Source organism: Botryllus schlosseri, chromosome 8 (assembly GCF_051294905.1).
Source record: "Botryllus schlosseri isolate E-star chromosome 8, Bs_hap1, whole genome shotgun sequence".
NCBI classification, from domain to species: domain Eukaryota; kingdom Metazoa; phylum Chordata; class Ascidiacea; order Stolidobranchia; family Styelidae; genus Botryllus; species Botryllus schlosseri.
The window spans coordinates 17,921,593-17,993,681 of NC_137243.1; the positions used below are offsets into that span (position 1 = coordinate 17,921,593).

Below are 72,089 nucleotides of genomic sequence, written 5' to 3' on the forward strand. Positions count from 1 at the left end.
GCATCATCTGGCGCTAAACGCATTACTAGAGCAAAAAAGAAGATAAAAGATGTGAAAAAATCTGAGCCATCCTCATGCAATGGAAAAACAGCCCAACTTTGTACTAAGGTGGGTTCAACACTACCAAAAGCTGCCCCGAGGTCTGCTGATGCGAAAAATTCAGGTAAGCCTACATCAGGCAATGGAGAAACAACCAAATTGTGCACTGAGAAGGGTGCACCTCTACCAAAAGACGGCCTCAAATCCGGGAAACCCTCATCGGACAGTGAGCATTTCAAAACATCACCTGTGTTACCGACTGTGAAAAAAAACACCGAAAATATAGACCAAGATATTTTGTCAACGCAGGCCCATTTGACAGCAGAAATAGAACGTTTTGATGAGACTTCGGTAATTCCGCTCCTTCCCGCTGGAACGTTGAAGACATCTGCTGCTGATGCAGGAGATTCCAAAACAGAAAAGAGCTCAAGCTCCCGTAATCCACAGCTGTTTTATGAGATTATGTCTAATCCTAATTCTACGATCGATATATGTGACGCCACTGAGATTTCAAGCATCATGCCTCCGCCAACAACTGAATTTGCCCCTACCCAGTTGCAAGGTGATATAAATCACCATTGTAATGATCCTGATAACTCACTCAAAATGAAAGGCAAAGTTTTGCAAAATCTATCAATACCAATGTCAAGTCAAGCTACCGGTATGTCATTTGATTTGTTTTCTCCGCCGTCCCGCATAGCATCACAAATCATCGACACTTCAATTCAAACCCGAGAACCGAAAGAATGTCAAGAGGTGCTATCGGGAAATGCACATTGCTCGGATCAAATATCACTAAAATCGCCAAGAAATTGTAACTCGTTCAACGTTACAGTGGTTGGACATGCTATAAATTTTGAAAATATTGAATCTGGCAGTTTGGCACCTCGTGCCGATGTTTCTTCAATATTAATACCCGCAAAGTCCATTGTGCCGTCGAGTGCTGCCGGAATAGTTCAGAGCACTCCGCAGGGAGATATTCGTTTAAGGCCCAGACGGCATAAACAGTTGACACGCTCTCCAGCGATACCGATGTCTATTCCTGTTCAAGGCTCAGATAAGCAAATAAGCCCTAAAAATCAAATGGCTGAAAATAAGAGGCCTCGTGTCGGGAGAGTTCCCAAGCGCAGCAGATTCAGAAAACCCAAGCCACTAAACAAGAGGCTGTTGAAAAAGTATAACAAAAGTATCAACAATTCGAAAAATGCTAGCATGCTGCAACAAATTATGATCGGTGGCCCCCTCAATCTGCAGCACCAATATGATTTTATTGAAGATTCGAACGACGCTTATTTCTTCGGTGATGAAATCGACATTAATCTTGGCTCGAAGAATCCGACACAGAATCAGACCAGGAAGGTACAACGCGTGCCGATCAAACCCAAGAATAAGAGAAGACAAAAGGCTCAAATTGCTAAATCTCCCGTCGATCCGTCTAGCGATGAAGCGTCCACCGTTAGTCCAAACATCCCACGCAGAACAAAAAGGTTGATTTCTCGCGTCTCCCCAAAAAGTAAGTGTCTTAGAAAAAAGAGAAGAATCGACTATAAATTAATGATGTCTGGATCGTTCCAAGAAGGAGATAGATCGAAAGTCATGAAGACAGAACAAGAAATCTTGAAAGACGGCAAGCAATCTGGTGCGAAGCACGAGAAAAAGAATACAGCAAACAATGGCAGCTTAGAGAATCTTGAAAGATTACGGTGGCATATAAAGGAAGGCAATGTCAATCCACGACGTAAGCAGCTATCCTGCAAGCCAAAGTCTTCGCCAAGTTTCGTGTTCTCGCCTTTGAATCTCAAGTGCATCAGTCGCATTGACCCTGATTCCATGCCGTCTCCTCGCTTCGCTATCCCAAGGGCAACGGTCAGTACACCTGTAGCAGATCGGTCTGCTAGAATCCACTCGCGATCTCCAGGGAGTCACTTGAGAACGCCCCGACTGGTCCACAGCAGAATACACGAATTCAGATCGAATTCTTCCGGCACTGATAGCCCTTTGGAGAAGCTATGTGAGAAAACTCCATGCGTTAAATTGCCAGCATCGCTAGTTCCTGCGGTCCACTTACAGAGATTATCATCGCTGAGGCAATCGGTGCGGACTGAAATTTCGATTGATTCACAAGAGAGGTCCATCTGCGATGACTTTACAGATAGAGAAAAAGTTTTACTGGAATGCAATCAGTCAGAGCCTGTCAGCTTTGCCGATGCGTTATCTAGGATTGACTTCCGGAAATGTAGCAAGCTCGGGGAAGGCGTCTTCGGGGAGGTGTTCGGAAGTAAAATGGCAGATACGTCGGAAAAGATCGCGATAAAAGTCATTCCGATCGAAGGTGACCTCGTCGTTAACGAAGAGCGTCAAAAAACATTCCACGAAATTCTTCCAGAAATCTTAAGCTCTAAGGAGCTCTGTCAGCTTTCTAGCAACGATGAGCATGCTACCGATGGCTTCATTAAGCTTCACCGAGTCCACTGCGTAAAAGGAGAGTACCCTGAATTTTTACTGCAAGCTTGGGATGCCTACGACGCAGAACGTTGTTCCGAAAACGACAGGCCGGATAAATTCGACGGTGGTCAATTATATATTCTGTTGCTGTATTCTAACGGTGGCACCGATGTGGAACATTACACATTCCGTTCGGCGAACCAAGCCTTTTCAGCTGTGCAGCAAGTGTGCGCTGCTTTAGCCGTAGCTGAAAAGACGTTGGAGTTTGAGCACAGAGACCTCCACTGGGGCAACATATTGATTACTCCAACCAGGTCGAAAACTGTGAATGCCACCATTGATGGTAGATCTTTTCGAATTCAAACTCATGGCATTAAAGTGAGTATCATCGATTTCACGCTCTCTAGATTGACTAAAGATGGTGTGATAGCCTTTCACGATCTTGCGAGTGATCCAGATATATTTATAGGTGATGCTGATGTGGATTATCAGTTTGAGGTGTATAGAATGATGAAAAATTTAACCTGCGATGACTGGTCCGAGTTCTGTCCTAAATCGAACGTGTTTTGGCTTCATTATTTACTCGAAAAATTTGTGAAAGTCGTAAAATATACGGCCCCAAAATCGTCTCGGCACAAGTCGTACTTCGGTAAATGCCAATTTTTATGCAACAATATTCTGAATTATGAATCCTGTTACCATGCACTGACGTCTTGTCCTCATATATCTTTATAGAATGGTTGTTTGTTCAAAATTCAACGCTGGATGTTGGGCAGCCTTCTCATCAACTGTATTGATTTATACCTCAATCCATTCGTTTGTCCATTGCTTGTTTTCAACCCCGCATTAAATACAATGAAGAGCTTATTTTGCGTGGACAGGCGACCATAGGTAGAGGATCGTGTTCTGATTTTTTACGGGAAATCGGCACTCGACGTGTGTAGTCGATGTCAGGAATGGTTAGACCTGTAACAGTATAACAGGAATCAACAAAGCTGTGTAGGCAGTTAGTTCACTTTGGGCATTTTCAATATTCCGACTCAGGCTCCTAAGTTTTTCTTGACAGAACTCCAACTCTACTCATAAAATTACAAGTTGATTACATTTTTCCTTTTTACTATCAGCAAGTGAATCGACCTATCTTTCAACTTGTAGAAATATTGCTCGCTGAGAGAAATTAAGTTTATGACGGTTCGCCTGCGTGGCAGCTTTATAATTTCTGTAACTGCAACGGTACTTATCAGTAGCATTTGAGCAGGGTTGTAACCAAGTCAGAAGTCAATCTCATCACTTTGATGGTTTTGACTCAAGTCATTTTCAATTCAAAACCGCGAAATACCAATAGTATGGTTTGGTTACTTTACTATTCTTTGAAGTTACAATAAAATGTTGGTCATGGCAGTCCTAGTCCCGAGTCATGACTGGTGTTGGATTATCCGGCTAACGGATAACCGATTAACCACAGGTTTTTTTAATACCTGATATCCGGATATAATTCTGCCGGTTAACCGGATAGAAGAGTGTCGTTGCTAATGCCGTTTTACACTTTTTGTAAGCTTCATTAAGTAGGTTTACCATATTTTGGAAATCTAAAAAGAGGAAATTTTTTTTTTCCTTCACATTGCTAGGTGGATGACTAAAAAAAAATTCACCGTTTTTCACTCCGAAATACCCGCCGGAGCGTCACTTCTGTGCTAATTTACGGCATATCACCCGCAATTTCCTCTAAATCTGACCTAAATTTTCAAAAAAGAGGACAAAATCTCAAAAAAGAGGACAAAAGGGCGTCCTCCGAGGACACTTTCAAAAGAGTCAAAAAAGAGGACAAATCCTCTTAAAAGAGGACGTATGTCAAGTCGTATTATGAGTGTTGCGCGCGGCCAATAACGAGAAGCGTGTTGCCAATTAGCAGGAGACGTCTGTGCACAGTGTGCAGTGTGCGCGGTGTAACGCAGGGGTGGCCAACCTTTTCGGCCAACGGGGCACGTCTCACTGACGAAATATCGCATGGGCCGCGCAAAGCGCAAAGTTTATTGGTCAATATTATTGTTACTTGAGTATATTGCTGGGCTCAGTTTGCAAGAACTGGACATATCGATATCGCAAGTTTCGACCAGCAGAGAGAGATATGATATTCTTTTTCGCCTGCACCATCGCGATGCTTTGACGACGGAGTTGCGATACGGCCCAATGAGGTCATCTAGTCTGCGCCCCCGTTTTTTTCTCCTCCATGCCATCCGTGTTTGCTGAGCGCCTAGCTGCGGATACCAATTTTCGAGTCTTTGGTATGACGCGGCCGGGGATCGAACCCACGACCTACCGCTCGAGAAGCAGGACGCATAACCATTACACTATCTCGCATGCGTCAATAATTTTATGCCTATGTTTCATCGTCGACGATCTTTCTGCGAGCGCAAGCATAAGGTCGCATGTTGGACGACCCTTTCTCTAGTAATTGCGATTATAATTAGACTTAATCTGGTACATTAGGCGTTCTTTCATTTTCAGGAGGGGGTAACAATATTAAAAGCAAGAAATCGAGTGACAACATATTGCGTGAAGCGTGAAGAAAATTTGGACTTGAAATACATGTACCGCAGACTATTCTGCTTTATTTTAATGAACGAAGACCTACCAAAATTTGACTGGCCCATGGATCTGCCAATGCTTCGGAACTGACGTTTTAGTCGCCACATCCCAAGTGTTGCGGCCAGACTAATCAAATGTTTGGTTGGTCATGCAAGTACACAAACTGGGCAATCCATTTTTGGTGATATTACACATTTCTAAAATTACCTCGCGGGCCCCGGGTTGACCGGCGCTGGTGTTACGCAACGCGATCTCCCGCTGTGAAGATCAAGAAATAGGTCATTGTTTGCTGCTCACTGGGCGATCGTCGCTATGGCCTGATTTATCGCGTCTTCATCAAGCCTATAGTTCTGCAGACTAGAAGAATCGCATCTTCAATAGGCCCTGTGCACACTATACCCAGTGTTGGGATCAAGTCACTACCTTCGAGTTACAAGTCATTTTGAGTCAAGTCAAGGCAATCGATTTTTGAAGGTGACTCGAGTCAAGTCAAGTCACAATCCAAGTCAAGTTGCCTTTTCGAAGCATGAAGAATGATTACATCATTGCATTTTGCTATCTGTCTGAATTACAGATTGAGTGGTCAATTATCCTGCACCGATGAACGAATGTAGAGTTAAATATACACGCAATGAGGCGATGTATCGCTCACATATACGTAGAACTGTTAAACCACGTAAGTAATTGCATAGCCTCAGTTTATAGTTGCCAGCCTTGATAGAGAATAGAGAAACGAATTGATAAGATGCAATACGATTATCCATTTATACATATTGCTATGATACACTTCGAGAGTCTGCGCCAATGATATAGGCAGAGGTGGTCAGTAACGAAGTAATTCTACTTTTTAGAAGTACTCAAGTAGTTTTCCTCTACTTCTGATACTTACTCAAGTAGATCTGATTTTCTTTACTTCTACTTCGTAATATTTTGTGACTCACTTACTTACTTTTCGCTATTTTTAATTTGTCAAGTAGAAGTAGTTTAATCCCCAATACGAAAGATAGCCTGAGGAGTTTCGGGGCTGTGTTCACGGAGTACCAACATTTAATATTCATAAAATTCAAGTGAAGCCCAGACATGTTGTTATGGAGGGACGAATCACGAAAGTATCAGTGAATATAATTTAGGTACCGGATTGCTTGGTTCCGCTCACACCGTATTGTCGCCCATATCAAATATTTCATCACAGTAAATATGGGCATTGGCCAACCATAACGTTTGAAACAGCCGTTTCTCAATCTAGAAATTCGTAATCTAGCAGCCCATGACGTGTCCTGCTAATCTGGAAAATCCGGCTTTTTTTAACGTTACCCCTGTTTTGGCAGATCACCTTTGAAGCGTTATAGTCAAAAGATATGAAATATATTCTCCGAGTATCATACTTTGAGTTCTTTTGTCTGCAGAACATAACTGTTGGAGCATAAACGCAAGTCTCCTCTATTTTCCGAAAATAAAGCTACACTAAATTTAAATTTTACGATCCACAATATTTGTTATTAACGTATACTAATCGCGCAAAGTGTTAAAACCGATACAACTTCTCCCTATTGCTCTTCGCCTAAACTCGGGGCCTTATAATATGGGGTAGGGTGCCATGCCATAATGCTCTCTAAAACGAGGTCTAGTAAACAAAGGGTTAGTGTCGCATTTTTATATCAATACTATGATATGCATCCTATGATGCGAAAGAATACTTATTCTGTCGAAAATTGATACCTCCTGGGATACATCAATATACGAATCAAGCTCTCTGCACCTTCCGCATAGCTCATTTTTTTGCAGCTTTTGACAGTCCATGCGAACGAAGACTGTTTTCAAAACTACTTACTTATTTGGGTAGATTTAAAATCAGTCAATTCTACTTCTACTTCAAGTAGTTTTAGGTGGCTTATGGAAGAAGTACTTCTACTCGTACTTGAGTAGAGTTTTGTCGCTACTTCCATTTCTACTTGAGTATCCTTCTTGACTAATTTGACCACCTCTGGATATAGGAGTATATAAACTATCTTCGATTTCAATTTTAATAAAACAAGAGGTTTAGGTAAGATAAGAACGGAGAATAGAAATATAAATGTTACATTAAATCACTTTACTACTAGTTTTCGACAACGTAAGCTGTAAGCTTCCAACAATTCGTTTTTAGTCAATTTATTTATGAGAGAACAATGGAGGCTCAGTAAAACGCGCGATCATTGAATGATTGGTTACACCAGTGTTTCGAGAACAATCCGAACATATGCAACATACAGTGATTTTTATCGACACTGATTAGTTGATGACTTGAAATTGACTCTTGAATTTAGCTCTGAGTCACGAGTCAATCCATATTTCTGATACGTCAAGTCAAGTCAAGTCATTTTAGCAATTTGACGCAAGTCAAGTCATACGAAAAAGGTGACTCGAGTCGATCATCCCAACACTGAATACCATCGCTGGCCTGCACAATCGCATCTGTATTGTCTTGGTGCTCAAGATATTATCGCTGGCCTACACAATCGCATCTGCGATAGGCCTGATACGAAATATATCATCGCTGGCCTAGCCATAGCGTCTCGGGCCTAGCATGCGTTGGCTCGTATCTCTCGGTGGCTTGGAGACAATATGCCGTTAAGTGTATTCTGATTAGCGATTGTGATTAAAGACTAACATCGCGAAACTGACTGACATCGAATGTTCGGAAACATGCGCGTGCGCAGAAGCGTAATTGATTTCCGCTGATACTGAACTCGGAAAAAAAATCGAGACCCCTCCTCCCATTTTATTTCAACCACCCTCTCTTATTTTTTGGCTGGCCAGTGGCCATGCGCCTGATCACGTGAATTTATCAAGGAGAAATTAGAGCGAGCTATCATGTCGGCATTAATTCCAGTAGGCCTGTATCCGCTGTTCGTCCTTCCAGTACTCCACACCGAAGCAGGAAACGACCTGCCAACCTTTAGACTCTCTACGAAGCGCTGCTTACTATTCAGCCCAATTCTGTGGAAGCAGAAAGAGCATTCAATGCGTGTGGACTCTTTGTTACAAAACTCCGGTCCCGGCAACAGGATGCCACAATTGATTTATTGTGATTTATAAGGAGGGCGTTGCCGAGGCAGTGAACATTACATCGGCGTGATTTTTCTCGTATTCGTTCGTATTGCGCGTTTACGCATAGATATATTTACAGGGTTGAATATCCGCCTTTTCAAAAAAATATTTATGAACGTTTAAAATTTGTTGCTCGAACGTGTCATCGGTCCCCACCCGGTGGGTCCAAAGGCACACGACCATGGGACCTATGAGACATGCGCTCAAAAACTCAAATTTGTTAACTTGTGTTGTCTTGTACTATAAGCTAAGCTACAGCAAGCCAATGAAGAATGTTTCGTCGCGACCTTCAAGAATAAAATAGATTATATCAACCCAGATATGTTGGCATAAAATCATGTTTTGATTTACGCCTAAACTTACAAAATTAATGCCACATACATATTACCCGCAAATCGACATTTTGACTTTCAAATACCTCGTAACATCGATAAAACACCAGATGTAACTATGATTTACAGCCTATATATATGCAGGCGAGTTTCTGTTGTTAAGTGATTAGTTGACCCATCTATTTTGCTTGATTTGGCTATGGTACCATAGGTCCGCCACCCCATAAATATTGTAATTGACTTGAAAATAGTCCACTCGAGGATGGTATTGATTCAAAACATATGTGGCATTATATACTTTGATACAAGAGGGGAGGGGAGGATTCCGGGAGGAATTTCTAAAATATGCCTAAATGTCCGGAATTTTGAAGGGTTGAAGCAGGCTCAAAAGTTTTTTGTAAATCAACATAAACAATATTATTTTCAAGCAGATTTATCCTGTTCAAAATTATTCTTCGCGCCGCGCGCGTGTTAATGCAACGCACAATGATATTAGTATGGGCACCGGGCACCACCCTCGCCAAAAAATACAATCGAAATAAGCATAAATAACCATCATTTACTGAAATAAGTCTGATTCTAATTACAATTATAAGCTAACGGTATATTCCTAGAGTTGGTTAAGGCCGATTGGATTCTGCAGTCACAGACAATGGTTCCAAATCTTGGTGTCGTTCGCCTTTATCTGGGGATCGCGATGATGTTGGCCGTAATCAGCTTCCTAGGCCGTGAATAAGTTTGGGCAAGCTGAATTTTTTTAGTAATCAGCTTATCAAGTTTTGAGCTTTCATTGCCACGGAACATTTTAAAGTGGGAAATGAGGTCGCGACGATAAAAGGTTGGAAATCACCGGATGTGCAACCTGCCGGTGAATTTTGTAGCAGCCTAATATATGCAAAAATCAATATTAATGACATAATTCATACATAAAATTTAACAGCCAAATGCATATAGTAAGTGACCAACAAGTTACATCGACTACCTATTGTAGGCCCAACGTCAGTGCTTTTTTTGGCGGAAGGGGGCAGAAAAATGTTGTTTCGGACTTGATTAAAACACATAAACTGATAGCCGCACTGACCTAACAGTATAGCAGGGCTGTCCAACACAATCTTGACAGGCCAGACACGGCCGCCAGATAATTTCATCCGGCCCGCTGAGGAATCTATTGCAGATCCTAGCAAGTAGCAATCACCAGAGCTCACATTACAGATGGCCCAATTCATGACCTATTTTCCACTCCATTCCTGTATACTGTATAGTGTATACAGGCGATAGGCAATGCTTTGCTAATGTGACGTCATATTGACGGTCAATGTGTTATACCTCATTTTAAAATCCGCTAGTGGGCGCTAAAGACTATCCGGAATTTGCTTCACAAAAATATGGTAACCCTAGACCAGTGGTTCCCAACCTGTGGTACGCGTACCATTCGTGGTACGCGAAGGTCTTCCAGGTGGTACGCGAGTAGATTCTGTTATTTCTTCGACCGAAGGGAGTTATTAGTAAAGGTGGGCTTGAACAAAGATTGTTCACCAATAAACTTCAGGCTTAGCATGGCCTCCTCATACTCGACTCAACTTCTCACGCTATTCCCCAGCTGCTAATTGTCCCTTCTACGTGGGAGTGCAAGCAAGGATTTTGATCTCTGATTACTATCAAGTTGAAGAAACAAAACCGACTTGTTGCGCCCATGCATGACTGACGATGCGCTGTGAGCAAACATTGCCACCCTTCGACCAGCTAGTGCAGTGGTTCTCAAAATTGGGGGGCGCGAAGTTGCGGCAAACTGAAACATTTTTTGACCGCCTTCAGCGCGCACCTATCTTATGTAGGTGGTACGCGAGCACTGCATAAAACCCAGAAATGGTTCGTGGTTGAAAAAAGGTTGGGAACCACTGCCCTAGGTGAGTCTCTGATGACTTCCACAACAAATTTCTGAAACGTTTACAACCAGAAATCAACAGTACAGTATGCGATATTTAGCACTGAAGCAGGTGCGCGAGAAAGTAGCTTGCTAACCAATTTGTGGTTGCTATGCGTTTCTAGTCACGTGATCAAAGTCCTGCAAATGGCCTATTTCCATTTGGCTACAGGCAATTTGACGGTCATTTTTGACCGGCTTGCCGAGCATTAAATTTGATGAACCGCGTATCAATCGAAAGCTGACGCTGTACTGCTTGCGAAAATATAAAATTTATTCCGCTCATGGCCCTGGAACCCCCACAATCAGCCCCAAATTATTTATTGTTGAGGAGATTGGCAGTGTGACGCAAGAATGCTGTCTGCCGAAATGAGAGAGTAGCTCAAGAGCAAGGATGCGACTGCGCGGCAGAGAGTGAGATCAGCTGACGTCGCGGCAATGGCAATGTGCAATCGCGTCGCAGAGAAACGCTGCGCTGTTGATACTTTTTCTATGCGCTTCGGTAGAAGCGAGCACACCTTACCAGCCTTTCCTTGACTTGTAAGGTTAGAACTGAGTCCACAGAATGTATTAGGGCCCTACCAATTTTCGCGCATTATCCTTCAACTTATAGAGATATTCAGGCTACGTCTAAATACTCTATACCAGGGGTCGCCAACACGCGGCCCGCGGGCCGCATGCGGCCCGCGAGGTCACATTTTGCGGCCCGCGACTTAATTTGAGATTTCGGAAAAAAGCTCAGAAAACCATTTTGAAATCCTGAGATTGACTACAGTTTCAGCGTACTGTTGTTGTTTTTGTTTCAAAATAAGCTATTCTGTGTCCAACATCACTATTCGTTACTATAGCTCAAACGGCTTTGGCGATAGCAACAGCATTCCATCGATTGAGAATAATCAGCTGATATAAGCGTGCTGGGCATATTGCCTCGACGTGCAATGGCCCAAGCACTGCCAAGGCCGAGACGCTTAGAAAACGGCATAGGGAAGTGTTTCTCAAACTAGGGGCGTGCCCCTCTTGTGGGGGCGTGAAAGCATCTGAAGGTGGCGCGAAGCTGCGGTCAACCGAAAAAAAATTTCGCGCTGGGCGCGTTTGACATTAAATTCAGCTTTTGTTTATAGTCCGGTATTCATATTATAGAATTCCCTCAACAGTCACGCGATCAAACTATCCATTGGGATTGCCGGCGTTCTGGTTGCATTTTGTGATATGACGATAAGGGGGGAGCGAAATTTTTCAGTATCATAAAGCGGGGCGTGTCTAAAGAAGTTTGAAAACCACTGGCTAGTGACTTAGGGCTTCCCCACAAGATCAATCTTTACGTGGAGATGGTCTTTCAACTAAAGTAACGTATCTCGCTAGCCCCAATATCGATATCTTAGTCGCTGAAAAGCGTTTCCAGGTATAGTGCACAGCTCAGAGTTCAAAATAAAATGAAATTGATGATAATGATTTTCGTTGTATTTGTATTCCTGTATTAAAATATTACTTTTTTTGTGGTCACAATGCCCATCGCCTATGTTAGTTAGCACGGCGTTGTACTGACGTACAGTTTTAAAACGTGGTTGCCTGTTTTATATCGATATTGAAATCATGCGGCCCGCGGCCACTACGAAATTTGAAAAGTGGCCCGCGAACCGTTTTGAGTTGGCGACCCCTGCTCTATACATTGGATATGTCAGATTATTATGATATCGATTGCCTTAGCCCGCTTGTTGCGTAAAGGCCTCTGCACACTGAGCTCGCGAGTCGCGACCCGATAAAACGAGAGAATCGCGCCTGTCTGCCACTGGACCATGCAGACCGGAGTCGCCGGCAACTCGCAACTAGCGTTGGGACCTCGGGAAATCCCGATCCCGGGATCGCGGGTTCCCGGAATTTGAAGCAATCCCGATCCCGGGATTGGTCCCGATGAAATCCCGGGATTTGTGAACAGCATCTACCAAGGCTTATGCAGCGCCATATCTCTTATTTTGGTGATAAAGCAGTGTCACAAACTCGGCTGATTGTCTAGAACAGTGGCCTCAAGCACGCGGCCCGCAAGAACTGTTTTTGCGGCCCACGTCGGCGTTTTGATTTTTCAAGCATTCGACAATATTAAACTCGAAAATTTCAGATTTCGGATTTGAGAACTTGAAATTTCATTCTGAAACCACTCCAAAAACCTGAATCGCTATCACACATCAAACGATCCCTAGCTGCTAAATTATAATGCGACAGCTTTTACGATGACACGATGCATTTGTCGTCTCGCATGGTTTCTAACTGTCTATATAACTCCCTATGTCGCCAAATTATGCCAAGCACAACAATATTTTAAAAAGATATTGAAAAATATATTTCTTTTTCGTGGCAACCGTGAATATTACAATAGTGTATTACATTTTCACAATGTGTATGGAATGCCAATCTGCAAGGTCCGACAAAAAAGGCGTACTGGGAAATACATATTATACCCCTATTTGATGCTGCTGCCCGCCGCGTCATCAAAAACTACGAAATTGGCCCACGAGCGAATTGGAGTTTGGGACCCCTGATCTAAACGATGATACTCTTGAGTCTTGATGCTCTTATGTTTTGCGTCAATTCAATATCACAAGGACTAAATGTTATTTGTGTAACTTGTATGTGTATTTTACGACTTTTCTAATCCCGGGATTGAGGAGCGATAATCCCGGGAAATCCCAATCCCGGGATTTCAAATTTGATCCCGAAGTCCCAACCCTACCCGCAACATGCCGTCTGCGACAGGGTTGCGCAACGCCGCGACAAAGTTGAAAATTTTCAACTTTGTCGCGAGTTGCGAGCGACTGGTCACTGGTCAGCAGTTACTGATCGTTAGCTCTATGTCACCGCAATAGTTTGTCCGGGTATTGCGTGTTTTGGCATCTATAATTGTTTCCTCTTTGAGTTTAGACTGCTTTGAGGCAATTTTAGAACTTGAAGCTAAACTGCAAGAACGCATTCTACTGTAAGCAGTAAGCAGTACCTACCGGTACTTGGTAATTATCAAAGACAAACCAGTACCGGCAGTACCGATACCGCGAAACTCTCAGTATGTCTACAGGTGGATTTAATAGATATATACCTTGTCTGATTCATTTTAACCTGTTCAGTGTACATTGGTTTGAAACTGGGTAAGCAGGTACATATAATCGTGGTATGTCATTGGTTCACTGATGCATAGGCGCCGACTTTTATTTTTGCATGGGGTGGCGGCAGGCGCGTAGCCAGGGGGGTGTAGAGACCCCCTCTTTTTGAAACACAAAATCCGTCCTTTTGAAATGACCATTATGACGCTAATATTTAGTTTCAATTCCACAAGTCGTATTATTAGTGTTACGCGGGCCGCGTCCAATTAGCGAGATTCGTATCACGACGATTGCACTCGGTATTTGTCGCTGGACTGAGCACTGAGCAGTAACGCGGCGCGACAATTCTAGAACAAGAAAGACAGACAAGAATTATGATTACAAACACGCGCAGTCAATCAGTAATTATCCCTTACCGCCAACACAGTGGGTTTTTACTTAGTATTGAGTAGCTCGCGTCGCGACAATTGGTTGCTATTTAAAACATCGATTTCGACTGCATTGTTGCATGTCCCGATTTACGTTCGCAAAGCATAATTGGATTAATATTAAGGGCACTGGAATAAATTCCAACTAGCAGGCACACAAAATTAAACACAGTTCAACTTCTCCCTCCGAGAATATTTATCACAAAAATGATTCACAAAATACTTCAAACGCAGCTTGCAGCCCGCCTCAATGCAAATAATGCACCTCAATTTGTAGAAGGTGAACGTATATTTGGTCGTCAAATCGCGATAGTGTTTCGAATCTACGTTTCTAAAGATCAGGTCGAATTTGTACATCTAATAAGGATCGTTAGATTGCTGAAATCAGCCTCAGTAGGCCTACGCTGTGCGAAATACGTAGTAGTGATCAATTTTATTGGACTGTAAAATCGGCCGGCAAGATTGCGCTGATAACGAAATAGCAGACATGCCGCAAACCTGCAATAATTACAATTACTGAGAGTCATACCTGAATACCCAGATTCGGCAATGGCAACGAGCACAATTTGTTCAGACTCGGGCATAAGTTTTAATCAAAAAGATACATAGACACAAACAATATTACAGTCAGAGATTGTTACTGTTTGGAGAAAGTGTATCTGCCAACGGTAGCGAGCCTACATGCGGACGCGCTAAATCAAACCACCGCCGGTAGTGCACTTGAGATATCGATGACCCATTTCGCATACAAATGATTCTCGCTGATTTGCAGTACGCATCATCGATAATACGAATTAGTGAATTGGCATTTCAAAAGGACGGTATTTCTAGTTATAAATGAGAAACTACCTGGCTACGCACCTGGGGTTTTAATGCCGACAACGCGCTGGTTAATATCAGCCCGGGACCTACGGCCTGCGTAGGCTCCGATCAGCCAGTCGAATTTGATCGTAAAATGGTGCGCTTTTAATTATCCACGTGTTATACAGTAAGAGCAATATGGGCGCATGCCGCGACCTTACATATCGCTAAGGTTTGGAATTCGATCCGCGATATGATTGCACTAGCTCGACAGGGTCCGTCCAGCAATGAAGTTTATCATCATCATCATCATCATTGGTTTATTAGCAATTTTATCAGTTCAATACACCACAAAAAATGCGATACAATGAAGAGAAAGGAAGATGTCGAAGCGACTAGGAGTTGTCTATGGAATCGGACACCCACCTTGGCCTAGGCGATGTAAAGAGGCGGCATGCACACTGAATGAAAGTAAAGAAGATAGTATAGAAAAAGAAAGCGACAGGAAATAGGGCGGCATGTCATGGGAAGCGAGATCGATAGGTCAGTCGTGGTCCGGTAATCTTGAGGATGGACTGTATTTATTTAGTAGTAATTGCTTGTATTTCGACTTGAATGTGGACATGCTCGTCGACTGTCGGATGGCCGGCGGGATACTGTTCCACACAGCAGGTCCGGCATATTTGATAGAGCGATGATCTTTTCGGTCGATCATATGATATTTGGACGACGTGGACGCGCGTGTGTTGTACTTGTGCGCTTTTGATTCAGAGGTAAAGAAGTCATTGAAATATTCGGGGCAACGACCGCAGTGAAACTGATACATAAACTTGGCGATTTCTAGTTTCCGCATATCTTCTATGTTTAGGACGCCGAATCTCTTCAGCAGCGACTTATTGGAACATAGAAGGTTCCCGTTAGAACTAATCGAATAAATTCAGAATTTGCGCCACCGAGAAGCTCGTGTTGCATCAATATTTGATAACGTCATTCAACGCCGTTAACTGCACAATGCGCGTTATTAATAACAAATCAAATACTGACAAGTGACACCTAGGGAATACGAGTGTATGAAGCAGACAAGAATTAGTAGCCTACAGATGATAGCAAACGAGAAAGCGCGCATCTAATCAGTAATTATTCAACTAGCGTACAGCAAAATGGGGTTCCAACTTGGAACTTCCAAGTCCGACATCGCGACGATTGTTTTCTCATTGTAACGAGGTTTGAGCTGCATTGTTGCATTTTCCGATAAAACTTGGCTTGGAAAAGCTTTGTTAAAGTGATGATCATGCGTACTTTGCGCCGGAATGACTTTCAATTCGCAGGCATACACATTACACATACACAACGTCCTATTTCGCGCTCCAAGCCTCCAATTAAAGAGACTATCACGGAACTACGAGAATTATTTTGTAAACGAATATGGGCGCAAATACAATTTAATTAAGAGATGAGAACGTGAATTTGCTCCTCTGGTCGAGATAGAAGATGGTGTTTCTCAGCGCCAGCGTGTCGAAATCGACGTCGTAAACGAGGTTGCTTCGATTGTCTGCATGATTAATCACCAGTTCGTCGTCGCAGACGAAGTTACGTATTCAAATATTCGCGCGCGTATCTGTTAATGCTAAATAGTAGGCATTTACGCGCTATCACGGACTCGCTAATTGACAGCGCTGATGATTTGAAATCGCAGACGGCAGGCGTTTATTCTAATTGTAAGGGGTGGCCGCCACCCCATAAATGTATCATGGGGTGGCTGCGCCACCCCGTAACTCGGCGCCTATGCACTGATGTATATTTCAGATACCGGTACATCTCGGTACACGACGTCTGAAAACTTTTTTGTTGACTAGGTAGCAGCAGTGTAATTCTTGATGTTAGAATTCGTCTATTCTCCTCTTTATCAGACTTCGGTACGAAATGCAGTGGCTAATATTATAGAAGTCAGAAATGGACTATGCATCATTATGGAGAATGAATCAACCTGACCCACGGATCGATTTAAATGCTTGATACCCGAGGGCGAATCGAAGATTGAAAAAGAATCCCAGAGTTATATTTGAATATTGTTTAGACTCAATTCATTTACAATAAAATTATAATGCATTTGAATGTTGTTCTCTATCATATCGAGAAATTAATGTATGAGTGCTTGACAGTTGATGCAGTCACTGAGGCAATAGAATACAGAAAGGCTTGGTGTGTGTAAAATAGTAGGCTACAGCTAGAACTCCAGAAATTTGGATCGGCAACCGGAAATAGCGCGTTCAACTGGGTCACCCAGATTATGCGTTTTCATCATTGAAATATGATATTGGTTCGTTAATAGAAAAGTGTGTGCATATAAGACGTCATCTTATTCATTGACAAACCCATGTATACCCATCGAAATATTCATTATGCGATCTATCGGCAGCTGTGCAATGTGTATCCATTTCGATACTTCGGGCAGAACGCGCAAGAGCTGTAGTTGCCGCTTGTGGGCACTGCCGGGACCAGCGTGCATTGCTTCGCGACTTACGACTCGCAACGCGCAACTCGCGATGTTGCGTCGCGAGGTCAGTGTGCAGCGGGCTTAAGGCTCCAGAGACACGTCGTGCTGCTGATAGGCCTACTTTCTATAGGCGCTTCGCTAAAAGCGAACACACATTACCAGCGTTTCCTACAGAGGTGGTCAAAGTAGTCATCGTCGCTACTCAAGTAGAAGTAGAAGTACCGCCGAAATTTCTACTCAAGTAGAAGTAGGATTGGTGGTTCACATGTAAGTAAGTATTCTACGCCTATTTCTGCCTAAAAAACTGAAAACTGTCAAGTAGAAGTAGAAGTAGTCTAAAATCATAACTACTTAAAAAGTAGTATTATTAGGCAAAATCTACTTCAAGTACTTCAAAAAGTAGAAGTACTTCGTTTCTGACCACCTCTGGTTTCCTAGACTTGTAACTATATACAACCTGGGGCGCGGGAGTATTTTTTATGTTAATACAACTCAACGAATACCCATCGGCCTGCTTACTACATTTTAAAGATTCTCTCCGTTATTGTGTATACAAGAATATACTTCTCTTAGTTACCAATTTCTCGTGAATTCCGAACCACATTGACGTGTGTTAACTTCTGGTGTTAGGTGATAATATCATTTTCATGTCTGATAATGCCACTTGTCAAGGTGATACAAACGTAAGCTCAAACTACTTCAATGTAAATTCATTCAATTAGCTTGTGTTTATTATGAAATTACTTGGTTTATGCTGTTGAAGAGTTTCGCTATTAAAAAACGCTGCAACATGATTGAGTTAATCAAACACAGCGCAAATAATTACAAATCTACTTCAGTAGGTATTCTTTTATGATATACGAAGGAGAATGACACGAATATCTTGTAATCTCTAGAAATTCATTTAATTATCGTGTGTTAATTATGGAGTCACTTGGCTCATGCTGTAAATTACACTGCAACATGAAAAGTTATTATATTTAATCCCATAAGTTAGAGCTAAATTTGTAGTCGTTGGAAAGTTAAGATTCAGTAGGCCTACTTGATTATCAAATTAGATTTACTTGAGTAAACGTGAGGAGTTATAAGTTATTCTACTGAAGTTTCTACGGGGTGAGGTCTTGTTAAAAACCACTAACTTGATTATTTCGGAATAGAATAGACGATCAACTTCATTCGTCAAGCGACATAAGACCCCTCATTGGTTGTTCAAAAAAAACTTTTTTTCCCCAATCTCACTCGCCTGATGACTAAATCGTCAAGTTGTCTAAGAAAACGATGCACACCAAATTTGACTCAATTCCAACCAGTAGAGGCCGTGCAATCTTGAATTGAAATTTTTAATTTATCATTAACACTAGAACGATCAAGCGGCTTTTTTGACGCATTTTCATTTTTGAAGAGCTGGCATTCAGTCAAATCTTACGCTGTTCGGCTGAAACTTCTTGACTTTTATTTATTTTATGTAGACCACCTTACCTATGATTTTCATCACGCATCTAGTACAAATAAAAAAGTTATACACAGAACTACCTAGAACTACCGAGTGGCTTTTTTGACGCATTACACTTTTTCTACCTTCAGGCATCGCAGTTTCATATTCCTGAAAGTGGTTATGCATCTGATAAACGCAGAAAAGCCGTTTGTAACAACAGAACTTTGTTAATAGTGACTTGGTCTAACTGAGATAGCAACAACATCCCTTGTAATAGAAGGCCCTGGATCTTCCTCGTTCCGAGTCGCCAAAGCTCTGTAATATTATATTTCTGAAGCTCAGCGTGTTATAGGACATGACATTTGTAATGTACCATTGGACCAAGCCGCCATCTGTATTGTCCATACTAATATACTAGGGTTGTATAAGGGCAAAGGGCCTTTGCTCCGGTCTATGAGATGGATCTTCGGGGGGAAGAGTGAGCTGAATCTAGTAAATTGAATGCATATGAGGACTGAGGGCATTGGTGCATTATGTTTAGTCAGGCCCTCTCGAGGAACAGGTTTATGGAAGTCATGAGCTTTCTATTGACATAAGGAGTAAAAAAAGGTGTGGACTCGATAAAGATAATATTGTTTTCGTTTATTACATGGTCAAAATGCCAGCAAATAATTGGGGTAAAATGTCAGATGGTGGGCGCTGCTGCTACCAAGTATCTGTACAAGGGCGTCTCATATTTAGGCAAGGATAGGACAGGACACCTCTTCTCCATAATCTATACATTTGCCAAGCATAGTGATGTGAAGAGTCTGATGTAATCCATCTTGAAGCAATGTTACGTGAATGTGGCTGTATACGATTGGAGAAGCAAACGAAGTCCCAGTTGACACAATTGTCAAAAGTTGCTTGAAGCCACCCAGGACCAGAAGGAGCACAGGCAGCTTCATGTAGCCAGACTTTTCAAAGCTATCATCTTGTTGATAAGCGTAACGGCGAGATGCCAGTGTAGAGATCGAAGTTGTACACATATATATTGAGTTCACTCCAACCGGAGGTAAATGTTTCCTTCAGAAACAACAGAAACAAGAAACCAGTAACGCGTAAATGTTGTAACGAAACAAAACCAGGGGGATATTATTGGCCAGGTTGCAAGGCAGTATTCTATGAGGGTACCAACAAGCCGACGATGGTCTGTGCATGTTTTCTTAGAATGTGAATGATCTTCTACTTGCCAAAATGCTGATACTATAAAAATATGCAAATCGAGGATTAGTTGCGAGATTGCATTATGCAAATCTTATCTGATAAGCTTTATGATATGTCAGCAATAACCAAGAATGATGATGTGGCTAAAGCGGATCTGGAACCTACTCCAAATTTTTATAGTACGTGCTCAAATACCAAATGCGCACCAGAACAACACTTATATGTTACACCTAAAAACGGCGATTTGTTATAAAAGTGTTGCACTAAGGTGTATGTAAAATATTGCAAGTAGCTGTGAGCGCAATAAACAATGGGTTCTGATGCCGTTTGTTAAGATTTGTGCTGATTTTTTGCTCCGGTGAATGCATTTACTCGAAGAAAATTCAACATGCGTCAAAAAAGCCACAAGGTAGTTCTAGGTAGTTTGAAGTTCCGGTAGTTCTAGTGTTAAAAATTAAAAAAAAAATTTCAAATTTTTCTTTTCACCCCATGAAATTGTTGAGCCGTCTTCAAAGACGATGCAAAACAAATTTGAGTCAATTCCGACTTGTAGAAGCGCAGTTATTCGAGTTTTTCATTGATAATTTTCGGATTATCCCTGATCCGGGGATTATCAACGAAAAACTCAAATAATTCCGCTTCTACAAGTCGGAATTGACTCAAATTTGTTTTGTATCGTCCTTGAAGACTTCTCAACAATTTCATGGGGCTGACAGAAAAATTTAAAAAATTTTTTTTTAAAATTTTTAATAATAAATTAAAAATTTAAATTCAAGATTGCACGGCCTCTACTGGTTGGAATTGAGTCAAATTTGGTGTGCATCGTTTTCTTAGACAACCTGACGATTTAGTCAATAGGCGAGTGAGATTTGGGAAAAAAAGTTTTTTTGAACAACCCTACCCCTCATACCCAGCAAACACAAAACCGTAAAAGGATCATCCGGGATCATCTCGATTAGGTTCTGATTTTCTAAGTGTCGAGGGAATGTCTAAAATACGTAGTAGGATGGTCTTGTGGTTATATTCAATCAGAATAAATTCATACTCGGTGTTGTTCCATCTCATGCATTAGACTTCGTTATATCCGGTAGTTAACCTAATAATGCAAATTTTCTATCTCTCGCGGGTACGACTAAAATACGTAGAAAGGATGACTTTGTCGGTACATTCAATCACGATGAATTCTATCCGGTTTTGTTCGATCTCATGCGGTAGCTTCGTTCTATCCATTAGAAAACAATGTTCTCCCTTCGTTTTATTGCGTGAGGATGTCACCGGTGTTGTATATTCGTGTTGTTGCTCTAAGGTCGAATAGTTTTGTTTTCCTCTGATATATATGATCTTCATTATATATATAATCGCTCTTTCGGTAATCTCGCATGTTCAACGAGAATGGTTAATAGTTTTATTCAGAGAATAACTAAATAAAAGTGATATGTTGTCAAGCGGTGCGCATCTCGTATTCCCAATGTTGTCTCCAGCGGAGACAATTGAAGCGTAGCCATTTTGTCTCCTTGGCTACCTAGTCGTCTGAAATTTTACCTGGGCGCTTATGGGTTTACGCATTGTACCTTCATAAAACGGACTAATAATCAGGTACTGTTAGTTATCAGCCGTCCATCTTTTGATATTGCGTTTATACTAAACCATTTATTCCTATAACTTACAGATTATAACATCGGGAATTCTGGGAATAGATTAAGAAGTACGATAGAAACAGGAGATAACTCAGATGGCAGAACAGCAGTTAGCTATAGAAATAAGATTCACAACTCTGAACTAATATCACTGATCACTGGGTGATCCTTTCAAATTTTTCATCCATATGCATTTTCACATCCATGTACAGGTGATTCCAAGATAATGTCGAGGGGGGGGGATCAGTCGGTCAGGTGTGCTGTGCTTATAAGCTTATGGCTGTACAAAACGTTTGAAGGCAGTATCGAGTTTGTGAGGAGTTATAGCGAGGATGAGGAAATGCAGTGTAAGCGGCGATATCCACTTACTTTTTATCTGTGAAATTTTAGCATTTATAAGGGAAAAAATTTTTCATCTAACACTTGCTTGAAGCCAGCTTGACACTTTGAAAAATTTTCTATTTACAGATAGATGAACAGACGATTGTATTATGCATTAGTTTGCAGCTGAAGGAATGCTTAAGAACACCTGATTATTACTATGGTATGTGTTCAGTTTCCCTTGGAAGTAATGATGCTCTAAAGAACAAATGGATTAGAGGCATCAAGAGAGAAAATTGGAAGCCCTCAAAATATTAAAGGATCTGCTCCAAAGTCCAAAGAATGGAAAGAGCTCTGAAACAATGGAATGAGCAAGAAAGAGCCGCGGAATAGAGACTAACACCGAAAGGAACTGTGACATCGAGCAGACGAGCACTAGGCCAAGGCGGATGCCAGTTTGAGAAACTGCAACTGGTCGTTCGGCATCCTCCTATCTGTGTGTGTCTTGTTCAGATGAAAATATAATCTGACGATTTTTGATTTATTTTCACCAGCGGCCTGACTTTTCCGTGTTTAGTAGCAATTTGGTCGAAAAGCTGTCACGGACCCAATGAAATCGTCTCGAGACCCTCACTTAAATAGGGGGTGGAATTTCTACGGAAATCATTTATGTATAATTATTAGGGCATTTTTTTTTTGACATGTCAAAATTGTAGCGTTAGGTCAAAATTTGTCAAAATTTTCCATCAAGTCAAAATTTTTTCGACGTCTGCATTTCGTTTGTATCGTAGATTTTGCACTGTCGGTGTACTTATCATTTGATATTTTACAGCTTGTAGCCTATTTTATAGGCCTACCGTTGTAAACGGCTAATTGTCTGCTCATTGTGAATCGTAAACGGTCAAATAAAACAAATAGGTAGACATGGTGTTATGGTCAACGTACCGCAATATCCTAACTGAAGAAAGACTTCTTGGACATTGCATCATTCTTACATTAAGAAGCGCACGATGAAAAATTGTGATGTAGACAACATTGTCAGAATAAAACAACACGGTGAGTCACCAGCAGTGTACGCACAACTTGAGTGTTGTCAGCCAACAACTGCTGCTGTTAAACGTCTTTGACAAGCTTCTTAGTAAGGACATGCACTTTCTACCCAAGAATGTAGGGAAGTATCTCTCGTTGTACTACAACATCTTTTAATTATTTCTACCATAATACATATTGTAACCACTGGAATTCTTCATAGGGCCAGATTTCGTTAAAATATTGTTTTTTTCATGTAAAAAGTTGCCTGTTTCTAAGCCAAAAACGGTTTTTTCAGGCCAAACTGCGTCGTTAGGACAGTCAGTTCCAGCCGGAAATGAAGATTGAGTGGTACAATTTTAACATTATGTGGGAAAACACCTAGTTAGCATCACTGCTACTCAAGACTGCTTCACGTTGAGTTTGATGTAGTCAGAAGCTAATCGTTGAAATATTCGCGTCGGAATGTCGTTGCAATGCAGTATCCCTTGAAGTTACACACGAGTCTTCGCCGTTTTAGATCCATCTATGGATACGGAAGTCGCAGATGCAATCCATGGCGTCATTCAAGGCTGACATACCTATTAGAAAGGGTATACTATAGTTCATTAATATGGTCTGTGTTAGTTTTGTGATAAAACATACTTATTCCAGACGAAAACCCCTCGAAAAGCGTAAAAACACGGAAAATCCCAGTAGTTCACCATAAGCACCAGTGCGCAAGTAGGTAGCCAGAGCTGTTTTTCAATTTTCTCCGCCGTCACGGTAAGTTGCGCACTCCAGTGTTTATATAGCTCAGTGTATGTTGTACGTTTAGGAATATGATTATCGATGCGTGACTTCTAGAATATTTCGGCGATTCAAATTTTACGTCATCGCGCCATACAAAGATTTGACGCGCAACAGGTCGCAGCCAGGCATAGTTCGCTCTTTCTGTATGGTAAATGCCGTAAATATATAGGAATTGTGACTGACTGAGGTAGCGGGTTAAAGGTATATATGCAGTAGCATATAGCTTATGGGGTATTTCGAATTGCCTGTAGTATATGACGCCTAGAGCTGTTTGACTTTCTGCAAAACAGGTGTAGACAACTATAGAAAAGTTTCAGCTTTTCCAGGTTAGAATTAGAGCTAAACCGTTTTTCCGAATTAGATTACAATTATATTGCTGGCATTTCGCTCTAATTTAGTGAAATTAGACCACTATAATTCGCTTCAAACATCTGAATTACCGGTAACTATACCTACGGTATATCATAATATTTATGCTTGAATTTTCTAGGTATATAAGTCATATAGGGCCGTATGCACCAACATTGAACACGTTCAAGTCTGATCGTCTGTTCGCTCGAACATAACTCAAACTAAACATCAGTTCAAAATATCTCGCGATGCACCATCAATATTTAAACGCCGTTCAGACGAACTGATGATCATTGAGACGAGCTGACGTTCAGTAAATAGATGCTCAATTCGTACCCTGAAAAGCTACTCAAGGTCGACCGAATAGTAAACAAAGCAAGGTTTTTGTGGAACTCAGGTCACTCAGCGGTCGCTAGCGCGTTATCTATTTCAATGATGATAACATTCATGAGTTTCCGGCGGTAGTTTTGAACATCATTTAGTCAAAAGCGCTTACCAGCATCAACGTGATGCCCTTGTCAAGTGCCAAACATTTCCATAACTTACGATGCGACCAGAAGCCAGCAGTTGAAAGGCTTGTATAATGTATACCTGAACGGTTCCTTGAAAAGTTTTAAAGCCTTAATGATGCACTCTTGTTAGAATAAGTTGTGTAACTTTGCACAAGGATCAATTTCTTGTTACCAATGAATTTGATCCTTTCATTACCATTGCAAGCAAAACCACCTCGATAGTGACAGTGTTCGCTGACATCAACCTCTCCGCCCCTTCCCTACTGAATGATTATGCTGGCGATGAAACTATAATCAAACTCAAATATACTTGCTTCACTTCTGTTGAGACCTAGTTAGGTACGAAGGCAGTCAGAGACCGTCTTGTCCCTAACCCAACCAACGCTATGAGGCTGTTGGTGAGCCCCAATTCCTGATAAACTCATTTACTTGCAAAATATATTTTGAAAACGAAACACTGTGACAAAGAAATCAAGCAAAGTATATCCTATCCAATACTTCAGCTTTCACCATTCAGCGACCTAAAATAGATAATAAACATGTATGGATTGTTAACACGTGGGCCTGAGGAATCGTACTTCATCTTCAAATCAAGATATCGCATCTTCTTTGCAAAGTATGCTGCCTTTCTCTCGTCATTAATTTGCAAAAATCTTTTTTTTACTTCATAATACGAAGTTTTGGCAGCCTCTTCCCGCCTGGCAATCGTCAATAATTCGCCACGCGTTTTTGACTTTCCACCTCCCTCTGAAATGCAAGGGAAAATTGAGTTTACCAAAATTCTATATCGCTTATACATAGATAGGTGGTATTGAACATCTCCAATAAGCTTTGCATTAGCATTCAGACAGTTTTATGAGAACATGGCGGATTATTTGAGCATTGCTGAATTATTAGACGATAACGATGCAGTTGAAAGACCACTGGTTGATTACAGTGACCACTTCAGAGGATTCGAGGACGAGAAATTTCGAAAGCGGTTCCGGCTCACCAAAAGTCAAGCAATTAATTTATTAGAAATATTGAATGATGATTTGTCATTCAGCAGCCACAGAAATCATCCGATACCCCCACACATCAGGCTTCTAACTGCCATGAGGTTTTTCGCAACAGGAGACTTCCAAATAACTGATGGCGATTTGATGGAGATCCATCAAACCTCTGTTTGCCGTATTGTCAAGGAAGTATCCAGGGCAATAGCTTCAAAGAAATCGCAATTTATGCACTTCCCTTCAACAAGACAGGAGCTGCAACAACAAAAAAATGCCTTCTTTTCAGAGCATGGCTTTCCGAATGTGATCGGGTTAATTGACGGCACACATATTAAAATTATATCTCCAGGAGGTGAAAATGCCGAGGTATACAGGAATAGAAAAGGGGTATTCTCCATCAATGTTATGTTGACTTGCAATTCTGAAATGAAATTCACCTCTATTTCCTGTCGGTGGCCAGGCTCCTGTCACGACAGCCGAATCTATCGGAATTCGTTACTGAGTCAGAATATCAAAGGGGTGGATGGACTGTTACTAGGAGATGCGGGGTATCCATGCCTACCAGAGTTGATGACGCCTATACCAAACCCGCAGGGGGTAGGAGAACAGAGATATAATAATGCTCATCGATTGACAAGATCAAAAATAGAGCGCAGCTTCGGGGTGTTGAAAAGGCGATTTCCATGTGTTTCTACAACACTCAGAACTAAATTGGAGAATAGTCTAACCATCATAGTTGCCGTTGCGTGTCTGCACAACTACCTTATCACAGAAGCAGATATTGAGCCTGAAATGGATGTATTCAGCGATGACACACCAGATATCTACAATGGGGCCGTAAGCATGAGAGGACACAGCGTGCGATCTCAAATAGTTCGAGAGTATTTTCAGTGAGCCTTACTTGTTTTTTGCACAACGGCAGCTTTGACTCCATGTTCTCTGTTCTTGGCATCTTTGAAAAAAAATACATTCAAGATGGGAGAAAATCAATAGAGTGTTTACACTACGACGTTGTCAACAGTTTTGTTCGTACTCAGGCATAAGCAGGCTAGGCTAATACTAAATCAATTCCAATTTAAGTGAAAGATAAATGACTTTAAGGAAAAGTAATCACAAGATAAAAGACTTGGCTAATCTCAGAAAATATATTTATCCTACTCAGCCCAGATCTGGTTACTGTGTCACAACATTGGTACGGTACCTGATTGATTCATTGCTGTTGAAGGACAGTACTCTTCAAGATCAATCACCTCTTGTTGAGTACTGGTTCCGGCACCTAAATGAGGAATAAAAATTTTGAATTATTAAGTTTAAAAATAAAAATAACCAGATGTCTTTCACCAGTAGAATTCATCGCAAAATGAATTGCTTGTATTGCATCGCGGCTATCATCTTTAAAATTATGTAATATTATTAATTACAGAGAGAACAGTATTGTAGCAGCTAATATATATCGTTTGCTACCTCTCTGAGTTTCATCCAACAATGAATCATCATCAAAAGGATTGTTGAGTGCTGCAATTTGACTGTACACCAGAGCTGAAACACAAGTGATCATAAGTTTCCTAATGCTGCTATTACACAATGTACACTTATGGGCATTTCATGCAGTGTGCACGACTAGAACAGTAAGAGCACAACCGATACCAGATTTCTGAGTCGATATCAACAAAACCGATAACTATAGGCTAACTGACTTGTATATTGCAACAAATTAAACATTCATATTCGCAGTTGTCAGTTGTAAATCTTTGAGTGAATAAACTGCGATTATGGATTTTTAGTTTGTTGCAATACAGTTAATACACGATATGTATGTCTGCAGGTCTTACCATGAACCTTCTCATTTGTTGGAGTATCTGGTTCCGGGGGCGGTCCACCTCCTGTTTTTAGTACCTCAAACCTTTGTACTCTGTACTTATCCTTGGCGCGATTTTGCATATTGTGCCAAGCAGCCTTTAATTGCTTCGTATTTCTTTTTTCGGAAGCCTCCGAGTTGAACTCCTCGCAAACTATTTCCCAGTGCTTATTCTTGGCGATGTTTGATTGCGTTTTGGAATCTTTATTCAAAAGCACAGCTCTATGTTTTTCCACCAGTTTATAAAGTGTCTCTTTATCAATCTCACTAAAATTTTTCGTTCGAGCTGAATCCGTCATTTTTCTAACAAAACAAAACTATGCATTAATATTTGAGGCATAATCCCTACAACTTCTGCTGCAACTCCTGAATCGACAACCTACGCCATTAGCAAGCAAATCAACTTTTCGGTTCTATCTTTCAAACAGGCCCATCATACTAAATTCTGCACTATAGTACTTAATATCAAACTCAAAACAGTTACATATAAGAGGATTCAGAAAATCATCACATAACGCGACCAGCATGATGCCGCTTAGTGCTTTTCATTTGGCCAATATGGAATTGGTGTCTCGTGCACATGAAGAATTCTACCGACTGCACACAGATGTGACACTGAAAACCGTCTTGGCACAACAAATATATTACGGTACGCTAAACGTGCCGGGATTCCAATCCGGTCATTTGAGCTATGACAATGTACTGTAATATCGGCAGTACTGTTGTAGCTTCAATGATGGTGAGATATTTCAAACTTTATAGGGAAGAAGCCTCATCAATTGCAACCTAAAGGCTGATTCGAAAACTGTACACAAGACGACAGACTTGGTCATAATTTTCATTTATTTGTGACTCGGAAGTCTTGATCTCGAAACTTCAGTGTAACTTCATTACCGTGCCATGAGGCAGTCATATGGATTTCCTGATTTACCGCTACTCGCTAATACCGGTATACCGATCCGCTAACAGTAAACTGTAAGCCATTCAGCCTTGCATTGGTGAAACTCTACTTCTGGGTTAGGATATACATAAAATATATTCCTACAGCTTAGAAAGTCTGCTAATTCACGGAAATATAGAAAACTTGCGCACCTAAGTCTTCAACATGAACCAATTTACAGTCAACTAGTCGCGAGAAACAGGAGACCACGATCCGCGATGACCAAGCCAAAGCACTGAACTACGTTTAAACAACCTCGAGAGGTTGTTTACTTTTCGATCAAATTCGGCGCCAGTGAACACTAGATCATTGACGTTTCGGTGATGGTGCTTTGGAAATATCTCCTGAACCCCTGTTTGAGCTCCAGTTTGGGTTCAAAACACGTTGGTGCATACGGCCCATAGATACATTCCTGTAGAACACTGATTCATGATTTTATAAAAGTTGGTGCAAGAATGGACATTTTCAACTTGATGTTGATTAATCGAGCAAAATTTGATATTTGAGTGCAATTATACCTCGAATCCAGTGACAAGATTATTAATCGTTGAAACCAAACGCAGCTTGATTATGTTGGCCCAGAGAATTTGGCTAGCCAGACCATATTGATGGAATATGGTCACAGTAAGATAATATTTTGGGCTATTTTACATGAACTTTCCAACATTTGATTTGATATGTCCACTAAAACAGTTGTTATTCTGCTTTCGAACAAGACCTTAATTGCTGGTTTCAATGGTAACTGTGTTTGTCAAAGGCTGCAAAGGTAATTTCTTTTCCATGTTAGATGTTTATTTGTTTGTTTGTGGTGTTCATGGTGGTGGTTCGACTACACTGGTCATTTTACACCAGGCCGGTTCTTATTATTATTATTCCGTATCTGCCCGATTACCAGTGAACTCGGCACTTGGTGAATTCGGCCGCACAAACTCGGCACTTGGTGAATTCGGCCGTGGTAGATCTCGTAGCGGTACCGGTCACCATGATTGGTTACTGGAATGTTTGCCGGTGAACTTGGCACTTTGAGTGGTTGTCAATGTTGTACGGGGGTCAGGGCATGCGTAGATCACACAGTCACGGCGTGATTAGATCACAGATTGCGTAATTGCGGGAAATAACGCGACGCTCTTCACTTGGTGAACTCGGCCCTTGGAGGAATTGGCACTAGAACACCTTCGCATTAGAAATGCATTTAGTATGAATGAACAGTATCAAAAAGGAAATTTAAACGTGTCGTGGCTCGTGGTAGATCTCGTAATCTTGGGATCCTTCAACCGTGTTATCGAGACACCCTAATCCCAGAGTGGAATCGTCTCTCCAAAGGCAAAAAATAATTTATTTTGACGTGATCATGCGAAACATTTGTTGATGAGGAACACTGGCTTGTCGTGATCGATAAACGAAGAAGCGCCGCTTGATGTTCCACAGTTTTGATCTCACATACAACGCCAAGATCCATCTTCTCAAAACTTACACGACACAGGCCCGTGACTCATGCCATCGATTCCAAGCAGACCGCGCGTGGTCGGTATATGAGCGCTGTGACTGCGCGATCTACGGATGCCCTGACCTCCTTACAAGATTGACGAATCACTTGATAATACTATTATTAGTTTGATAATTCATATTAATAGCTGTAAATACACTTCATTTCAAAATTTCCCGAGGGCCGAATTCACCAAGTGCCGAGTTTGTGCGGCCGAATTCACCAAGTGCCGGGTGCATCGACAACCATCTGCCCACTTACAGCACGGCCCACTCCTAGGCTTTTTAAGACATGGCTATGCGAATCAGATGGCGAGGAGGAGCCTAGATAAACGGCCAACACTTCGGTAGGAATTATGGAGTCGACGTGTCACGCTCGAACCCGCAATTCATTGGTGTTTAGCTATAATGGAACGTATCACTACGTTTCCTCGCCATACCTTGTAAAATGAGACCGTAGCATTTGGCATTTCGTGTGGCAATTGACTTTTGTGTGGAAAATTGTGTTCGTTTTAGAACTTATCCGAAACTTTTATTCCGCCATAGATTGTATATGATAAAACGATATCGGAATTGATCCTAGGAGGATTCCAAAGCAACTCATCACAAAGGAGGATTTAAAGAAGTTTGATGGAAAATTGAATGAAAGCAAAAGCAAGAGATGTGGTATGTTGAATCTGTTTTGGTACTTTTAGATAGGCCTACTTTGTTGTGCCGATAGCAGACGGTATATATAAACGTAAGATGTGGAAGCTATCAAGGTGTTTTTAGAAATTCAGTCAGTCAAAGTGGACGATCGTATTGCTTGGATTATATTTAGGCTTATTTTAGCATCTTTGAGATGCAACTCTAAACGTGGACGGTCATGAACAGTAGGGCTCTTCAAAAATGACTTTTTATCTCAAATCGTACTGGCTACTTGATAAAATTGTTAGGTTACCTAATTTAAGCCTACAAACAAAATATGGTTCAAATCCAGCCAGTATCCGCTTTGCTACAAGAGAAGAAAGTTCCTATTTATTATATAAAAATGAATAATAAAAAATTCGAAGATTTTCTGTTCACCCCATGAAAGTGTTAGGCTGTCTATAGAAACGATGCTTACCAAATTTGGTTCAATTCCAACCAGTGGAAGCGGAGTTATTGCTGTCGAAAAATTTGGATTTTAATAAAATAGTACTTACGGTGAGCACAACTTTAATAAGTAAACAAAGAATCGGTCACCGTAAATACTATTTTATTCAAATCCAAATTTTTCGACGGCTATATCTCCGCTTCCACTGGTTGGAATTGAACCAAATTTGGTGAGCATCGTTTCTATAGACAGCCTAACACTTTCATGGGGTGAACAGAAAATTTTCAAATTTTTATTACCTATTCATTTTTATATAATAAATAGAAACTTTCTTCTCCTGTAGCAAAGCGGTTACTGGCTGGAATTGAACCAAATTTTGTGTTTAGGCTTAAATTAGGTAACCTAACAATTTTATCAAGTAGCCAGAACGATTTGAGAAAAAAAGTCATATTTTAAGAGCCCTAATGTCCATGTCAGGGAAACGTTTTAGGGTAGGCCTACTCATATGTCTCGCAGCGTTCTCTACATAATTGTCAATTGCGATACAAACTGTTTGCTTGTATTGGTAAAGCCATCCAACTTCGAATTGTAAAATGTTGGGAGTCTTGATATCAAATTTTTGAAAGGTGCACTTTGAGAAGATTTCGGAATCTGTCAAATTATACAAAAATTTAGCAAATTCTTTGACATATTTCATCTATTTGGGACTCGATCAACGTAAAAGAATTGGTAATCATTTTATACAATATATTGTATTTGTAGTTGAAGTATAGTAATAATTCTTATGGTTACCGCATTTGTAACGATTCACGGCCATAACTGGAATAATTAGAATGATGTAACTTTCAAATTGTCATGCATTTTGCAACAACATTGTTCTCAATTTTCAAGGTGCTGACCATTCGAGGAAGAATCACCCACCGGGAATTCACGATCCGTAAACGCGGCCGACTGTTTCTCTCCTCAAGCGGAAGCGACAGAGAAGAGGAACGAAGAGAAAAAAGGAGCAGAAATAGCAAGAGTGTGACAAGTCGCGTCCGTTCGCTTTAATGCGTATTTCCATCCGCGAAGTAGTAGGTGGGAAAACTAATGGGCGTTTGGTTAGCGCTTATATAAGGTTGACTCCAGCGCTGTATTTGCTAAATGTTGCTATGAAATAGGGGTGGTGTCATTTGGTATCAATATTGACTATTGAAAGACCATTTGTTAGTGGTCATGGATTTGTTCGGCCAGTATGCAGTAATTTCTGATGGTCACTTCCCGGGCTTCTGTTCTCTAACCCCTCATGATTGTTATTCTGCTTCTAGTAAGACTGTCGATTCTAATGTTTTATCGTATCATTTGTCGGAGGTTTCGCTCGCTTTATTTACAACGTTTTGCTCTCTGCTAGGTCAATTACTGGCTGAGTATCACTACAGCCTAAGAAACTGCACTAATTCTCATTTTAATGTCTTGCTGGTTATCTTGCTGTCAATTCTAATAATTTATTAATGTCTATACCAGTGCCGCCACTCAAATGTTTTGTTCTCTGTACACAATATTATTAGGTCTTCAGCTTTCCATGCAGAGTATCATTACACTTTCTAGACTTGAGTATATATCTCTCCAACTAGCTGCCAAATAACTGATTCATTTGGATTGTTGAATTGATCATTTTGGACAGAATGTGAAGAAATTTTAGTCAAGAATTCTTTTTGTGTTAGTGGCTGTTTTCAAAGAGTGTTGAAGTAGTCATCGTTGATCTTGATAATCAAGTAGAAGTAACGATTGAAGTCAGTTCTCTAGTCATATAATATTAAAAAATATAATAATAAAACTTGAAAACTTGAGTGGAAATATAGTTCAGAATCGAATCCATTTTAGTAAGTATGGGCGAAAAAAATGTAGGAGTCATTCGTTAGTCGCTACCTCTGCCATTTTCGCAGTACGAATGTCTTAGCTATCAATCATCATTTTCATTTTATTTCTGCAGGGTGTTGAAAAGAAAAGGCCGCATGCTGGTTATTTAACTGGCTCATCAGAAGATGAAACCTGATGATAAGGACTGTTTTCACTTTCTTTCTGAAGACATTCGTTCGTTTGTTCGTTTTATTTTTTACAACGGCATTATTGCCAATTCGTTTGAAATTAAATTATCACAAATGTGATTAATATGTAGTAAATAATGTGGTGTGTGTACGCAGCCGTGATCAGGTTAAGCCCATAGTGGTAGAAAACAGGTTATTATATCAGGATCTTCTTCTTCTAACGTAGGATCTACATTCTACTCACCATGTTTAAAGGCTGTAGCATCTGCATAATATTTACATTATTGAAGGACATGGAAAAGACGTTGAATTGAGTCGACACAAAATCCCCCTTTCTACGACCTGCCAAGATCTAATATCCACTACATCGGCTCGGCTTTTCTACATCTTTGGTCTGTACTGTGTTTGCTGGGTACATACATACACAGTACACACTTACATTACCTGATTGGGGCTGTCTATCCTTACGGGGATGCTTGGTAAAAACGAGGAAAAGGCCTTGGACAGTAGTTGCGGACTTACTTGCACTAACTACTAGCTACATAATACAACAAGTTACCACTCGTTGATGTAACTGTCCTCATTTGTATGCATAACCTACGAGAAATTGGTTACTGAGGGAGGTACTTTTTTGAAGATTGCAACAACATAGCCATATATGTATTTGACCCGTATACACAATATTTGTATAACACGATATTTATAGGGGGAGATGAACTAACGTAATATGGTGTCGTAAGGTAGATAATTTTAAACTGTCGTAACTTCGTATCGCTATGATGTCATATAACACTGTTCCAAGTCCCAGGGCTATCACTGAGGAGCTCGTCGAATGAATATCGTTAGTCAAGATGATCAAACAGAACGAATATAAGCTCACCGTAACATATACTGCTATTTGACAGACTTCAAATATAGTGAAAAGTAATTATGTAAGTCATAACACATGGTCAAGTGTACATGTAGAATTAATAATAAATGAGATTTACTTGCTACACTCAAGTACAGGTTAAAGAAGATATTTCCAAGTGGGTGAATGAGCTAGTTTTTTATTCCAAATTTTCTCTAAAACTGAAACTGTCAAGTACTGATAAAGTAGTCTAAAACCTAGTCACTTTTTACGTGGAGGGAGTCGATAGCGAAGTACTCGTAAATTTTGGAGTGCTCACGTATAGGTTTGGCCTGCTTGCGCTATACTTAATCAAGGGATTAACTATTTACACTGCATCAACTTCTATTTCAGAGTTGTCGGTTTTTCGAGCGAACTATACCTTCAATACTTACTTTTTAACTCACTCGGAAATCATCACGTCTTGTACTTTACTAGGAATTTACTGCTACTAAAATGTTGAAATGTACTTCTTTTCAGTGGTCTTGGTGAGCGGTGACAGTTTCATCTATATCCTACGATTCATTTTCGCGCTGCAGAATGACCGTAATAAAAATACCAAAAATACATCGAGAATTTGCGAACTCTCACTGCGCAATATTTGAGTTTTACGAAGTACCCTTCAAAGTAGGCCTATGTTGGGTATTATTCAAAACCTTATAAAATTTCGCGTCGAGCGAGGAATTCTTTAAAATATGGTAGAAGTAGTCATTTCCGAGTAAGTAAAACGTTAGTACTCCAGGTATATTTCTGCTTAATACTATAACTATCATGAAGTTTAAGCACTCCAATATCATAAGGACTTGAGAGTATTTGGTGCATGTAGGCAAAAAGCCTACTTGGGTACTCTGAAGAAGTACGAGTACTTCTTTACTTAACAACTCCGAAGGTTAGCACAGTTTGTGGTATTTCGATTACCTGCTAATTAAATGTTGAAATGTCATGTACGTTTTTTCAGGGGTCTTGATGAATTGTATCAGTTTCACCTATTTCCCACAATGCATTTCGCTGTCCTGAATGACTTATCATCACCGTGAAAAAATAGCAAAAATATACCGAAAATTTGCGAAGTCCTACTCTGCGATATTTGAGTTTTTCAATTTACATTTCGAAATTATCCCAGTTGGATATTAACGAAAACCACGTAAAATTTCACTCCAAGCGTTATGGCTTTAACTTGAGCAAATACGTATTCCGAATTTTATGAGTGAAATAACTTTCCTTATGTTAAATCTACATGGGCAGAATAAATAAATAAAAAAAAATGCGGAAGCCTAGGCATCGAGATATAGCTCGGCGTCACACCGCAGTCCAATAACGAGAGTGGAATAATATAGAAATCATACCGAACCATTGTCAAAGGGACGTTTCTTCGTTTATGCATCTAAAATTTCACATTGTAAAAGTTAGTATATTCAACGTCCATTTTTGTTTAATACTGAAACTGTCTTGAATTTGAAACAGGCCTATATCATAAACACTTGAGTAGTTGGTGTATGTTGGCAAAAACCCACTTGAGTACTTTGAAGAAATACACGTACTGTTCTGCTCAACATCTCTGAACGATAGAAATGGAGATATAGCCTACAAACATAACCATTTACTTACTTACTTACTTACTTACTTACTTACTTACTTACTTACTTTGAAATCTGTACTTTTACTTGTATTCGAACAGAATTGCGCGATGTTGAGTACCATCTGACGGCGTCTGTCACACTGCTGGAAAATTAAGGTTCAGTACTCGAGTATCAAATTAGGTTTACTTGAGTGAACGTGAGGAGTTGTAAGTGATTCTACTAAAGTTTCGATGATGCGAGGTGCTGGTAAAACCACCAACTTAATTATTTCGGAATATAGAATAGAAGACCAGCTTCTATCGTCAAGCACCATAAGACCCATCATTCATACATACATACTTACATTATCTGCTTGGGGCTGCCTATCCTTATTAAGGTGCTTGGTAAGAACGCGGTAAAGGCTTTGAACAGCAGCAGTTGCGGGATTACTCGCACCAATTACTAGGTACATAATAACGCAAGTTAACACAAGTTGGTTCGATCCTGAGCTTGCGTGCACCAATTACTGGCTAGGCTACATAATACAACAACTTAACACTTGTAGAACACGATATTTGCTCTTGGAGAAGTGACGATAGTTTCGAAGTCTCACTTCGTGGTATTACAATATACGCTTTAATCAACATAACGACTTGACACTGGAAAAACACTTTCACGTTATTCAATAACTCGATTCTCGAAACTTGTTGCTTGTGTGATTTACCACTATGGTGTGCAAAGGGTTAGGAACGTTAGAAATATATAGGGGAGTCTGAAAGTACGACTTGCCAACACGAGTTTTCAATACGACATGCGAGCGGGCCCGTAAGCCACAATGGCGAATCACGAGCGATCTACTACTAGTACTGGCACGTACGGCATTTATAAACAATCTTATCGGTGTGACACGGACATGACTTAACGATGTACGTATACAATTACGCTCCCTGTATTTTCGAAGTCATTATCCTCCACCAGCTCTACCGCTAACTCTGATCATGTGGGCGGAATTGCGCTGCATATTTTCCAGTGCAGAATAAACGGAAACGTGGATTTCTATCGGGTAGCTTGATTTTAAATTTAACATTTCTTAAAAGAGGACATTTGTAATCCCTAATGCAGCTCAACTATCACAGTATCGCCGTAATTTCAGGTGCAAATATGTGTCTATACCGTTTGAAATTCCGCTTGCGCTGTATCTCATTATTTATGCCACGTTCGCATATTTTGCAGCCATCAGTCTTTATTCACGGATATAAATCGGTTTCGTGTATTACGCGATGATACTCGATGAATAAACTAACGCAGTTCACTAAAATAAAAAAACATTACCTTTACCTTTACATTACCTTTTCACGAAATGTTACTGTTACGGGCCGCGGTTTGCCCACCCTTGTGTTAGAAGAAAACCAGCGGCATTTTTTGAATCAGCATACCAAAATTAGCCTAAATCAAGTGCAAAATCGACGTGAACAAATTTTTCGTTCATAATTGTTGCCCAATGACATAATGTATAGGCCTACATTGAAAAAAGTCTACAACTGCAAACGAACGCTGTCCAGTGTCCATTCATATCTTAAAATTCATGATAATGATGAATCAGCAAAGGGATAACTAATGCTAGTTACGAGCACCACCGAGACAAGAAAATGTCTATCTCGGCTTTTACAAGAGAAAAACAGAAACACTTCAATTTTCGACGCAATTTCGCTCTATATTAAAAGGCGCACAGTCTGTAAAAGTACAGACTTGCATGTGAGGCGATTCCGGTTGACCTACGGGACGAGCCGCCACTGCGTAAAAATGAATTCAACATTACCAAAGGTCGTGGAAAGCTCCATTTCGGCCGAACCCTAGTTTGTTCGAAAGTCAACGTTTCCTCGTTTGCGTCAAAACATCAGAACCTGATGGCTCACCAGGTGAGCTTCCTGATAAAAACGATTCGACGTAGAACATTTCATAAACGATATCGATGGACTGACGGCCTCGAAATCACAGTCAGTGGAACAAAGCATATCGTCATTACACACGTATATTGCAATTGATGAAAAGTAGATGGTGTATAGAAAAAGACAGCTCGTAATAAATTGTTGCATGCGGAACCGAGATAGACATTTTGGTGTGTGGCTCTTTTGAAATTGGTCGCAATATATTGTGAACCTAACCATCCCCATCTATCTTATAAAGTTCAGTTGTGAAAATGTCGCTCAAGTATTGGATTCTCATTATGTTCGGAATCGCGATCTGCTCGCGCTCGTCCGGTACGAACAATTTGTGTTCCATTTCGAATCGGATTGAAATTGCTCTTTTTCAGCTCAATTTTGCTCGAGAAGTTACGTTGGCGGTAAATGGATCTCAGAGGGTGATTGTGGGGTTGGTGTGCAAGTAGTTTTGCTTCACAGACGAACGGTCTATTGACTCTATTCTGTTTACGCTTCATGTAGTGGTCGGAAATGATGTCCAACATAATGAGGGAACTTGAAGACCGAGCAAAAGATGAGAAGATGAAACCGACTGAAAAACCGACTGCAAAACCGACTGAAAAACCGACTGAAAAACCGACTGAAAAACCGACTGAAAAACCGACTGAAAACCCGACGGAAACCGCAACTGTGAGTCTGTTTTGCAATCTTTCAAATATAAATCGTTGTAACGCATGGACAAGCTCGGCTCAAGATAAACAAAATTTCAAAGTAATACGGGCTGAAACCGGATGTACGCTACCTAGCTTCTGATTGGTCACTAAGTGTTGTCCTTAGTAACTGCTGATTACGGCGTCGTCAGGTAGGCTGTAGGCTGCGTATTGCTATGCTATAGTATGGAGTAGGGATGTAAACAAAACATTTTGAGGTTATTTTATAGTAATATGAAGTTCCAGTTGCCGTCAGGATGAATCTGCTGATTATTCCTCGTGATATTGCCCAATATCTCACTTCTCATTTGTCGCAGTGTCACATTGATAGATATTATAGTAATTCATGGATACGGAGATTATCACACTAGCAGGTGCATTATCCTTCTTTTCTGAAGATCTGGGCGTTATTGGAAAGGCTGAACTGAAGATTAAATCAAATCATGTAGTTTCATTGAAAATAGACGAGTTCCGAATTAATGCAAAGATCAGGGCATCATGGAAGGACAAAGAGTACAATGTTATTGTCAATATAGATGGGACAGGCGGTATTAGTAGTGCGGCGTGTGAATGCCCTCGAGGCAAATGGATCTGCAGTCACATGGCAACAGTAGCCATATACGTAAACAAAAATGGTATGTCGAAAACGGACCTCCCAAATTCATGGATTAAGCGTCCAAGAGGAGCGCATAAAGAAAATATTCAACCACTGAAAGAGTTATTTCCATCGTCCAAACCATTATACAGTGCCTTGCCAAGAAAATTGGATCTAGAGGATAGAAAATCCTTCCAAATGAATTTGCTCAAAACTGATACTACGTGCCCGATGAAATGGATTGCTGGCCCTGATCCCCCATCACACTTAGCATCATCCGCTAGAATAACAGAAAGTATTTCCGATCTGTTCCCATTATTCCAAGCAGACAGGAACGAATTCTTGCATAAGTGCCGGGTAGAACCTGATCAAATTGCCATTGTGGCTGAAGAAACTAAGCTGCAATCCAAATCACAGTTATGGGGTCGGATGCGCAGTCACAGACTGACTGGAAGTAACTTTGGACGGGTCATCAAAGCCTTTGATAGGCATAGTTGCTCTGGTTCTTACCCCGAGTCGTTATTTAAAACCCTCTGTGGCGAATACAATTTATCGTGCAAAAGTGCGATAATGTGGGGCCAGATGCACGAGGATGCAGCGGTCAAAGCTTATCAAGACGTCACCGGCAACACTGTTGAGAAGGCTGGGCTATTTCTATTCCCTTGTGGATATCTTGGGTGCACACCCGACGGCATTATACTTACTGCTGATGGAATGAGAGGAGTATTAGAAATTAAGTGTCCATGGTCTCACCGGAACAAAACTTTTATTCAAATCATGACGGAGAAACAAGAAAAAGACACTTCAACATACTTGGATCAGAGCGGTGTACTGAAGAAAAACCACGAATATTGGCATCAAACTCAAGCGGAAATGGTAGCTACTAAGACATTATGGTGTCACTTTGTACTGTGGACAACAAAAGATATGCGAATCATAACAGTAACAAAGGACAATCATTGGGCCGAAGAAAACTTGCCAAAATTGACCAATTTCTATCTGGATACGTTTTTGCCACACGTCACATCTTCAAAATAATTTCTTCCTGATCTGGCTATCATTAATTTTGACTGAATATACTCATACTCAATTTCATAAGCTATCTTTGTTTGTTCATTCAGGAAAGACACAATCAACAAAAGAGATCTGCGGTTTCCAAAATATCAGCTGAAGCTGAACGCACTACAACTATTTTGATTCAAGACAATACGAGAAATTCTGCATTGAATCTAAACTGGGTTATTTGATTCAAGGTATCGCTCAAATACTCCTTGAATGGTTGGAGACTGCAAATTTACTAGAACTCCACATAGTTGCACCAGCTTATCTACGAAAGGTCTCTTTGTGCTAGTAATCAAATTTAAAATTTTATAATTGCGGATTCTTTCTATAGCTCTCTCGACATGTATTCTACAAGAAGCTATCTTTTTGCAGAACTTTGCCTCATTCTCGGTAAATTGCTTCTTTCCTGCTAGGAATGGTGGCAGATTCAACGAAACTCCGCTTGGCATCAATTCATGAATGACAAATCCTTTGTCTGCCAGAACTAAATCCCCGGCCTGTTATAAAGAAGCATCATATAATCTTACGGATTACAATGTTTAAATAGCTAAATAATATTCAATGGAACGCCTGGAGCTAACCTTATTTCAGACTAGGACTTATTGTCATCAAATAGTAATTCAAATTTCATGAAACAATAATTTGATTCATTCTGAAAGCCTCCAACTTTAATATCCTAAATAGACGATATGTGTCTGTCTATAATAATCTGTCTATGATTCGAATGCTGATACAGACCTGGAAATGTTGTAATACTCCTGAAAGCTTGGTGATCATTTTGTCACTGGTACTTCCAGGGTATCCATCACTAATGAAAGTTATTGCTCCATTGGGAGCTACTCCAATTAGATATTTAGCTGTCAGTCGTTTCTTGTAGTTACTGAAACTTGAGCAAGCTGCTTTAAGATCTTTTCTTGGGGTTTCTATGAAGAATTCTGTGCAGTCTATAATCATGCGGCAATTTGAAATCCCATGAAACTTCTGAGGAGTTGTGCACAAATGCTTGGCAACCGATGGAACTTGGTTCAAAAATTCTTTGAAAAATAGCTCATGCATGACATGCAAGTACGTCAAAAATATGTTATTGATTGAGGTATGGCTCAGATTGAACAGTTTTGCTAAAAAAACACTTGGCAGGTCGAATTTCATTTTCAGGAGCATTATGAGCAGCTGGTCAGAAGTGCTCACAGATTGCACAATTTTGCCGGTCCAGTAAGTCAAAGGCTGGAATCGGTCAATCTGCTTTACAATAAGTTCAAAAATATCTTTACTTAGTCCAGTGAAATTATGAACTTCAGCATTGGTCATATTTGTTGCTGACAGTATTCGTGATGACTGTGCAGCCATAGAGAGGAGTGTTGCCTCGGTGTCGCACTTCAGCTGATCAAGTTGTTGCGCCTGGCTTCTGGTTTTATCCACAAGGACAGCAATCACACTATGGGCAACAGCTATTTCTCCTTTAAGCTTTTCCAACTGCTCTTGCTGTGGAATCTTTTCCAGTTCCTCTTGCTTTGGTATGTATTGTTCTTCTGATGGGATAGTGATGGTACTGTCATTCACAGAACTACCACTGGATTTGCTGGATACCATAACTGTGCTGCAACTTGGCTTTTCATCAGCAGTCACTGTTCCACTAGCACGCTGAGATGTACAAGTTTTACGCTGGTATATTCGTGTATCCCTTTCCTCACCTCGAAGATTGCAGCTTGGCACAGCATCCTTTTTCAATCTCTTTTTTTGAAACTCATCTGGTACATCTGACAATCTTTTACGGCTGTAATCTTCAACTCTGAAATGATACGAGCACACTAGAGAAGTAGGGCAGGGTGACCAATTTTTTCTATTAATCCTATTAATCCACATCTTTTCAAGCTTTTTATCTTTCGGAAATTGGTGAAACGATCGACCCGGATTTCTTTTTTGCGTAGCTGCACACCCAAATACAACACAATGCACCATAGTGAATACAGCAACAGTGTGCTGTAAAGCTCTCTTCAACAAATTATACGCTCTTAAAAATATACCTATTTATAGGAATAAGAGATCGTTTCAAATTCAACTAAAATCGCAGAAATACACATTACCGTGACAAAATAGTATGTATTATTATTATAGCGAAACTTTATCACCAGACACTCCGTAATCCTAACATCTCTTTTGCAGTTTCATGGCAAATGTTCGTAGTATCATACTATCATACGCAAAAACCATAATAACAGTCGCGGCGCTTGCGTTGCTATCGGCAGTTGCTAACGCCTAGACGCATTGTCCAATCAGAATGCGTCCTAACAAACGTCCGGTTTCAGCCCGTCGAGGCATAAAATTTTGAGCCATCGAACCTCGAACTCGGAGAATTGTGATATTTTTAATGTTTGCCGAATTTTCCGATGCAGGTTATCCAGCGAAGAATCAATGGAGACGTTGATTTCTACCGAAATTGGGCCGATTACGTGAAAGGATTCGGGAATTCTGACGGAGATTTCTGGCTCGGTAAGAAGGTTTCGAAATTCGTCTAATCCAGCGGTTCCCAACCTTTTTCGAATAATCACCCCCTTCACAAGCTCGAAACAAAGTTGCGGGCCCCAATATATTTACGGATCCAAAAATATACGGGAAATTCAGCCATCTAACTCTGATTGCTGGTGAATTGACCACAAATAAGGTCATTTTTGCGGGTGGTGCTCCGAAAACCGGTTTGTGCGTCCATTTTCCGTTTCATTATGACCAGGGCGGTTTTTTAACCTATAAATGAAAGGTTTGACCTAAAAAACGACAATTTTACATTTCTGACACGGGCAAAAAGTTCGCTCTGGCTCGATTGAAAACGAACAATCGCTTCGTTCGTCTCCAGGGCTCGAGAAATTGCACGAAATGACGAAGGACGGAAACATGGAATTGGAAATCAACATGATCGAGAAAGATAAAGGAACTCGCTGGAAGGCGAAATACAGGCAAGCTTCTGATTGTTTTGTCACGGATGTTCGTAACATTGCTTTTGGTGCTTAAAATATTCGGACAATGCGCAGTTGTCATATGTCATCATATGCCGATCGTGACGCAACCCGCCAATTTTCCAGCTCCTTCCGCATCGGCCCCGAATCCGGCAAGTACAGATTGTACGTATCCGGATACTCCGGGAATACGACCGACGATGGTCTCGAATGGAACAACAACCAGCAATTCTCAACGAAAGACGCGGACAACGATGATAATTGCGCTTCTCTCCACGAAGGAGGCTGGTGGTTTCGCTCGTGCGGCCTCAGCAACCTGAACGGAAACTTCCACAAAACAGGCAGGAAGGGAATTACGTGGTGGGATGGCCGCTCCTCCTACCTCCTCCTGCGATTCTCGGAGATGAAGGTTCGGAGAAGATTGTGAAAAGCGGACATGACGTCATTGATGAGTTTTGCCTTTGGCGCCAACTATCGGTCGTTGTGATAATCATAACGATTTCTTTGTTCTACTTTCTGACGATTGCTCCTGACGAAAGTCAGCCAATAATATCCGGGTTTATTTCACTGTTATTATTATTCGGTTGTCAATGTTTGAGTATATTGTTCATTTTCATGTTGTTCCCCGTCCATATTTTCAAAATCGACAGCATGCGGCGGACGGTGGTTCGTTGCCTATTCTCACCCAAACCGTCCAATCATTTAAAATAAGGAGTCAACGCGTTTACATTTTAATCTCTTGCTTTCCTCACAACGAATGCGCAGGGACAACGTCGCACTAAATCAATGGGAGGAGCGCACTAGGCGAAATGTGACAACGTATATCGTTGTTAGAGCGGGCCACCTGGAACAATGCAATCCATCATAACCGGCTCGGAACTGATAATATCTGGTACCAATCAAATGTTGCCGTCGCACTGTTCCTGAAAATTCAAATGTTAAAATTATGAAAAGGGTGTGCATTAAATTCGGACTGAAGTGTATTTGATGTGGATTACGGTACTACGGCAGCTCGTATTATTGTAACATAAAAATAGCCACAATTGAAATCGAGGATTTAGGGCAGCACTTAAACCTTTGGATTCGATCTGAACATGTCCGGCCTTCAAGTCATTGTACAATGTACATACTGTAAGAGTAACATGAATTGATTGTATCATTGGATGTAATGTTCTTGCATCGAAACTTCAATATGTACTTGTGCCCTGTACAGTAGATACATTGTACAGCTAGCGTGTTTGTATTTTTTCTCCACTTCTCCGTATAGTACCCCATTCCCCAAAGAATTGTTTGAAGCGGGCCCGCAATGGTTATATCACAAAACCCCGATCACACAGTGGATGCGGGGATTGGATCATTGGGGTTCGCTACGTGAGTTGAACAGCGGAAGTACACAGCAAGAGTTGACTGTCGAAATGGGATCAATCAATCAATCAATCAATCATTGGGTTATAATTTCATCTGAACAAGTTACACACAATGTACAATGCGATAAGACACAATGGATAATTGTGAAAGGCTTTGAGAGAGCGGAAAACCAAAGCTAGCTACGAGCGCTACGGGGACAAGAAAATGTATAGGGCTGCTTCGACTTTTACAAGAGAAAAACAGAAAATACTGCGATTTTTTGCCGCAATTTCGCTCTATATTGAATGGCGCACAGTCTTGCAGGATGGCGCAATGCCGGTTGACATGTGGGACGAGCCGCCGCTGCATAGAAATGAATTCAACATTAGCAAAGGACTTGTTAATGAGGTTAATTAAATATGAGAAATATATGGCAATAATGTTCTGCGGCTCGTTGCATCTGTTGCTGTTGCAATGTGGTCCGTTGTGCGTTGTGCCATGAAAGTTGGGAACCGGTGGTCGGTTTTGTGATAGAAAATTCCATGTGGCCCCAAACCTTAGCTTGCTTCGAAAGTCAACGGTTTCTTGTTTGCGTCATAACATCAGATCTGATAGCTCATCAGGTGAGCTTCCTGTTAAAAGTGATTCTGCGTATTTCATAAGTTACGGCATCAATGAGCCGACTTCCCCAATATCACAGTCATCGCTGAGACAAACCATATCGTCATTGCACACATATTGTAATGGATGGAAAGTGGATTGCGTATTTAAAATGCTATTCCTTGCACACGGTACCAAGATAGACATTTGGGTGAGTGGCTAAGTTGAATAAGTTGGTCTTATTATATTATTGCAACGAACAACACATCTATATTAGTAGTAGGATGAAGCAATTTCGGTACCGTCCAATCAGAGAAGGCCATGTCGCCCCAATTGCCACGCCTATAGGACGCTCATTGGCACATCATCCGCCTATATGCGGATTCATTCATTAGACTTTAGATCAGTGGTTCTCAACCTTTTTGACCCGCAGACTCATATCAAGCTCGCCTATATACCCGCGGACTCAAGCTATAAATTACCCAAATATAGCTTTTTGATTTCTATCCAGAAGAGTTTAATACGGTATCAACGAAAAAAGCAATCACTGTTTTCACTCAGCACACACCCAATGAGAGCATTGTCATTGAACTTGCTTGACAAATTTATAGAATTCCGGAATTATGGTTGTCAAGGCCTACATCATTGCGATAATTCTTTTGATCATAGTCAGAGTTGAAAAGCCAGATTCACACAGGTATATGGTTGGAAATGACAAAGAGATGCTGTAGCTTGCTCGCAAATATCTGAAAGACTATGCTCCATCGACTGCACATTTGCCCAAAATTGAGTCAAAGAAGCCTTTTAAAGCCCGTCTTTTCACATCTGTCGGCTTTGCAATTCAAGCAACTGTTCAGTAATGCAGTCCATATCTCGGGTTCTACTGATAACAGACCACTATAGATTGTTTCTGTGATGAGCACATGTCCCTATACGTTTTACCAGTATCCGAGTACCGTCCACAAGTGAACTATAAGTCGCAATAAATACAATAATATTCAGCGTATCGCGCCGAAAACGTGTGCAATGTGCATTGTGCATGCGTGTGTATACTGTATGAAGAGCTGTCATACGGGTTTATACCTGGCATTTTCGGTATGTGAATAGACAGCGTAAAATTCCACGTCCATGCGTAGCAAATCCAAGTCAATCCGACCAAAATTGTAGAGTTTATGACCAGGATAGAATTGCTTATGACAATTTTGACAATAGGCCACATCGGACATAAACGTAGGGCATTTTGAAAAAGTCTAGTTGGCGATAATAGGGGTCTATACCAGACATGTTTGGTATCACATCAGGAAGATGCTACAGACGTGCAAACCATACCCGTTTTGCCTGTGACACTTGTAACCAAGTGGTTTGCCCAAGTCACAGAAAACTTCAGAAGAACGAATATTGCTTCGAATGTTGAACAATTAGGCCTATAGTTGTAGTTGTAGGCGAATGTAGGAGAAACATCTCTTATTGGGGTATCTCTAATATTGCTTTCAAAACTACATAAATTGCAGTATAATTTATTAACTTGAAGGCTTTTCGTGTGCCCACACAATGTGCCCGCACAATAAGAAGCATACAGAAAGAGATTAAAACCAAAACCAAATTGGCAAAATATGACATAAAAAGGCAATAAAAAAGGGACGCTAAGTCAGCTGTACCGGTACTCCGGTAGTCATAATAAAGGGACAAGAGACAATCAAATTATACAACACACATGGAAGTCATGACAGGGGAAATTAGCGGTATATATTAATGGAATATTTAAAGATTGTACAGAGACTCTTTCTCCTTCTTCTTGTGCCGTTAAGTCTTGATAAGGGGCACACGAAAAGTCTTTGAATTAATAAATCCTACTGCAATGAATGTTGTTCTGAAAGCACTATTCAAGTTCAGTACCGCCAGTCACATATTTGAGGTATCTGAAGCCCAAGTCTCAAATCTGATTTTGATGAACCCGGACCAGCACGGGGCTCATGCACTTTCGGACCAAAAGGCTATTTTCTCCGTAAGGCTGTGATGAGTTTGGTCCGAAAGTGCATGAGCCCCGCTGGTCCATCGATTACATGTTCCGAAATCATATCTGAAGTAGAAGAAAAAATTGAAGATTTCCGAGGTCTCCACATTTCACGACTTATTATCAGCTCGCAGTACAACTGAATAGGGCTTCATTCTAATACCTGCATAATTTTTGCAAGTCGAGTATAAAGGTAATTAAATTAGCACTGAAACGCCAACGGATTAGCCGCAGGCGCGCGATTCTCGGCGTTATGATTGAACAAACACTTTCGCTGCAGGTACGCGATCCCCAACGTTATAACGATAGGGACAAATTAGTCGCATGAACGCGAGTCTAGTGGATATAACGACTGACACAAGTTAGTGTAAAAGTAAAACTAATCGAAAAATTCACGAAGTTCCGATACACAATATTTTAATTTTTAAAAATTAGTCATCTACATGAGTCGAGATGTAGTTAAGTAAATCATTTTTAGGCCTTAATCATTGCCTCGCTTCTGTAAACCAACAAAATACAACTGAAGTCCTATCCCATTATTCCATGCAACACAGAAATACCAGTAATCCAATTCTAATCTAATTTGGAAAATCAGAAAATTTTCTAATTGTCCAAGTCTGTAAGCACTGCTAAGACCGAGATGCTCAGAAGACGGCGTAGGGCAGTTGATCTCAAACTGCGTGCGTGGCAGCATCTGAAGGGGACGCGCAGCTGCGGTCAACTGAAATTTTTTCGCGCTATAGGCGCGATTTACCTTAAATTTATAGTCATTGCTCAAGCTCAGTGTATTAGTCCGGAAGTCATCCCAACACTTATATAATCTCCGTGTCCTCACTATGTAATGAAATGCCAATATTGGGTTTTGGTTTATAATCCCCATTTTATTTAGTGCGGCCCGCGAATGGATTCAGATGTTGAATGCGGCCCGCGAGCTCAAAAGTTTGCCCACCCCTGGTCTAGACCGTAGTAAATTTTAATGTGCTCCAGCTCCTGAGCTCTCATCTATCATAAAGTAGCTCCAGCTCCCGGCTCCGGAGCTCATTTGATACTCGAAGGTGGTCACTGCATGGTCAGTAACGCAGTACTTCTACTTTTTCGAAGTACTCAAGTAGTTTTCCTCTACTTCTGGTACTTACTCAAGTGGATCTGATGTTCGCTACTTCTACATCGTAATATTTTGTGATCTGCTTACTTACTTTTCGCTATTTTCAGTTTGTCAAGTAGAAGTAGTTCAATCCTCCAATCAGGAAGATGGCCTGAGGAATTTCGAGGCAGTTTTCACGGATTATCAACATTCAATTTTCATAAAAGTTGAGTAAGACCCAGAATTTTCGACGCGCTTCGCGCGCAGTGGATACGGAGTAACCCGGTGTAATTTCACGACAGTATCAGTGAATATAATTTAAGTAGCGGGTTGTCGTGGTTCCGTTCACACCACATTGTCGCCCTTCGCCCATATGAAATAGTTCATCACAGTATCTATGGCTATTCATAACGTTTGAAACTGATGTTTTGCAATCTAGCATTTACTTATCGTATCGTAATGTAGCATGTCCACGGCGTGTCCTAATCTGGAAAAGTGGACTCTGACCTTTTTTAGTTTTAGACCTGTTTTAGCATACCACCTTTGAAACTTTATGGACTAAAGACATAAAATACATGTTTCGCTTTTACAAGTAGTGCTTATACTTCACTTTCAATTCCCAGTATCATATACTGTGATTTCTAATTAATATCAGCTCTTTTGTCTGGATAACATACATGTTGAAGCATAAAAGCAAGTGTAGTAATGCCTTTAATTTCAGGAAATAAGGATACACAATATGCCATTTTTATGGTCCACCATATTAACGTTTACTAATCGTGCAAAGTGTTCACACCGTATCCTATGCAACTTCTCCGTGTTGCTCTTCGACTAAACTACTGGCCTTATAATATGGGGGAGAGCGCCATACCATGATATTTTCTAAAACGTGCTGTTGGAGAAAACAGAGGATTAGTATCGCATTTCCATACCAATGCTATCATTTTCATCCCATGATGCGGACGAATGCTTATGCTGTCGAAAATTGGATACCTCCTGGTATGAATCAATATGAATCAAGCTCGGCACCATTCGCATAGCTCAATTTGCTTCTTTTGACAATCCGTGACAATCCCATAGCCCACTGGTGGGCAACAAGAGCATTTGAGGTGGGCCACAGAGCAATTTGGAAAATTTTGGAAATAATGTAAGTCAAGTGAAATTTGTTGTGTTAATCGCTAAAAAATAAATTCATATTAGTTGATTAGGCTACATAAAGCTTTTCATCCGACTCTGATGAGACGTAGTGGTACGTATAGAGTCAGCATTTGAAGTCGAAAATGGGAGGCAGAAACGACGGCTTTTTCCACTGGCAATGAATACCTATGGCTAACAGCAACTAAAATAATTTCGCGTATATAATACCCGGAAGGTAATGCTGAAGTAACCAAGTATTCCGGCAGGGTCATAATGCATTATACTTGGTTACTTATACGACATGTCATATGCCGTTGAAAGGGGTGTGCAATAAACTCGGAATGAAGTGTAATTGATGTATAGCTTTACTGTAGGCTACTTCTGCAGGTCGTATTATTGTAAGTTAAAAATGGCCATAATTGCAAATTATTAGCAACTTCTGGTGGAGGTATACTGCACCACCACCACGAATAGTATAATGGATTGAGGATTCAGCGCGGCGCATTAATATTTGTAGTCTGTAAAAATGTCATGCCTGGAAATCAATGTACATAATGTAAGAGTCACATAAATTGATGGTATCACTGGATTGAATATTCCGAATCGCAACTTCAGTTGGTTCAGTACGGAACATACAATGTGCATTGTACAGCATGGACAATAAAAAAAAATCTTTCTCCACTCCTATCTGTAGTACCCAATTCACCAATGAATTGTTTGAAGCTGGTCCAGAATGATTATACTATTCCCCTCAATAGTGGAACTGAAATCCCAATTACACAGTGTATGCGGGAATTCGATCATTGTGTTTCGCGGAGCGAATGGAGCAGCGGACGATCATAAAATGCTCGGAAGTTTTAGCATATGATCTACCAGAACCGTAACTGCCGCACCCAAACCCCCAATTCGGTGAGCTAGAAGGGGCCCAAGATTAGTTCGCTGGTCGTTTGTTGGAAGATATTCAATCAACTTGAAAATTTTCGTCACGCTTGGCGCGACTTTCATGCCCCGAGTTGTCTGGTTTCATCAGTAAATCGGGAAAAAAATGTGCATATTTTAGAGAAATAGTCATATCCGCGCCGTCGATTGCCACGCATTGAACAGGATTATGACTTTAAGATTATGGGTGGGCCACAGCACATTTTCAAACCGGAAAATGGGCCACGGCCAAGAAAGGGCTGAGAACCCCTGGTCTAGGGGTATGATTCTCGCTTACGGTGGGAGAGGTCCCGTGTTCAAATCCCGGACGAGCCCGTGTCAAGATCATACTTTTTTAAATTAGCCACGATATCTATGAATTCAGGAGCTATTTCCCAATAAAACTTTTAAAAATAGGTCTGACTATACGGCCGTCGGCTCGTTGGTCTAGGGCAGTGGTTCTTAGCCTTGCCTCCAGCGCCCCCAAGGGGCGCTGGCGATTTTAAAGGGGGCGGAAACGGTCAGGGGGCGATAGGGGGGGGCGCTGGGCTCAGCGTGGCGATAAGGGGTCGATGAAGAAAAATGGCTTCACCGTAGACCAGGGGTTCTCAACTTCCCTCGTATAACGGGCCGCATTTTAACAGCGAAAGAGGCTGCGGGCCGCAGAACATTATCACCATGTATTTGCGGGCTATTATTCAATTTAGGCTACTACACCCCATTTACCAGTCTTATACGGGCATTTAGTGGGCCACAATTTTATGCATCATGAAACATTGCAGTTACTGTTTTTTTGTGAGAATATCTAACTTCCAGTGGCGCAAGTAAATCCCTTCATGGAGCGTGCATTGCATACGTTGCCAAGTCGGTATCTGGACCTTCAACCCAGGGATATCTATAAGAACTCCTAGTTCTAGATATCCCTGCTTCAAACCCTTCCACAAGAGAACCGAACTCTCTGCTTCAATGCGTGAGCGAGCTAGTATACGGTAACTGTTTCGTTACAGAGGCCAATAGCCCTTTGAGCTCTCAGTGATAGCAGAAGAAGTCAGGCGTTCGGGATCATTTCTGAGCAAACCAATCAACTCTTCTCCTTTCCTTCCATGGCTGGAGCCCGCCACCAATAGTTACAGAAGTCAGCTTTGTAAAGTTGATGTTTTTTCACTGGTCCCCTCCCCACGTTTGCCCGTCTGCATTTCCTCTGGAAATATGCCCAGTCTGATAAAACCCACTTGGATAATTTGCCATGCCATGTGTGTGCAGTCGGTGGATTCGTCCAATGCTATAGGCTAAAGTAGTCTACGTGGAAACGTGTTTCAGAGCATGCGATAAAAGATCGACTGACTTCACTGTTACTCTTCTGGTGACTGTTGAATCAGACAATTTAGCTTCGAAATTTGTCAGGTGATGTTGGACTTGCTGCAAAGTTCCGGTACCAGCGAATATTCGCACAGTACGTTAAAGTTTTATTGAAGTCACACCTTCTCTAACAGATTCTTTGGTTTAGCGATATTCAAAGCAATTATGAGGAATGCGTCTATAACGTATTCGGCAATTTTAACAATGCCTCGAAACATAGATTGGTGGGCTTGAAACCTAGCTAGCAACGTTTTCTCCCAGATCAGGCAGTACAACTCCAGAAGAAACTATCATGGTATCATTTTAAGGTTCTACGCTTCGTTACAACAACTGTTCTTCGACAAATGTGACACATCGGTCTTCCATAACAATACTGTGCCAGTAGTAATTGAGTTCCTATCGAAAGATGACGCGGGCCGCAAAATAATCGTCTGCGGGCCGCGGGTTGAGAACCGCTGCCGTAGACGATGTGGTAGTGAGACATATCCTTAATGCAGGGGTGGGCAAACTTTTGAGCTCGCGGGCCGCATTCAACATCTGAATCCATTCGCGGGCCGCACTATATCAAATTGAGATCATAAACCAAAACGCAATATTGCTAGTATTTGATTATATAGTGAGGACATGGAGATAATATACATGCTTATTTGAAACAAACCAAACATTGCTATGATGATATCGTACACGCGCCAGATACAATGGCAAGATTTCATAGGCTGGTCGACCTCCATAACCAATTTGTCAAAACTATGGAGATGAAAGTCTGTTGTCCCGATTCTTAGAACAGGATTGAAATACAAAAAACTGTGAGCAGTGATCTGTTCATAGATTTACTAATTCCGCTTTGGGCTCAGTTCCAGGACACACAATGCTCACAGCATCATAACCATGTTAGCTTCAAACACGCTTCTACTATATGTGTAGATTTCGCGCCCCCTTATCGTCACATCACAAAATGCAACCAGGATGCTATAGCAAACCTAACGGATAGTTTGGTGGATAGTTTGGAGGTTAGGACTACTGATGAGAGATTTTGAAGTATGAAATTCATATTAAATACAGAGCAATCATTATGAATTAGAAGTAAATCACGCGAAGCGCGAAAAACATTTCAGTTGAGCTCAGCTTCGAGATCCTCGAGATCCCTTTCATGACCCCAAGGGGCACACGTCCACCAGGTTGAGACCTACTGCCTTGGAATTATCATGGTGAAATATACTAAGAAAAAGTTTAATCAAGTCCCTGCAATAATTCGATTTTTAGTACGCATTTTATCAATATTTTTAATAAGTTTCTCTAGACTCTCGCGGGCCGCACAGAACGGTGTTGCGGGCCGCATGCGGCCCGCGGGCCGTAGTTTGCCCACCCCTGCCTTAATGAGTATTCAGAACGAATTAACATTCTACAAATCATGTCAAATCCCGGAATTTGTGGCTGCGCTACGCGACGATGTTTGCTACTTATGTTCTCATAAATGTAGTGGCTTATTATAATTCATATAATACGAATTGCGCGTACTTTTAGATCGCCAATTTCCCGTTATTTAAAACACTGCCGTCACGCTTGCTAGGATTATTTTCAACAATTTTATCGAATTAGGTATCATATCCCGCAGCACACAGCGTATGAAAATCGAAGAAGGAGGCATTGAATATCACTTTTGATTGAGAGTGAGAGCCCCTTGTACACAAAATAAGTTTTGAAGCTTTGTTTACGAACTGAATAACTAAATATACTTGTCGGAATATTTCTTCATCGTATCATAAAGGATGATACTATCTCGTGCTGTGGTTCACAACCTCATGTATGAACGTAATATAATATGAGTTGCTTTGTTTGGAATATATTCATGTTAAAATTAATAACTGGGTACAGTACTAAATTCAATGTGAGCAGATATATATGCATCCAATTCTCAGTTGACTTACTTATAGTTACACAATGCACTACGACAAAATCCAATACCATTAATTTCCCCGTATTGTCAATAGCCGGTGTGAATTTGGGAGGGTTCGAACCACAGCCTTTGAGACCGTACCCGATTGTTGTTATAACGACCTTGATTTGCCCCTGAATATATCACACACAATTATTATATGGTTTATTATAGTCGAATGATGGTCTTCGAGCGCAATTAAAGCGCGAAATATTTCCAATACCAAAGCCCAAAAAAGACCGACTGAACTTTGACCTCTTACCAAGACCGAAACTGCTGCAACCCAAACCCCCAATCGGATAGCTCGAAGGGTGCACTAAATTATTTCGGTGAATGAACATAAATTAAACATTATGTTTTGACGACTTCCCTGCGGAAGAATACGCATAGTTATAGAAAATAGAAATAGGCATTTCGGCGTCGGCCATTACCACGCCACGACGATGTACGAAGACATATGAAGATACGGTGAATATGGGACTCCGAGAAGTGTGTCAAAAAAACGTCAGCGAGAAAACCTTAGCTAAAGAGGATTGCCCTCATGTTGAGCGTAAACTTCGATGTATATAAGTCTAATTGTCCATAGATGCTTAAATCGCTCGTGCCGAATGATCATGTCGTCACAATCTGCACCCCACAGGACAAGTAACATCCATCAGAGAAAATTGTTTGCCAGTGGCAAAATACCAATTTTGAATCGTGTGCTTACTTTAGTTAAATACGCTTATGCGTTTCAATATTTTTGACTATAGCGGACAAGAGGTAACAAAATAACATGTAACGATTTAATTGTACCAACGGGCACGCCCGAATATGTTCAATTATTAATTACGTGGCCTTCATTTACCAATACAACAGCTCACTCAGCGCTACTGGTAAATCTGATTACGTGGGCTGAGAGGATAAAAGTTTATAGTGACATATCTATGCAATTACAAACTATGTCATTCATGCATTATGGAGAATTTTGGCGCCTAGGGTGACCAGGCCACATAAACTTTGATGACCATCGAAATCGCGCGACGGGGTTCTTGGGGGCGAAGCCCTCAGGAGTTTGGTTTATCACGCTATGGGTTCCCAAGACAATCGTTTTTTAGGGGGGCTGACGAAGTGCTGTAACGGCCCTCCCTCTCTCCCATTGTCTTTATTACAGTCCTTACAACATGAAGTGGGGGTGCTGAAGCACGATAATTTTTGAAAGGGGGCGCTGGAGGAAAAAAGGTTAAGAACCACTGGTCTAGGGTATCATTCTCGCTTAGGGTGCGAGAGGTCCCGGGTTCAAATCCCGGACGAGCCCGTGTCAAGATCATAGTTCTTTAAAATTAACCACGATATCTATGAATTCAGGAGGTATTTTCCAATAAAACTTATAAAAATAGGTGTGCATGTACGTCCGTCGGCTCGTTGGTCTAGGGGTATGATTCTCGCTTCGGGTGCGAGAGGTCCCGGGTTCAAATCCCGGACGTGCCCGTATCAAGATCTTACCTTTTAAACATTAACCACGGTATCTATGAATTCAGGAGTTATTTCCCAATAAGATTTTTAAAAATAGGTCAGACTCTACGTCCGTCGGTTCGTTGGTCTCTAGGGGTGCGAGAGGTCCCGGCTTCAACAATTCTCCTAACAAAATCGATGACGAATCTATTGAAACTAACCTTGATTAATGTAAATGAATTATCAAATAGAATACAAGATCTGGAAGAATATATACAGACCTGCAAATGGCTATCGACCCTAAACCCGACCAAATCATGCGCAACGTATACACAAGCTCTCGAAAATAATGAAAACTATCCGATAATGCTCGATAAATTGTATTTATCGACCCGCAAAACCCAACTATTTCACCCACAACCTATCCCAAGCATCATAACCTCCCACCCCATCCCATAATACCAACCCTTCCTGAACCCCTATCACTCCCCCACGAATGCCCACCCAAATTATCCACCAACCATCATAAACGATAAAATAACGAGTACAAAGACCTAATATGAACAATACACGCATACGAACGCCAATTAGCGGCGGCTTCTGATACGACTTCAATTACAAATTCGCCTTCGACAACGACTGCGATAAGATGACCTGATGACGGGGACGAACCAACCCGAAAGAATTGCATTTATGAAATTGTTGCTGTTCTATGTATACATAATTGAATAAAAATCACAAAACGGTTCAAATCCCTGACGAGCGCGTTTGTTGAGGTTACTTTTTTCTTTGTGTATTTTAAATATCCCTGAACTCAAGAAATATTTCGAAACCAAAGCACTGAAATAAACCTATTAAGGGCGCATGTCGGCTCGTTGATCTAGGGCAGTGGTTTTAAACCTTTTTGTCGTCGCGGACCCACTTCGCACCGTAACGGACCCCCACGGACCCCACAAGTGTTTGTAGAAATTTAGCTCAATTATCGTACAACCGTCGTCTGTCTAGTGTAAATTTTAACTGTATGGTATAGGGACAAACAGAAACAAAATGACTATTCTTGAAATAACATTACACTATTTATGTAAAATTTCAGAAAACTTTTAATATTTTGAAGCGAATTCTGTAGCTGCATTTCTGAAAATACGCCCTCGAGTCTCAAAAATCCACGTCATCGATTTGATATGAACTGGTGCCGAAAATCCATTTCCAGAAAGATAGTGGAGAATGTAATAATTACGACGATACCTCCGGGTATGATCGCAACATATATTACACAAAAATGAGGAAACATATTTTTAATGAACATATAGCGTCAAGCCTAACGTCTGGCATCTCATCTTGAAGTTATTCCGGAATAACGGTTATGTATATCTCTGAAAAATGTATTTTTGCGGACAAATGTTTAAAAAACAACAACAAAACATCTCGAAACAGCAATATATTTAGGCTATATTGGCAATTTGGCAATTAAAATGAGTTTTCACAGTAGAATACTTCATCTCAGATGGCCATTCTGTTTATGTGGGCACCAAAGCAGTTACGGAGCGAAACTGACTCGTGATTTCTCTAAATAAAAAAAAATACAAATTATGTTCATCAACCATTTTGAAAAATTTGGAGGCTTCGTGGACACCCTGAAAATGCTTCACGGATCTCCAGGCGTCCGCGGACCCCCGTTTGAGAACCACTGGTCTACCGGTATGATTCTTGCTTGGATGGCGATAGGTCGCGGGATCAAATCCCAGACAAGCCCATCTGATGAGGACACTATATTTTTCTTTGTGCAGCCTAGTTGATATTCATTAATTCGGGAGATATTTTTAAACCAAAGCAATAAAAGTAAACCTATTAAGAGCTCATGTTCGCTCCTTGGTCTAGGCCAGGAGTATGATCTCGCTGTGGGCGCGGGAGATCGCGGGTTCAAATCACGTGTCAAGACTACAATTTTTTAATTAACCACGATGTCTGTGAATCAGGAGGTATTTCCAAATAAAACTTCTGAAAGTAGTTCAGACGACACATCCGCCGTCTTGTTGTTCTAGGGCATGAGCGTCCAATGCGTGGCCCGAGAGAAGGTTTTGAGTGGCCCGCGAGGTAATTTTCGGAATTAGTTATATCATCAAAAATGAATTGCTCCAATTGTGAACTTTCAAGGCCCGCCAAAAATTTGATTAGTCTGGTCGCGACACTTGAGATGTTGATGACTAAAATGTAAGTTCTGAGACATTGGTAGATACAGGGTCCAGTAACATTTTTAGTAAATCGTCGTACATTATGATAAAGTAGAATAGTAGTAAGTGAACCGTGATTTAGTTGTCACCTAATATATCTGATTGAGTCTAACTCTATTCGCAATTACGAGAGAAAGTCTTCTCACATTTGCGCTCGCAGAAAGACCGTCGACGATGAAATAGGCACAAAAGGATTGACCGAGATATGTAAACCGAGTCCAGCGGGCGGTACACAGCAGAGTATACCCTCGATATAGTCAAGTAGTAATATTATTTACCTAATTCATTTATAAGATTTAAAAAAAAATTCGTGCTTAGCGTGGCTTGTGGCTCGTACACTGACTTGTCAATTTTATTTGGCCGTTTCGCCGAAAAGGTTGGCCACCCCTGTTGTAGGTGTATCATTCTAGCTTAGGGGGCGAGAGGACCCGGGATCCGATTCCAACTGCTAATATGTCAGGAAAATTGTAGCCTTTGACAGTCTTGCAAAAATTACATGTGGCGGGCTATACTCATAATATTCCTTTATTGTCAAGTCATCGAGAGTTTAAAATATATAATTTTGATGTCTTCTAAGCTATTAGCAATTATTTCATTATGATACAACCCAGTGGTTCTTAACCTTTTTTCTCCAGCGCCCCCTTTAAAAATTTTCCTGGGTCTGGCGTCCCCCTATTTTAAGGAATGTAGTAAAAACACTGGGCAGGTGGTCGACGTCCGGTTTCGGGTTGGGATTTCACTACTAGACCATTCGACTAATTTATGGTATATTTGTATGTACTATTTCGGGATCAAATCCTGGTTGTTGTAACAACCATTGAGTATAAGGCCTACGGTCTCATAGCATTTGGTTCGAGATCGATGTACAGATCCAGAATTCTCCTCCGAGATTGGCAATATCGGGAAGTTAATTGTATTGGGTTTTGTTTTATTGCTTTGTATGACTACTAAATCAACTGACAATGTGGTATAGATTTGATCAAATTAAATTTAGTACTGCACCAAGCTCTCAACTTTAACATGAATGAGAGTAACAACACTAAACAGTATCATCCTTGATGATACGATGAAGAAATACATTGAGGCTTTAATTTTGTAGCTCTCAAATACAAGTATATTTAGTTAATCATTTTGGTCAAAAAGCTTCAAAACATCTTCAATGTACAAAGGGCATCACTCTCTACAGTGCCCTTTAGATATCGACACGCAATGCGCTGTAGGATACAACACCTAGTTCAAAACATGATTTGGAAAATAACCCGAGCGATCAGTATAAGTATCAGTTTATTAATATCTCCATAATTTCAAAACACCACAAAACTGCGATACAATGAAAAGATAGGAAGGTGTCGAAACGAGTTCGAGTGGCTAGCTTGCGGGGAGTGTTTTAACGGTGAATTGGCAGTCCAAAAGTACGCCAAATTAATTTTACTTGAATTAAAATAAACCACTGCGTTCTGTGGATATTTCGCGATGAGCGCAACGAAAAAGGTTTTGATTTGACAGATTTTGTGGAAATTTAGTTTGCAATGAGATATCAGAGATACATAGAACTATTGTTCTACAATATATAATCATTAGGGTACGGTTACCATATCTTCGTGGCACGAATTCCGGACGCTCGTTAGCGCCCGCTAGCTAATTTCAAAATGAGGTATGAGCACATTATCGATCAATATGTCGTTACACCAGCTACACACTATCGACTAGAGGTGGTCACGAATCGGTTCAAGAATATATGTGGTTGTGTAAGTTGTAACCAGGGCCGAAGCCACATGTTTTCATCCCCCTCCAGCCCAAATAAACACTGATCTTGGGCTCACCGTAAGGTAATCGATGCAACTCCTGGGGGCTTACTTTATGCATCTGGTCGTTAAATGATTTGAATGAATTCTGTCAATAATATTGGTTCTTCCATATATTACTATATAATTTTGATCCTCTCTCCGCCCGCATGATCAGAGTTAGCGGTAGAGCAGGTGGAGGGAGCGTAATTGTATATCGTCAAGTTATGTTCATGTCACACCGATAAGATTATTTCGGCCTAATGCTGATGCGCACGATTACATACTAATTGAACGTTAATGCTGAAGTAAACAAGTATTCCGGAGTGTCATACGTCGCATGCCCTTGAAAAGGCTGAGCATTAAACTCAGACTGAAGTGCATTTGATGCAGATTTATGGTAGGCCTACATCGGTATAGGTCGTATTATTAATTATTGTGACATAAAAATAGCAATATATTATCAATTATCGACTTCCTGTGGAGGTATATCGCACCACCGCAATGAATGGTATTGGATTGAGGATTTAACGCAGCACATTATCTTTCGAATCGGTCTAAAACGGTGGTCGGGAACTTATGGCTCTTTTGGGCATAAGATTTGGCTCTGCGAGATTTTTATTTTTGTGCTCATTATATATATTGCAGTAACTTTTTATTAAATCTTCAGCACGACCAGTATAATTATTTTTGTGGCAGTATAAACATCAGGGTTGTAATGACTCGAGTCCGACTCGAGTCACGATTTTCTTGTGACTCGACTTGACTCGAGTCATTTTTTCAAAATACGGAAATGACTCGACTCGACTCGAGTCAATCTGTGTATTGACTCGACTTGGACTCGAGTCATTGCGCATGACTCGAACCAAGTCATTGACTCGACGAGACTCACACGGCCAAGACCGACATTTCATTGTAATTCCGAAGCCAAAACACTATTGGGATTTCGTCTATTGGTACTGGTACTTGAAAATGCGACCAGAAACTGCTAAGAGTGAGGAAAATTGGTATATTGTAAATGTGAACCGTTCGATATCACCAAACAGAGCTATAAATAAGTGGATTTACCAAGACTGAGCAGTGAACACGATGACTTGGACTCGGACTCGAGTCATAATTCCATGACTCGGACTTGACCCTCTGCTCGCTGACTTGGACTCGGACTTGACTCGGTGGTGAATTGAAATGACTCGTCTTGACTCGAGTCAAAACTATAAAAGCGAGATTGGCTTGTGACTCGGAGCCTGGTGACTTGGTTACAACCCTGATAAACATGTCGTTGAGAGGTTGATACAGTGGCGTTTTCGGGGTTCGGGGCTCGGACCGCCTTTTCAAAATCCTCAAATTTAGGTTGCTGTCGCGCCGGCGACCAATATCACTCCCGAATTCGATGTACTCGCCCACGAAATCTTTGATTGCGCGATACGTTGATAGATCAAAGAGAGTAGGATACACGTGGCGGCCTGCATCACAATGATATTTTCAAATACACATTGTCTTCCTAATCTACAGCGAGCAATAACTATCGTTGAAGTGACATTGACTATTACAAATTCAAATCACACAAAACCCCATAGCTATCCACGTTCTTGGTTGATAGCGTAGCTTTAGTCGCTGTTAAAATGTATAGGGATGTAGGCGTGTGGCGCAACGTTATGTTACCGCCGAATACTTTCAGAATTGAGAAGTCCGATCGGAATCAGTGCGACAATTACATTCGATTAATATCAGTTAATATAAATTCTATGATATTTACGATGAATTGCGTGCCTCGATCACCTCTGTCACCACTCCTTTCACGCTTTATTTTCGAACAATAAATAGGCAAGTTGTATATTTTGGTAGCAAAAATGCTCAAAATGCTGTAGACAGGTGAGGAAAGGACGTAGCTTATTTTTATCCTTGATGTTTTGCGGCATATACACCGACTCATGATTAGGGCTGGGCATAATGATTCGAGTACTCGAATCTGAATCGAGTATTAATTTGGATGATTCGAGTCGAGTAGTAAAACATGATTTTTTCGAGTACTGAAATTATACGCTCCTCGCAACTGAAAGTTAATTTACTAACGAGAATTACAGTTTTGACACTATTTTCCACTGAGGAAGCCTGAAACCTTGATTGGCCGTGTCGCAGCATACGAGACATATCGCAAAGCTACGAACGTTACTGGAAATAACACATTTCCGAAGTCATGATCAACCCGCAACATTGTCAAGAAGTGCAATGAAATCGTTATGGTTGAAAAAATACCAAAGTATCTTTAATGTGATGGATAGCATGCGCAGTGGTGGCTTTTGGGGTAGGCGAGGTAGGCGGTCGCCTAGGGCCCCCCCTGGTTGATTTACGCGCTTTCGAGGCCCCCCCCTCCTCAGTTTACGCGCTTTTTTCAACTATCTCTCCGGTTTACGCGCTTTTTTTCAAGTATTACCATTTTCCGAATAACCGCGGAATCCTTGTATCCATAAAGAATCTTGGTATTGTACCGTAAAGAGGGGTCAAACATCAATCCACATTTTTTAGTAATCATTTTACGAATAAACACAAAAATCCATGCACCAATGTAGAATATGGTACCGTAAGCAATTGTCGATCATTAAATTCCTGCACTTGGTGCAAGAGCTCACTTCGATTTTATAATCTCTATCCATTTTGCCATTAGTTAAAGGGCCCCCTCCTACATTTACGCGAATGTTATCATTTTGCAGATAACTGCGAAAATACATGTACCCATGTAGAATATAATACCGTAAACAGTAGTCAACCCGCTAAAAGAGCTTACTTTGATTTTATAGGGGGGGGGCCTCCTACATTTATGCAAATTTTAGTTATCATTTTGCGAATAGCGGTGAAAATACATGTAGGCCTACTGCCTACATATGTAAAATATAGTACCGTAAGCAGTAGTCGATCATTAATTTCTGCAGTAGTTGCAAGAGCTCACTTTGATTTTATGATCTCTATCCATTTTGACCGTAGCTAAAGGGCACCCCTCCTACATTTACGCGAATGTTATCATTTTGCAAATAACTGTGAAAATACATGTACCCATGTAGAATATAATACCGTAAACAGTAGTCAATTATTAAATTTCTGCGCCCGCTAAATTGGCTTACTTTGATTTTATGAGGAGGGCCTTCCTTCTTCATTTATGCGATTTTTGGTTATCATTTTACGAATAACCGTGAAAATATATGTACCCATGTAGCATCTGGTACAGTAAACAGCAGTCGATCATTACATTTCTGCATCAGCTAAATAGCTTGCTTTGATTTTATGAGGCCCCCCCTACATTTATGCGAATTTTCGCTATCATTTTGCGAATAACCGTGAAAATATATTTACCGATGTCGAATATGGTACCGTAAACAGTCTATCATTAAATTTCTGCACCCGCTAAAAGAGCTTACTTTGAATTCATGTGGGCCCCCCCTCCCACATTTATGCGAATTTTCGTAATCATTTTGCGAATAACCGTGAAAATACATGCAGGCCTACAGATGTTGTAGAATATGGTACTATAAACGGTGTTCGATAATTGAATTTCTGTGCTTGTTAAAAGAGCTTACTTCTATTTTATGTCAATGAGGTCATATTATAACGTAATGAATTATTATTGAATATATACTTCCTAGTGGCAGCAGTGTATATTTCAGTGCATCAAAATTTTCCAGTATATGTTTGTGTGAGATTCTACTTGCTAGCTCTTGATGCCAGCTTTCATATGGTATGTTAATTTCTAATGAAGCGAGGCCACACTGAGCCTGAATATCCAAAATATCAAAGGAAATAGTCATTTGAAAAGCCAATGAAAGCATGTAGGCTATTATAGCCTATATATTGTTGTTTACTGAGCCATTCTCATGACTCAACATATTTGTTGTGAATTAGGCCTTTTCTGAATGGAAATCCATTCTCGGGGTTGTCATGATTTGTTCATTTCTTGTCTGGCAGCTTCCTAAGCACTCAAAGGTTATGCATTATGGTGCTTTAAGCTGTTTGCAGGAATCTTAGATTGCAACTTTTCTTCATTTTTTCAAGCAATTTTTGCAGCTTTTCGATTTTTCATGCAACTCACTTTTTACTGGAAATATTTGGTACTATATGTAAATAGATCGCTTGATTATTTCACTGTGGTTTGAATTTGAGGTCATTTCAGATTTGACGTACAATTATATTACCACTGGGTCAATTTTTTCAGGCAATTGATTTTGTCGAAGGCGATTACACTGAGTTTTGCGACAGTGCCTTGGATACGAATCGATTCGAGTATCTCATACCTTAATAATTTAAAGGAACTTATCCATAAATGTACCTTTTTAGTGTAACTTTAGTGAAAAATAAATGCAATTTTCCACGGATTTGACTGCAACCAAGATTTGCCCTAAGATCAGGTGTTGCATAAGACAATTTTGACCATTACATTCTTCAAATGGGCTACCATTTCAATATGAATATGACCCTGTAAACAGCATATTAAGTAAGGCGCACTCGTCAGTTGACAACGTACACTTCTACGATGAGTTTGGTCACTCATTTAAAAGTTATGTTGTAATTTGTTGCATCAGTAGCTCCTAATTACCGTACTCTAGTCAAGTATCTGCTACAATGCCGCGAGTACATGCTAAATGTAAGTCAGAATCTCAGAAAAGGAAGTGGTTGAAAGAAATTACAATGCAAATTTTGAACTGCTACACAAATATTTTAACAATTAATGTCAGCTCAGGAATGTTCTGCACAAATTGAGGATGATGCTGTTTTCCCGAACAACTATAATGCCTTATGTCTTGAATGATGTAACAGTGCTTTCAAATACGTATATGGTATTTGATTGTAGTGGTTTTTTGTCTATGCTATTTGTGGCTTTTTAGGTTTAATCCAACCAGGCAAGTTATTACAGACAAAAAGATATTCTCCATATCTTACAAATTTCTCATTAGTGAGTGGTATTTCGTGTGTGTAACAGTTTATTTACAAATTGCGCTGCTACTATAGTACCGTATGTACGTATACTTCAAAGTTTGTTGTTGTTGCCATTGTTACAATGCGAATGTCATGGTTTGTGATTTTGATTGTTGCATCATACTTTGCCTTTTTGGTTTTGCTTTTAAATCTGTTTAAATCCCTTTGGTGTGCCGTTAACTCTTGAAAAGTGGCACCCGAAAATTCTTCTAGTGCAGGAAATATTATATTACAATGGATGTTGTATTGAAAGCTATATTCTTACGGATCGTGCAACTAGCTCTTCACAGGTTATACCAGTGCTGATGTGTTCCTGTGGTATTACTGGTGTTGTACCATGTTGCCGCACATTTTGCTCTATGCCTAATCATGCAACAAAATCTTCTTGGTAGAAAAAAGATAGGCCCAATCCAGCACCTGGCTGAAACCTTGACGCGGTGTGCTGGCTTATTACTAATGTCAGCCGACAGCTTTCTGGATTTATTTTTATATGGTCTATTTGGCGTGCAGTTGCATTGGTATACTATTGTGTCATGCTACATCCCATAATTCTTCTAAATTGGTGGGTCTCGACACGCACTATAGTTCACTTGAGTCACTTGTTTTCAAATATGACAAGTAGTACTTTGGCATGTCATTATAATTATTTAATATGGTTACAGTTTTATCATGATGTACAGACAATGTACTACCGGAACAGTGCATACGAGGCGTACAACAATAAAAGTATCGTTCAGCGTTAGTAAGGGGGGTCTGGGGGGCGTAGCCCCCCAGAAGTTCCGATAATGTAGATAAGGGGGGCCCCCCCAGAAGTTTCGCCTAGGGCCCCCCTAATCGTAAGGCCACCACTGAGCATGCGTTATGTTCCTTGTAGTGGCATAAAAGGTACATATTTGAACTTTAACATAGTACATGTTGTTGTGACGTCATAATGAGTGATACTCGAATACTCGACTCGACTCGAAGCATAATACGTGATTCAGAATCGAATCACTCAGGTACTCGATTTTGCCCAGCCCTACTCATGATATACACAGACAGACACACACAAACGATCTGTGCATTGCATATACGTACAAGGTGCATATATATATCGTTGGGTCGTTGGGTCGTGCTCGCATCAACTCCAGGATTGAGAGTGCATTTTTACATGATGAGATCGAGAACAGCGTAAGAGAGATGAGTACCGTAACTCAACGTTGTGCCAAGCTTAAGCAGCAGGCAGTGCAGTTTTTATCTTATTTTGACCTGATACGGTTTTGTCGTTATATGGCCAAAATTGATGCACGTAAAGAGAATGAGAAGGTACGGCAGAATGAGCGTAACATCAGCTTGCTTCTCAGGACACGATACGGTACCAAGGCAGTCGCTGGTAGTAAGGTTATTACCAACTTATCGGACTATGAGCTGAGTGACACAGAAGAGTTGGTACTATCTCTTGGTCTTGATTTTTCTGTGCCACCGACAGAAATCAAGCGTGAGGAAGTCTTTGCTGAATTTGAGGTATTACTTGGACAATTGTCACATCATCACCAGAAATTTGATGATGAAAGCAGAGCAAAGGAACACAGTGAGTAAATTGTGACCCTTAAAGCCAAACTAAGTAGCTTAGCGCATGGTTTTTGTGGAACTCCAATCGACAGAAGTGATTTCACAATGACGTCCGATTGCTACAAGAGCATCAGATCCCTGAAATCGAATAAGTCAATTCATATAACCAAGCCTGATAAAGGATCTGGTGTAGTCATTTTGAATAAGTGTGACTACATTTTTAAAATGGATTTAATTCTCGGCGACAAGTCTAAATTTGAAATCATTGGCCCTGCGTGTGACAATGACAACACCTCCAAGATAGAAGCTCGTATTCAGCGTCTACTATTGACCCTCAAGAAGGCGGGAAAAATCTCTTCTGCTGAATACGACGATATCAGACCCACTGGCTCCATTCGACCACGTATGTATGGTCTTCCGAAGACCCATAAATCGAATGTACCCTTACGTCCGATACTATCGATGGTTGGATCAGCGTATCACAAAGTCGCGAAGTGGATTGCGAGATATCTTGAGCCGGTGAGTTTGTTCTATGGTGGTAACTGCATTCGTGACTCGTTCACATTTGCTGATACCATTCGTAATGTTGATCTCGATGAGTCCGGAATCTCTATGTGTTCGTTTGATATATCTAGTTTATTCACGAACGTGCCAGTTCAAGAGACTATAGAGATTTGTGCCAATGAACTCTATGGTGGTGTCCTTCCATCTACTCCAACGCCGTCAAATCCGCCGGTCTCCACCAAATGATCACCGAGCCCTCACGCATAACCGGAAAGTCAAGGACTTTGATCGACCACATATATACCAACTCGCGCGACATAAAAATCATTCCATTTGTCATTTCGGCAAAAATCAGTGACCACAACCATATTGGTTTTCTATCACAAGAGCAACAAAGGACACCCCCCGAAACATATCACCTCTGCAGACGACGAGAGATAGTGGACGAAGAAGCGCTCGATGATGCCGCATACAATCAATTTAAAACATCAGCCATCCCCCACATCTCGGTAAACAACTTTGACGAAAAATTTGTTGAGTTTATGTCTGCTATCAAATCACTGCTGGAACAATTTGTACCTCTACAGCGCCTTTCGAGAAGTCAAAGAAAATTGAAGCGAAATCCGTGGATGACCACAAAGCTGATTCAACTTATCCGTAAACGTAACCGGTGGCATAACCGAATAGACACCAAGAACTGCCCAGAACATGAACGAGAAAGATTTCGACGTTTCAGGAATCGCAACGTGCATCTCATTTCCAAGGCAAAAGCAAAGTACAATGAGAGATTTTTCAACAGACACATAAAGGACACTCGAAAAACATGGTCAGGACTTAACTCTCTCCTACATCGAAAAAAAGGCCATAAGTCTGTTTCGGAAATTGTGAATTCGGATACCGGAAACAAACTTTCAGACCCGGCGGCCATCGCGAATCACTTCAATGAATATTTTTGTAACGTAGGCCCAAATATTGCTTCTTCTATTACAAAACCTGTGTCGGCCAGGTCAAAGGTGAGATCGATATCCCAGTCAATTGTGCTTGAACCTACGACCAAATACGAAGTAGAAGTAGCCATCCACAAACTGAAATCGCACAAGGCCGACGGCTATGACCAAATCCCATCATGGTTTTTAAAAATGATAAGCCTGCATATCGGTCAATATACGGCCCATTTTTTCAACTTCATGATAGAAAATGGAGTCTACCCAAACTATCTAAAAAAAGCCAGAGTAGTCCCTGTACACAAAGCTGGGGATAGAACTAATGTCACCAACTACCGTCCGATATCCGTTCTCTCATGCATCGGGATTGTATTCGAAAAGTTGCTCCTCTCCCGCCTGTCCTCGTTCCTCGCCAAAATGTCTGTCATTTCCCCTCAACAATTTGGCTTCCGAAACAAACACCAAACCGCTCATGCCCTCCTAACAGTGGCCGAACAGTACTATGATGTCTCGGAGAAGCGAAATGTGGGATGCAGCATTTTTCTCGACCTAAAAAAAGCGTTTGACTGCGTAGATCATAAAATTCTCATCTCGAAATTGGCGCGTTACGGACTTCGGGGCCCACAACTTGAGCTCATGAAAAGTTACCTCACTGGACGCCAACAAATGGTTGAGATCTCAGACACCTTGTCCTCTCCTCACCCGGTGACCTGTGGTGTGCCCCAGGGCTCAGTACTTGGACCGGTCCTTTTCACCTTATATGTCAACGACATTTTTGAAACCTCCTCATTGAACACCACACTGTTCGCTGATGATACTCACCTCCTTTCTTCCGCATCTTCGACGGCAGAGCTGGATGCCCTGACTGGTGACCAAATGCCCAAAGTCCATGAGTGGACGGCCCAGAACAACCTTTGCATAAACGCCTCGAAATCGCAATTGCTGACAGTAAATTCAAAAAATAACCTAACCGTTAATATCGCTGGTCAGCCCGTTTCCAACACAGACAATGCCAAATATCTCGGAGTTTTACTGGACTCGAACATGTCCTGGAAGAGTCATATTCATTCCCCAGAAACTAAATTATCACCGAAGTGCGGCCTGTTCTACAGCCTTGGGCGCTTCATGCCAGCATGGGTTCTTCTGATACTCTTTAAATCCTTAATCCAATCGAAGTTACATTATGGCATCCTCTGTTGGGGGGCTGCCAGTAAAACTGCACTCAAGCCACTGCAGAAACTACAGCATAAAGTACTCCGAATCATAGCTAGGGCCCCAAAGGGGCCTGGCTGCCCATCCAATAAGTCGCTGCTGAAGAGATTCGGCGTCCTAAACATAGAAGATATGCAGAAACTAGAAATCGCCAAGTTGATGTATCAGTTTCACTGCGGTCGTTGTCCCGAATATTTCAATGACTTCTTTACCTCTGAATCACGACCACGGACCACGACTGACCTATCGATCTCGCTTCCCATGACATGCCGCCCTATTTCTTGTCACATTCTTTTTCTATATTATCTTCTTTACTTTCATTCAGTGTGCATGCCTCCTCTTTACATCGCCTAGGCCAGCGGTTCCCAACCTTTTTGGTGCCGTGACCCTTTTATAACATTTGCCAAGTTGCGGTGACCCCAAGGATAAAATTAGTTAAGTTGATCCTCCTTCACTGCACTTTTGGAGCCTCCTTCACTGCACTTTTGGAGCTAACTAGTAGGCTACTAGGCTATATATTAAATTTGACTTCTAAATAAATGAACAACACAACAAATCAACTTATCAACACAACAATTTGTTCAGTGAGAAGGCTGTGCTTGCTTCTTTTTAGCCAGATCTGAAATCCTTGGAGCAGTCTTTGCAAGAGCACAACGCAGATCATCTCCTGCATCAAGTCTGCTCCTGTATTTAGATTTGTTAACCAACAAGCTTGAAAAGCCTGTTTCACAAAGGTATGTTGTTGGAAAAGGAAGAATCAGGCGCAATGCGATCTCAGACAGAACGGGATATGACTGCAAACTCTTGATCCAAAATTTGGTAATTGACAATGAAGAAAAATCAGATTTTGCTGCATCACTGGTAATGAGTTCAATGAACTCCTCTTGTGCATTCTCAGGAACATCTTCAACTCTGATGGTGAATGGGCTTCTAGCAAGTGCAAATGGTGTGTCAGGTAAATTAGGAAAATATCTTGAAATTTCTTCTTCAAGAATTTTGAAGTGTTCTTTGACAGAAAGTATTGTTCTATTCATTGTTTCCTGTTCAATATCATTTTCCTCAAAGAAAGCAGATAAGTTCGGCAACATGTAAATTCTATTTTCATCCAATTTTTTTTTGTCAAAGTTGAAGTTTCAACTTGAATGCTCGGATCTTTTCTGACAAATCTAGGCATGTTGCATTTGGTCCTTGGAGAGACAAATTTAACTCATTTCAGATTGCAAAGATGTCAACCAAGTAAGCAATTTTGTGAAGTTGGTTTTTGTCGCCGAAAAGTGCTTCAAACTGTGGTTTAGATTTTTGATTAAAAAATGTTTTCAATTCATCACGAAGATCAAAAACACGTTTCAAAATTTTGCCTCTGGACAACCATCTCACACTAGTGTGAAATAACAGTACATTATTGGATGCATCCAACTCACTGCAAACTTTTGAAAATAGGCGGCTGTTTAAAGCACTAGCTTTTACAAAATTCACGACACTTACAACGCTTTTCATTGTATCTTGGAATTCTTGTGAATTCGATGGCTTTCGGTGATGCATTGATTACCAAACGTTGAAATCCAGACCTACATCCCAGCATTGCTGGAGTACCGTCTGTGCAAACACCACAAACATTTTCCCAAGGAATGCCATGATTTTGCAGAAATGATCCAACTGTGTCAAAGACATCGCGTGCAGTAGTTGTCGTTTCAAGTGGTTTGCAAAAAAGAAACTCATCTTTGAAATCACCTTCATAATTGTACCTCACGTAAACCAGTAACTGAGAACAGTTTGCCACATCTGTTGATTCATCAAGCTGGATACTAAATATTCCAAGTGGAGCTGATTTCATTTCCTGGATTACTTGCTCCATAATATCAGCAGACATGTCGTCTATTCTTCTACTGACGGTGTTATTAGACAAGGATATTGTATTCAGTTTGTTAACATATTCAGCTAAAAGCATAACTCGAACAACGTCTTTGGTTGCTGGCAGCAGCAACTCCTCGGCAATGGTGTGAGGTTTCTTGGCTTTGGCGATTCTGAGAGCCACCAAATATGAAGCTTCAATGGCTGCCACATTTTGCTGTTGGTACTTGCCGCCAGAATCCAGCCTGTTTTTTTTGACACAATCAGCTTTGTTCTTAAAATACTGGACATCCTTGCCCGCAAAGTTTGGATGCTTAGCGTCAAAATGGCGTTTCATTTTGTTGGGCTTCATCGATTCGGCTGACATAATTGTGTTGCAAATGACACATTGTGGTTGTTCAATTCCTGCGTCAACTATGAAAGTAAATCCATACTTCAAAAATTCCTCACAATATTTTCTTTTCCTAGGCCTAATACTTGTCTCTCATATCATCATGGGAAATCTGAAATTTTACAAAATAGCTAGCTAGCTATCGTAGGCTACCTATGGTTGATGCCGGGAATTCAATAGTAAGCCTACACTGGCTTGCCTAGGCTATCAACTGTGATACACTTTATTTCTGTCAGTAACTCTCGGAACCCACTTACAGCACAAACTTATCAAGATGCATGACTGAAACGAGCTATTACACTACATACTATATATACAACTGTATTTCACGTAGTCTCGACGAGCGGCTTGCGCTGAGCAAGCTAGGCTGTTCATGACCAATCATTATTATGAAGCTGCAAGGGCTTCCACTGACGTGGGATCGAGCGCATCAACACCTGAACCAATCCGGCATTTTAACGGTAATTTTGTAAGTACGTGCAAAAACGATACTCACATTCGACATCGGAGTACTCAGACTCAGTCTCAATATCACTTGGCAAATCCGTTACAATGGAAACCTCGGCCATTACTGACTAGCTAGAATAAAAACTGCGAGAACACAAACAGCCGCTGTGACCGGTGTTGATAATATGTGTCATTCACTTGACGTCACAATGCACATTCTGCCTTTTCTGTAAACATGCCAATATTGGAACTTTCAGTCAAAATTACGGCAATTTCCGATTGAGTTGAAACACGGAAAGTCGGTAATTTCGTCATGAAAAAAATTCTGAACATGATTCCGCAAAGTTGTCATGAAGATGCAGTTGACCTTTAAGAGTTAACTTTCTAAATTTCTAAACTAATGAAATTCTAAACTTTTCAGAAGGCCTCAGGTGACCCCAGGCAAATTGTCAGGCGACCCCAGTTGGGGTCGCGACCCACAGGTTGGGAACCGCTGGCCTAGGCCAAGATGGGTGTCAGATTCCATAGACTACTCCCTGTCGCTTCGACATCTTCCTGTCTTTTCATTGTATCGCATTTTTGTGGTGTATTGAACTGATAAAATTGCTAATAAACCAATGATGATGATGATGTCCTCCATTCTCAAGGTCTTCTTTTGTTAAATTAATGCGATTGATCACTTGTGATGTCGAATTTAGTTTCAATAACACCATATACACAGATTGATGGTGTTGCTATGGTAGGCTTACCATACGTCCTCTTTTAAGAGGATTTGTCCTCTTTTTTGACTTTTTTGAAAGTGTCCTCGGAGCCTCCGAGGACACTTTCAAAAAAGTCAAAACAGAGGACAAAATCTCAAAAAAGAGGACAAAAGGGCGTCCTCCGACTCGGAGGACGCCCTTTTGTCCTCTTTTTTGAGATTTTGTCCTCTTTTTTGAACATTTAGGTCAGATTTTGAGCAAATTGCGAGCGACATGCCGCAAATTAGCACAGACGGGACGCTCCGGCAGATATATCGGAGTGAAAAACGGTGAATTTAGCTCTGAGGGAAAAGATGACCTTATTTTTTTTTTAGTCAACTGATCACGAAGTGGGAAAAATTTATCGGTTTTTGAGAATTCTTCTCCGGTTTTGCAAGTCTGAAATTTCTGAAAAAGTGTCCTCTTTTTACATTTCCAAAATATGGTAAAGCCTATGCTATGGGATCGCCGCTTGGTCCCATTCTGGCTAACATTTTTGTGGGGTATTACGAAAAACGGTTATTCGAAGATATTGATCGACCATTAATGTATCAAAGATATGTTGATGACACCTTCGCTATATTTGAGAATGAATCCCAGTGTGATTTGTTTCTGAGCAAATTGAATGGTCTTCACCCATCACTGAAATTCACCATGGAAAAAGAGGTTAATAATTCATTAGCATTCCTTGATGTTGTAGTGGAAAAGACGGGTGCTAATTTTGTTACATCAGTTTACTGTAAGCCTACATTCAGTGGGCAATACATTTCGTGGGATTCTTTCTGTCCAGTAAAACGTAAAGTAAATTTGATAAGAACTCTGGTGATTTGTAGTAAAGTCAAACTTGATTCTGAATTGGAGAACATTCGGTCAATCTTTCAGTCGAATGGTTATCCTGATCATATCATTAAAATGACCATAGATCGTAAACTCAAAGATTTCAGAAAAGTTAAACCGTTTGGACCTAGAAAATGTCCTGTTTATTTGCATCTTCCTTGGATTGGGAAAGTGTCCAACAGGTTTGAAAAACAAATTAAATCGTCAGTGAGGCATTG

General features: G+C 40.8%; 6 protein-coding genes, 2 long non-coding RNA genes and 1 other non-coding gene across 10 annotated transcripts in view; 6 read left to right on the forward strand and 3 right to left on the reverse strand.

Annotated features, from left to right (window-relative positions):
* LOC145445337 (uncharacterized) overlaps window positions 1-3,351 on the forward strand; it is a 4,273-nt gene extending 922 nt beyond the window's left edge. The window contains exon 1 of the mRNA XM_080323525.1: window positions 1-3,351. This exon is cut by the window's left edge and continues 922 nt beyond it. Within this exon, the coding sequence (XP_080179651.1) occupies window positions 1-3,219 (3,219 nt within the window). The 3' untranslated portion in view covers window positions 3,220-3,351.
* Window positions 3,352-21,325: 17,974 nt separating this feature from the next.
* On the forward strand, window positions 21,326-23,638 carry LOC145444029 (uncharacterized). The gene is made up of 2 exons (XR_013916590.1): window positions 21,326-23,458; window positions 23,520-23,638. It is a non-coding gene; the product is annotated as an uncharacterized LOC145444029 (long non-coding RNA).
* Window positions 23,639-24,755: 1,117 nt separating this feature from the next.
* LOC145444028 (uncharacterized) lies at window positions 24,756-28,704 on the reverse strand. The gene is made up of 6 exons (XM_080321930.1): window positions 27,345-28,704; window positions 26,977-27,051; window positions 26,854-26,904; window positions 26,714-26,788; window positions 26,414-26,464; window positions 24,756-25,267 (listed from the first exon to the last, which is right to left on the reverse strand). The coding sequence occupies exons 1-6, from the start codon at window positions 27,667-27,669 to the stop codon at window positions 25,020-25,022; spliced, it is 825 nt and encodes a 274-aa protein (XP_080178056.1). The 5' UTR covers window positions 27,670-28,704; the 3' UTR covers window positions 24,756-25,019.
* Window positions 28,705-29,842: 1,138 nt separating this feature from the next.
* LOC145444027 (ficolin-2-like) lies at window positions 29,843-43,158 on the forward strand. 2 transcript variants are annotated; one of them, XM_080321928.1, is made up of 7 exons: window positions 29,843-30,461; window positions 31,762-37,606; window positions 37,660-37,718; window positions 37,790-37,957; window positions 42,028-42,124; window positions 42,438-42,585; window positions 42,712-43,158. In XM_080321928.1, the coding sequence occupies exons 2-7, from the start codon at window positions 37,546-37,548 to the stop codon at window positions 43,010-43,012; spliced, it is 834 nt and encodes a 277-aa protein (XP_080178054.1). In that variant the 5' UTR covers window positions 29,843-30,461; window positions 31,762-37,545; the 3' UTR covers window positions 43,013-43,158. The 2 variants fall into 2 exon arrangements, with proteins under 2 accessions (XP_080178054.1, XP_080178055.1); XM_080321929.1 differs by having other exon boundaries at window positions 29,844-30,461; window positions 42,486-42,585.
* On the forward strand, window positions 38,324-39,672 carry LOC145444026 (uncharacterized). Its single transcript, XM_080321927.1, has one exon. The coding sequence runs from the start codon at window positions 38,324-38,326 to the stop codon at window positions 39,608-39,610; it is 1,287 nt and encodes a 428-aa protein (XP_080178053.1). The 3' UTR covers window positions 39,611-39,672.
* LOC145444025 (uncharacterized) lies at window positions 39,320-41,856 on the reverse strand. The gene is made up of 2 exons (XM_080321925.1): window positions 40,373-41,856; window positions 39,320-40,131 (listed from the first exon to the last, which is right to left on the reverse strand). Exons 1-2 carry the CDS (start codon window positions 41,591-41,593, stop codon window positions 39,802-39,804), a joined length of 1,551 nt encoding a protein of 516 aa, XP_080178051.1. The 5' UTR covers window positions 41,594-41,856; the 3' UTR covers window positions 39,320-39,801.
* Window positions 43,159-54,378: 11,220 nt separating the features above from the next.
* Trnap-cgg (transfer RNA proline (anticodon CGG)) lies at window positions 54,379-54,450 on the forward strand. The gene has a single exon. It is a non-coding gene; the product is annotated as a tRNA-Pro (tRNA).
* An 8,004-nt stretch (window positions 54,451-62,454) lies between these two features.
* Window positions 62,455-72,089, reverse strand: part of LOC145445123 (uncharacterized) — a 45,019-nt gene continuing 35,384 nt past the window's right edge. Inside the window, exon 2 of the long non-coding RNA XR_013916892.1 lies at window positions 62,455-63,822. This is a non-coding gene — a long non-coding RNA (uncharacterized LOC145445123). The remainder of the gene's footprint in view (window positions 63,823-72,089) is intronic.
* LOC145445116 (uncharacterized) overlaps window positions 65,036-72,089 on the forward strand; it is a 7,608-nt gene continuing 554 nt past the window's right edge. Inside the window, exon 1 of the mRNA XM_080323256.1 lies at window positions 65,036-65,464. Coding sequence (XP_080179382.1) covers window positions 65,051-65,464 — 414 coding nt within the window. The 5' untranslated portion in view covers window positions 65,036-65,050. The remainder of the gene's footprint in view (window positions 65,465-72,089) is intronic.

Coding starts and splice junctions, on each gene's coding strand:
- LOC145444025 (XM_080321925.1), bottom strand. CDS start 41,593: ATGGTGCATTGTGTTGTATTTGGGTGTGCAGCTACGCAAAAAAGAAAT. Junction 40,132..40,372: donor GAGTATTACAACATTTCCAG/GTCTGTATCAGC, acceptor TCTTTATAACAG/GCCGGGGATTTAGTTCTGGC.
- LOC145444028 (XM_080321930.1), bottom strand. CDS start 27,669: ATGACGGATTCAGCTCGAACGAAAAATTTTAGTGAGATTGATAAAGAG. Junction 26,465..26,713: donor AACAGCAATGAATCAATCAG/GTACCGTACCAA, acceptor TTTTTTTCAAAG/ATGCCAAGAACAGAGAACAT. Junction 25,268..26,413: donor TGCCGTTGTGCAAAAAACAA/GTAAGGCTCACT, acceptor CTTGCATTTCAG/AGGGAGGTGGAAAGTCAAAA.
- LOC145444026 (XM_080321927.1), top strand. CDS start 38,324: ATGGATACGGAGATTATCACACTAGCAGGTGCATTATCCTTCTTTTCT.
- LOC145444027 (XM_080321928.1), top strand. CDS start 37,546: ATGTCGCTCAAGTATTGGATTCTCATTATGTTCGGAATCGCGATCTGC. Junction 37,607..37,659: donor GATCTGCTCGCGCTCGTCCG/GTACGAACAATT, acceptor GCTCTTTTTCAG/CTCAATTTTGCTCGAGAAGT. Junction 37,958..42,027: donor ACCCGACGGAAACCGCAACT/GTGAGTCTGTTT, acceptor TTTCCGATGCAG/GTTATCCAGCGAAGAATCAA.